Source organism: Lactuca saligna, chromosome 7 (assembly GCF_052625555.1).
Source record: "Lactuca saligna cultivar CGN05327 chromosome 7, ASM5262555v1, whole genome shotgun sequence".
NCBI lineage: Eukaryota > Viridiplantae > Streptophyta > Magnoliopsida > Asterales > Asteraceae > Lactuca > Lactuca saligna.
In genome coordinates, this window is record NC_136423.1 from 15,682,295 (window position 1) to 15,754,383 (window position 72,089).

Below are 72,089 nucleotides of genomic sequence, written 5' to 3' on the forward strand. Positions count from 1 at the left end.
TCAAGTTTAGAACCGGATGATCGAGTACATCTAATGAAGCTTGTGAATCAAAAGCAGATAAAACATCCTGCAATTCACCAAAATCAAGTTCAAATACATAAGGGTGTTTTAGACATTTGATTGATAGTCAAACACTTTCATATCAAGTCAAAATTTCCAAGTAAATAAATTCATACTCTAAAAAGATAGATTAAATCTTACCACAAAGCATCTTATAAGAAAACATGTAAAGCATATTCCTGTCACGGATCCAACCTGCAACATTTAGCGCTAATTAGATAATCGGTTGATTAAAGCTAGGGGTAGTTAGGTAATTTCACATTTATCTCAATAATCACGGACCTCATGAAGCTTCTTTTGTCTCCCTTTAGATTCAATAGGAAACTTTCGTAGCATGACAAATAACCTAAAAACAATTAATACAACAATTTAAGAAAGTGGGAAGAAAAAAAGTGCAAAATTCAAGTTTCAGCCAAAAGGTTCTAGAAAGTCTTACTTTCCTCCATATGTCAGAAAGCCTATGGATGCCATAAGGGATACAGCTGCACAATAAATATAAAATAAGATGCCATAAGGGTATTTTAGACATTTGAAAACTAGTCAAGCAATTCGGTCATACATTAAAATTTTCATGGCATGGAGGGAGACAGGGAGTACTTGTACTTTCCCTTTTCTTTTTTAAAAAAAGATTGTCTTTTCTTAACTTTGTATTTAATCATATGTTGAAAAAACCAAAAATGTTTTATTTTTTAATATTTCCTTCTGAATCTAAAGTCTTTTTTACCTGCAACAAATATTTTTCCAAGGAATCGCACCATGCTGCTATCATCCAACCAAAGGTATATCCAAAGACAACCCTGAAGCAAAAAACTTGTCTCAAATCAATATTCAATAACTGATTTAAAAAATATATTTTCAAAAAAGATGGCAAATTTGTAATAAGTCAGGACTTATTGGGCAAGAATATATGTAGCTTACTTGTATCAAGTAAACTCCTGCATTCACCGATACATAAACAATCCTGAGTTTATCCGTTGGTAAACTTTTAGCCTATTCATCATACAAGAAAAACTATAAGATGTAAAGATGGATAATAATAATAAATAAATATATAAATAAATAAATATGATCAAAGATGGGTAGGTGGATATTTTACTTACCTGGTGATATATCTCAGCCCAAAATAGGACAAGAAGAGTATATGTTGAGAAAAATAGTAGACCAGGAATTTCCAATAGCATCCAAATGCAAACCTAATAAGATTTTTTTTATTTTTAAATTATATGTTTGTAACAGAAATGACATGAGGCCCCTTGAGGCATGTTTACAAAACATGACAGGTTATACTGTGTTTGACATACATTGGACTGACATCTTGTCAATGGGACAAAAATTGAAATTATCTGTCCGACCCAAAAAGGTGAGACAAAGACTCATTCCCCATCTCTTGTCTATGTAAAAGACGTAAATGCCCTCGTTGTCCTCGTATAGATTCTCCATTTTGTCTTGAATTTTTTGTATGTTCTTTGAAAAAGTAATGTGAAAGTGTATACTCACCTTGGGATGCAAAGCAAACACTTGTAAATGAAACCCAAAGACAATGGAACGAACTGCAAAAATCCAAGAGATGTATATTTGTTACTACAAACTTATTAAGAAAAAATTATTTAATTAATGATTAATGTAATACCTCCATTAACAATGAAATTCATGAGGTGGAAAACTTTTTGTGTTGTCCAACCATACTCAGGTACCCTTAGTTCAATCCTAATTAACTGAATCTGCAATTATATAGAGCCATAGTTGAAGTTGAAAGAAATGATAACCCATTAAGGATTTAGTAGATTTTTCAAAGTATAGTGTCCTAATAAGATAATTAGCTGCTTAAATCGAAGGATATGCATGTCAATTCCACATGTTTCTAAATAATCAACTTTATCTAATTGTTTTTGACCTAAATAATAGAAAGACAATAGTCGTAATCACTTTTCCCCAAACACTCAAAATTGATTATTGCGACTATCAGATAATATCATAAGAGCACCTCATTTCAACAATTTCTAAAATATAAACTCGTCAAATGAAAACCCCAAGTTTTAGGTAAACCTAATTTAGGGGAGTTACAATAGCCAAATCGAGATTCAAGTACAAGTTCCGTTGAATATTGATGATTTGTCTAATCAACCACATGTTAATGAGCTTAAATAAGTGTGCGTTTGTGTGTATGAAATGAAGAAATAGCTTACAAGAGCAATGACGGAAACGAGGCCATACGAAGCAGAAAGAGCGAAAAAGATTCCATCTTGCCACTTTCTTGATTCGTTTATCGATTCCCACCAATCTGCGGATGACCACAGATCAATCATCTTCATCGATGACGACGACGCGATGCCCACTGGCATTCTCGTCATTTCTCACCCAAATTAACCCACAATCACGCCCCTTTTGATTGATCGATTGCCCCACGCAATCTTGATTGCAGTTTGAAACTGAAACTGAAATTACTGGTTTTTCTGGCTCATCGAATGAAGAAATAAGCTGATGGAAATTGGGGAGAGAGGGAGAATCTTGGAGTTGTTTTTTGTTTATGTTCGTGCAATGCCCCCCATTGATTGATTGACCTCGGGATGCACAAAAAGCAAATAAAGAAAGTAAAAAAGTGCAAGAAAGAAAAATCAAACATGAAGTTAATCGTAGTGAAAGAAGATTGTAGAGGGGAAAGAGAAATCTACAAGTTACTTCCACTTTTTTATGAAAATATGATTTTAATTTTTTCATTTTAGATTCATTTTCTTTTAATCTAACTTATTTTATTTTATTTTATTTTGAAAAGGCGAAGTATTATAAAACCACTACCAAATGGAAAAAGCAGGACAAGAAGACAACAAAAACCGACTTACACAATGCTGAAAGGATTACAAATCCAAGCAGCCAAATTACAGAATCAAATTTGCCACTATACATAATCCAACTAAAAACCAAAGTAATAATATTATCCGTCAGTTTAGTCGGAGAAGATCGAATCTTCTTGAAGAGGAAGTCATTCCTAGCCTTCCAAACCTCCCACAGCACATCATATGCAATAACAAAAAGAATTTTGTGCTTTTCAGGCAATGGCCTGGTTGGCGACAAAATTTATGAATTCGCTAACAGAGACGAGCTGATGAGCCGAAATGTCACACCATTTGAAAATCCACGCCAACACAACATTAACAAAATCACAGCCAACAAGAATGTGGTTCGTATCCTCAGACCCGCATGGGCAGAACTGGCAGTTCACGGTAATATTTTTGAAACCTCTACGAGAAAGGGCAACCATTGAGGGGATACGGCCCCAACAAGCCCTCCACACGAAACAAATAGTTTTAAGGGGAACGAGACGCATCCAAATAACTAGGCTTTGCTTCAGGGAAGTTAGGAAAGAGTCAAACAGACGTCTGAGGTCCTGCACATGAAACTTGCCATCACTAGACAGAAGGGAGATCTAGTTGTCCGCCTAAGATGAAAGAGAAAGTTGATTAATGATCTTAGTAATGCAATTAAGTTCTACGAGCTCCTTGTGGCTGCTGGTATGTTTAGACCAAGACCACTTTGATCCCCCATCATCCATCCGCTCGTTAATGAAGGACGATTTTTTTCTGGTCCAAGGAGAAACGGTTTGGAAATCTGTCACAGAAGGATTATTCACCTTGCTAATTGTCAAGCCAGAACAAAGTATTAGATCCGGTCACTATTTTGAAAGAGAAAACAGATGATAAATCTATCCCTAAACCATACAACCCGACCATCAAATTCATAATATGTAGCCAGACACCCAAGATCATTTTCTTAGCTAGGGAGTAATCAGTTTCCTATGAAGACTATAGGTACCACATATGACTTTCCTCCACAACGCGTTTTGATCATTTTGTACCTCCATATCCATTTGAGGAGAAAGGCCCAGTTACTAGCTTTAAGGGATCCGATGCAAAGCCCTCCGTCTTCCTTAAAACTGATGGCAACATCCCACACAACCTAATGGATTTTATTCCTCTCCTCCCTGCCTTCCCATAAGAAGTTTCTCCACATTTTCTCAAGACTTTTGTAACCACAGTTGGGGCTTTTAAAAGAGAGAAGAAGAAAAGTGGGAGATTGCCTAGAACAAGTTTGATCAAAGTTAAACGACCCCCGAAATATGAAGTTCTAGATTTCCAAGACGATAATTTTCTTTGAACTCTCTCCATGATAGGCTGTCATTTTCGTTTAAGTGCCATGTTAGCGCCTACCGGGACTCCCAAATAGTTGAAAGGAAGAGAATCTGCATGACACCCGATAATTCTCGCACACCTTGAAATTTCATTTCCTGACACACCAATACCATAAACTTTCATTTTATGGAAGTTTGCCTTTAAACTGGAGGAAGCACGAAAACATCTCAGAATGCGTGCAAGGTGTAACGCCCGTAGATCCGGGCTAGTCAAATTAGAGGTAATAGGGGTCAAAAATAACTTTTTGACAAAAGATTATTTAGAATAAATAATCTTAACCAAGTTGTAGAATATGTCTCAAGGGTTCCGTACATATAAAGAACGCCGAAATCTGAGTTATAACGAAAAATTATGGCCCGTCGAAGTTTTACGGTAAAACCGGCACGACACCGGGAGACTTAAATAGTGAATTTTTGATAAAGTAATTTTTAGCCTTAGTGATCTAAACAAAAGTTGTAGTATACATTAAACGAGAGAACATACAAAAAAAGAACGCCAAAATCTGACTTCGTATGAGGAAGCTATGAATTTTCTAAGATTTGGCCTAGCAGTGCACGGCCGGAAACTCGAATTTTAGTTCAAGCGGTTTTTGGATTACGCGACCTAAATGAGAGTTGAAGATCTCATTAATAGGATCTCAAGGATAAAAAGACACACGGAAACGGAGTTCGTATGTAGAAGTTATGAATTTTACGCGGACATTTAACAGTATAATCTCCTTCTACTATTAAATTTAAGATCGGTCGAGAATTAGTCGACGGAGTCTAAATGAAAGTTGTACATCTTGTTTTTACCTACGTGTGGATATAAATAACATTGAAAATGGAGCTCGTATGCGAAAGTTACGTGGTTTAGAAGTCGGCAGGGTGCTGCTGCAAAAAGGGGTGACGTGGCTGAATATAGGTCAAGGCTTTCTTCCCAAGGCAAGCCACCAGAAGGTGACATGTGGCATGGACTCGACAAGTAGAGCTATTTTTCTAGCCTATAAATAGAGGTTTCGGGGTCCCTTATTCTTCACACCATTCCAACCTCTTCTTTCTCTATCAAAACTCTCTCTCTAGCTCCCCCCCCCCCCCCCCCCCCGAGCCTAGGTAAACCCCCTAGCACCTGAAGGAAGCCTCGAGGCTCCCGAAAGCCCCTAGAAAAGAGCCTTTTGGCTCAGGAATGCTACTCCAGCGAAACCCGGTTTTGAGAAAAACCCGCTGTAAGTGAGTTACGTCTAACCTATCTTTAGTATAGCTTATGATTCAATATAGTAATGCTATTAGGACCTTATAATAAATACTTGAGCTATTATTATGGGTTATATAAGTATTGTTTAATGCTTATATAATAGTAATAATATCTAAACTATTAATTAGTCTCGGTGAATAATAGACTAAACTCTAGTTGTAATGATACTAGGTTTTGTTAAAGGAAAAATTGTGTTAAGAGTAACGAAGTACTATCCGAGTGTCGAGTCACCACCTTTTCAAGTGAGTGCATAGTCCATTTCATGAACATGATTTTAATACAAGTATTGATTGAATTATTAATTATACGTTTATGTGCGAGTTAATTGATGTTGCTTGAAATACGTGTTAAAGAGCATACCTGATTATATATGATGATTTAGGATAAAGAGTAATCCTAAATTAATTATGAGGAATATTGGGTAGTATTTTCTATGGGTACGAGTGAGTTATACTCAGAGAATAGAGCTTTAGTATATGCCATTGATCCGGGATCATGGATTAGACATTGTCATTGTCCCTAGTCCGAGAGTATGGATTGGACATAGTCAACTGTCATTAATCTGGGAGTATAGATTAAGACATAGTCAGTTGTCCTTAGTCCGGGAGTATGGATTAAGACATAGTTAGTCGTCCTCGGTCCGGGAGTATGGATAGGACATAGTTATTCTTCGTTAATCGGTGAGACAGGAGTTACACATAGGCATTTATCCTTAATCCGAGAGTATGGAATGGGCACATTTATTGATCCGAGAGCATGGATTAAATCCGAGAGTATGGATTCAGTAGGAGGTAAAATTTAAGGTCTGAGAGTATGGATAGTGTCGTTGAGAGGATCGACGGGGTGGGGTAAGAGTTGCTTATATATATGGTGAAATTGTATATTTTATGCGTTCTAAATTATATATATGATACAACATTGTGGGATTGAAATCCCTATGTACTCACCAGGTTTCCCAACCTGACCCACTCAGTCTATTTATATCACATGTGTTGATATGAAGTCACATTACACTGAGAGGTTAAGGAGATATAAATCACTAGTGATAATGAATGTAAGTTCTGTTTATGCTTATGTTTATGTATTAACGATGACATCTCAAATGTTTAAAAATGAATAAAAATACTTTTCTTCGGAAATGCCTTGATAACTTGTTTATCATGTTTTACTGGGAACACATTTCACAACATTTTTATTAAAAGAGGTATTCTGATTTTTATAAATCATAAACAAAATCGGTCTTTTTCTAGCTGTGAAAATAAGGTTGTTACAGTTGGTATCAAAGCATTAGTTTAAGCAAACTAGGAATATGAATTTATTACTAGACTTAAACTTAGATTGCTAGGCGATGATTGTGAGGAATGTCTCTAGTAAATTTAGGTAATATGTTTGAATAGAAACAAGCACTAGCTTATCTTAGGGAAAATGCCTAACATGCTTCTATGTGCTAAATGATTTTTGATATGCATTATGTGATCGGATCTATGGTTAATTGCCGATCGAATCTAGAAATTTTATGTGCTCCTTTTTTCTAAACATTTGAATTACGGTAGTAGAACTGATATGTAACTTTTCAGAGTGATAAGGAGATTTACACATCGATCGTAAATAAAATCTTTCTTATCTAAATTCTCGTCGCTACACACCGAATTTTTAAATTGGTGAACAAATCGAAATGGAAAGAACCCGCAGTGGAGTCGGGAACGCGAATGGAAACAGGAATCAACCACCAGTGATTGAGCAAATACCTGTTGTAGTAGCCGCTCCTGAGCCAATCACGATAGCCGAAGTACAAGCGTTGATCCAGATGATTTTGGATTGTCAAATGGAGGAAACAAGGCATTTACTTCAACACAATCGAGAGGAACTTACGGTGTCTATTGAACAACCCGAGTTGAACGAAGGGCAGTCTGAGGAGGGGAACTACAGCAGGACCGTTGGTCAAGCTGATCCGCCAGTGATTAGGAGGAACAATCAAGATGCCATAGTCAAGAGGAATGGATACATGTACAAAGATTTTCTGACTTGCAAGCCATCAACCTTCATCAGGAAGGAAGATCCAATCGGAGTTATGGATTGGATCTCATAGATGGAGTTGGCTTTTATGACGTGTGGTTGTAGAGGCAAACTACAAACCACATTTGCAGTGCGCCAGTTCAGAGGAGGCGCGGTTCGTTGGTGGAACACTCTAGGGAAGACTTTAAGCCCCAATGAGCCCCTAAAACTGACGTGGATGTTTTTGGTACAGTTCAAATGCAAGTACTGCTCAGCCCAAAACTTGCTCGAGCTAGAGAACTAATTCCTAACTTTGAAGAAAGGAAGCATGTCCATCGATGAATACACCAACAACTTCACGAACAAAATGGAGTTTGCTTTGTGCTTTGTCCCTGACGAGCTGACAAAAGTCGAAAAGTACGCAAAGGGACTTCCCTTGGAGTATGCGGCATCAGTATGTCAGGCACCTACTCTAGAGGCAACTATCTGGGCTGCCAAGTCTGTTGAAGAAATGATCAAGGGAAGAGCCGCCAACAAGGTTGAAATTGGTGATAAGATAAAGTTTGAAGGATCCACAAGGACCGACGAGAAGAGAAAATTCTCAAAGTTTAGGGAAGGAGCACAATGGTGTGACAAGTGCAGAAGGAAGCACATTGGGAGATGCTCTAAAGAAATGACCTGCTTGAAATGCGGGAAGACCAGTCATTATGCCAACGAATGCACCACCAAGAGAGAAGTCTACTTTAAGTGTGGTGAGGAAGGACACTTCAAGCAAGACTACCCAATGAAAGAAGAAGTCACAAAGACAAATGTACCACCAAAGCCGAAGGCAAGAGCACTTCGTATGATCCTTGACGAAGAAGATGACAATGCAAGGAATCAGGAATGAGAACTGATATCCGAAGATCAAGTTATAAAGTAGTCATGTGGTTAGTATCAGGAGGTGTAGCCTATTAGAGGCATAGTCTAGGGTGAACTTGAACACCTATGTAATCGTTTCAAGGAATAATATAAAACCTTCATTTTGTTGTTCGGTGTGTTAAGATGTTATTTGATTTTCTTGTATGGTGACTTGGAAAACTGCGATACAATACTTGTGATGAGTATGAGTAGGTGTGAATGGTGGTAGAGGCCTATACTACCGGAATCACAAGACTCACACTTGGATCAGGGAAAGTCACAAGGTTACCAAGAAGCTAGTAATCAATTTCGTTTTATTCAAGTATGTCGTTACCATCGTTACAGTAATGATTAAGAAGATGATTGTTGTTTCGACCCTAGTGGTCATATCAAATTGAGTATCACTAAGATGAGTATGTTACGTGGTTCAGAGAACCAAGTTCGATGTAGCATCTGACTTAAGCCAGAAGATTGAAGTAAAAGATAATCAAAGCGGTCAACAGAAGTATCGCGCTAGTTAAAGAAGTTGGTAGCTAAAAATTCTACATGTTAAAATGTTATTATATCACATTAGAAAATGAAGGAAAGCATATTCCATTCCAGAATTTGACTCTAAGAAACCTGAGTCTGAGCGTTGCAACATACGATGAGAGTTCATTAGAACGTGGCCCATCGGCCAGTCGTCGAAATCAAATAAACTTATCTTATGTTTGTTAAGAAGAAGAAGTAGTCTCTGATAAAGAGCGAGTTTGTGACATGGAGGTCATGATTGAATGTATAACAAGACATAGAGAACGGGTGCAAGATCAAGCAATGCTTGCAGTCAAGAAGACCAGGAGTTAGATACGTATTCAAAGAAACATAGAAGTTATGATTATTACCTAGGATGAAGAGATAACGTATGGAGTCATTATACTGCCCTGTTTCGTTGATGATTCTGGGACGTAATCATCCTAAGGAGGAGATAACTGTAACGCCTGTAGATCCGAGCTAGTCAAATTAGAATAAATAATCTTAACCAAATTTTAGAATATGTCTCAAGGGTTCCGTACATATAAAGAACGCTGAAATCTGAGTTATAACGAAGAAATTATGGCCCGTCGAAGTTTTACGGCAAAACCGGCACGACACCAGGTGACGTAAATAGTGAATTTTTGATAAAGTAGTTTTTAGCCTTAGTGATAACAAAATTTGTAATATACGTTAAACCGAGAACATACAAAAAAAGAACGCCAAAATTTGACTTCGTATGAGGAAGTTATGAATTTTCTAAGATTTGGCCTAGCAGTGCACGGCCGGAAACTCGAATTTTAGTTCGAGCGGTTTTTGGCTTACGTGACCTAAATGAGAGTTGAATATCTCATTAATAGGATCTCAAGGTTAAAAATACATACGAAAACGGAGTTCGTATGTAGAAGTTATGAATTTTACGCGGACATTTAACAGTATAATCTCCTCCTACTATTAAATTTAAGATTGGTCGAGAATTAGCCGACAGAGTATAAATGAAAGTTGTACATCTTGTTTTTACTTACGTGTGGATATAAATAACATCGAAAATGGAGCTTGTATGCGAAAGTTACGTGGTTTAGAAGTCGGCAGGGTGCTGCTGCAAAAAGGGGTGACATGGCTGAATATGGGTCAAGGCTTTCTTCCCAAGGCAAGCCACCAGAAGGTGACATGTGGCATGGACTCGATGAGTAGGAGGACCTACTTGACAAGTAGATCTGTTTTCCAGCCTATAAATAGGGGTGTCGGGTTCCCTCATTCTTCACACCATTCCAACCTCTTTTTTCTCTCTCTAAACTCTTTGTCTCTAGCCCCAAACCCTCCCCCCCCTAAGCCTAGGTAAACCCCCTAGCACCTGAAGGAATCCCCGAGGCTCCCGAAGCCCCAAGAAAAGATCCTTTTGGCTCGGGAACGCTGCTCCAGCGAAGCCCGGTTTTGAGAAAAACCCGTTGTAAGTGAGTTACGTCTAACCTATCTTTAGTTTGGCTTATGATTCAATATAGTAATGCTATTAAGACCTTATAATAAATACTTGAGCTATTATTATGGGTTATATAAGTATTGTTTAATGCTTATATAATAGTAATAATATCTAAACTATTAATTAGTCTCGGTGAATAATAGACTAAACTCTAGTTGTAATGATATTAGGTTTTGTCAAAGGAAAAATTGTGTTAAGAGTAACGAAGTACTATCCGAGTGTCGAGTCACCACCTTTTCAAGTGAGTGCATAGTCCATTTCATGAACATGACTTTAATACAAGTATTGATTAAAGTGTTAATTATACGTTTATGTGCGAGTTAATTGATGTTTTTTGAAATACGTGTTAAAGAGCATACCTGATTATATATGATGATTTAGGATAAAGCGTAAACCTACATTAATTATGAGGAATATTGGGTAGTATTTTCTTATGGGTACGAGTGAGTTATACTCAGAGGATAGAGCTTTAGTATATGTCATTGATCCGGGATCATGGATTAGACATACTCATTTTCCCTAGTTCGAGAGTATGGATTGGACATAGTCAATTGTCATTAATCTGGGAGTATGGATTAAGACATAGTCTGTTGTCCTTAGTTCAGGAGTATGGATTAATACATAATCAGTCGTCCTCAGTTCGGGAGTATGGATAGGACATAGTTATTCTTCGTTAATCGGTGAGACAGGAGTTACACATAGGCATTTATCCTTAATCCGAGAGTATGGAATGGGCACATTTATTGATCCGAGAGAATGGATTAAATCCGAGAGTATGGATTCAGTAGGAGGTAAAATTTAAGGTCTGAGAGTATGGATAGTGTCGTTGAGAGGATCGACGGGTTGGGGTAAGAGTTGCTTATATATATATATATATATATATATATATATATATATATATATATATATATATATATATATATATATATATATATATATGGTGAAATTGTATATTTTGTGAGTTCTAAATTATATATATGATATAACATTGTGGGATTGAAATCCCTATGTACTCACCAGGTTTCCCAACCTGACCCACTTAGTTTATTTATATCACAGGTGTTGATAGGAAGTCACATTACACTGAAGAGGTTAAGGAGATATAACTCACTAGTGATAATGAATGTAAGTTCTGTTTATGCTTATGTTTATGTATTGACGATGACAAATGTTTTAAAATGAAAAAAAATATTTTTCTTCGGAAATGCCTTGATAATTGGGAACAAATTTCACAACATTTTTATTAAAAGAGGTATTTTGATGTTTATAAAGCATCAACAAAATCGGTCTTTTCTGGCCGTGAAAATGGGGATGTCACACAAGGTTCATAAAGTTATTAAAGGCTTAATTCCCAACGAAGAGGGCATCGTCCACATAGAAGGGATGAGAAATGGAAGGTCCATCATTCAAGATTTTTATGCCATGGAAGAGTGAATTTTGACAGACGGAGCACATGGCTATGTTAAGCCCTTCCATAGCAATAATAAAGAGGAAGGGAGAGATCTCCTTGCCTCACGCCTTTGGATAGGGGGAGTTCCTTGGTAGCCGACCCTAGGCCTGAAAATTCTCGACATGACTCACGACAAGACACGAAATAAACCGGTTTGAGTTGAGTTTTTCAACCTGCCAACCCGTTAACCCGCATACCCGCCAACCCGTTTATTAAACAGGTCATATATGAGTTTCTAAAAAAAATACGAGTTGACCCGCCAATCTGTTTATAATTTTAATAGAAAATTTATATATTTTTAAATGTATTAAGACTTACGTAGTATACAATTTATACACTAGGATAAGATGCTGTTGACCATTTGACTTGTGCAACACGTTTGACGTTTGGTGTTTGTATTAATGTTTTAGTTTAAATATGTTTCTACAAATGGTTTTAATTTTCAATTATATGTTTAAGGCTTAAGTGTCTAAAATTTGGATATGTTTGCATCAATAATTTAGTCATGTGTAATTATCAATTTTATTTATGGAATCTGACCTATAAACCCACAAACCCAAATCTGACCCATGAACCTATTAACCTATGAACTCGTATAAATAAGTAGGTTGATGGGTCATATATGAGTTTATGTTCCAAACCCGCCAACCCGTGACATGTATATTTAATTGGGTTGTGTTCGTGTTGGTGTATTTTGACATGTCAACCCACAAACCCGAACATGACACGATTGTCGGGCCTAACCGACCCTTTTATGATAAATGAGTCTCTCGCGGAAGAGAGGCAACCCATGATCCACCTCAACCATTTTTTCCCAAACCCAAGTTGACTCATCATCGACTCTAAATAATTACAGTTAATGGAGTCGAAGGCTTTGTTGAAGTCCAGCTTAAGGAGGAATAATTTGGTTTTAGCCTTCTTAGCCCAAGACCAAACCTCATTAATAATCATAGGGTTGTCTAGGATGGTTCGACCCTCGATGAAATCTGTTTGGACCTCGCTAATCACCTAGCTGATAACCTTCTTGATCCGGGATACAATGGTCTTAGCTATAATTTTATAAACACAACCGATTAAGCTTATCGGCCGGAAATCATTTAAAGTGAGTGAGTCCTTTACTTTGAGAACGAGGGTGATAAAGGAGGAATTACTTCCTCTAGAGAGACACCCAAAAGACTCAAAATGCCTAACATATCGCATTATATCTTCCTGCATCAAACTTCAATATTTCTTAAAGAACTTGAACGTGAAACTGTCTGGCCCGAGGGATTTTTCGTTACCACATTCCTAAATAGAGTTCTTAATTTCATTTATGTCAAATGGGGATTAGAGGAAGTCCCTATCACAACTGAAGAGACACTTAATTTCATATATCATAAGACCTTACACACTGCACCTCCTATTCTTTGTCTTAAGCGAGCAACAGAAGAAACGAGAATTGTCATCACCATCCTTAAGCCACAAGATTTTTTCCTTCTGAATCAAATCTAGTCTCCCATTGTTTTCAAGCTCAGGAATACGGAGCTTGGTCTCTCTACCCTCCACCACTTCTAGATCGGAAATAACTCTGGACTGGGCCTCGATTTCAAGATCATCAACCTTCTTTCTTAAGTCCAACATGATCTTATGCTCTTTTTCAAACTCTAGCTGCTTCCACACTTTAATGGATTCCTTAGTGAATTTGAGCTTATGAGATAAGTACCTATCATCAACACCAACCCTTGAGAAATCCGCACAAGCTTTAGAAATAACCTCACTGAAACCATCTATGTGCAACCAGGAGTTGAAAAAACTAAAATGGGAGGGATTGGGGTAGAGGTCGGAATAGGTGGTCCTAAGAATGATCGGAGAGTGGTCGGAATGCTCCCGCGGGAGGGCAACAAAAAAGGCATTAAGAAAAGCTGAGATAAAATTGGGGCACACTAAGAAATGATCAATCTTACTCAATTTTCCACCAACGTCACAGTAATAAGTGAACCACCTACCTCCCAAATTATGACATATTTGTAATCAAACTATGACATATTTTTAGTTTTATACTTTCAAGTGTATATCTAATTATTTATAATAATAGTTTTTTGTGCCTTATAAATATACAAAATTACATAAATAATCAAAATTACAGAAATAATCAATATAGTTTCAAAAAATTCACAACTTTACTTTGCTTTTCTATTTTGTTATATATGCGATTTGTAACACTATGCTCTTTTTGTATTAAAATAAAAAATACAGTCCACAAAAACATTTGTTATATGTATAATCCAAAATAAATATACAAAAACTAGGCATATCTATCGGTCTTTCAAAAATGGTCCTCTTCCAAGGACTATCATATTATATTGACACAACCTTATAAATGATCCTTGTGTTTCTGAAATCTAGGATATAGTTCATAAGTTTAAAAAACCACATAGCTGGTCCATGTGGTTCTAAAACTTTTAACAAATAGTCTCTCACCCACATAAAAAGACTTATTTACCATTTATAATATATATATATATATATATATATATATATATATATATATATATATATATATATATATAATTTTCTTTATTTAAATCTATTTTAAAACAAAAAAGAAAAAGAAAATAAATAACTTGGGCCCACATCACTATCTCTAACTTTCTAGTAATAAAGATTAACCGGGAGGAGCTGGACAGAACACTGTTACCATCTTCACCTAACCGATTACAATCTTGATCTTAACACCTTAACTCTCCAACCTTATTGCTCCATTCAACCATCGTCTTCTCCACTCACAACACCATCAACCCTCAACAATTTCCATCTTCAATACCCATCATCTTTATCACCACACAATGTCTGCCATACCCCTCAATTGTAACCACTAATTACCCACTTCCATAAACCTTCAATAATCAACATCCTTGTTACCATAAAATTAAATTTATTACCTTTATATCAATCCATTGTTCTAACTTACTACATCAGCAAAAAAAAAAAAAAAAAAAATCAAAATAGAAAAGAAACGAAGCCATGTTATCATTTTATTGATTCATTGTATATCGACCAAGGAAAAGGGGGTGGGTCTAGATTTTTAACTCTTCTCTACAACCGAACGCATTTACACAGAGAAATGATTCTTCCGTAGACGAAGGGGGTGAGTGTGATGGTCGGCGAAGAAGCCCTCTACGATAACCTATGATTACAACTCCGGCCGACAAAAAAGCCCTCTCCGGTTTCCATGCTTTCGATACTCCTCTTTCCACATCCGATCTATTTGATTTCCTGAACATCATACATGTGAACATGTTCATCGATTTCACCATTGATTTTGGGTATGGTGCTTGACCTGCTGAAGAAAAAATATATGTTCTATGTTCTTTGTCCAGAAACCCGAAATCGAACCCATCTTGAAAATCAAAAATGAAAACCTATATATTTTCAGGTAGCTTTCCATTTATGATTTTCGAAGTGGGTTTCGATTTCAGGTTTAAGAAAAATTCGAGGTGGGTTTCATTTAGGATGTGAATGTGTATTACACGATTTTTGGTTTAAGAAAAATCCAGTTTTTATTTTCTCTCTGTTCGTCGGGTATATATTTCTATATATAGTTGGGAGTTAAAGGGGAAATACTATCAAATTTTTCTTAAATGGCCAATCATGTAACACACATTCATATATGAGGTAAGGTATTCAAAAAGTTGGTTTAGAAGACTACCCATTGTAAATAATCTATCTGTTATCTGAACACTCTACCAGTATTGACACGCAATGCGAGTGTTAAAAAAGGATCAATTCATATTTGCAATGTATGCCAAATAAGTATTCGATGTCTGAGAACCTTCTTGAAGAGAACAAAATAACAACCATTAGTGGGTTTTGATAATTTTAATCATAGAATAATTTGGTATCTACCAATGAAAGGTGTCCACAATGATCCTGTCGAAAATGTCGACAATGGCTCTATTGATAAAGTCGACATTGTTCATAATAACTATTCTTCCAACTGCAGACTTGTAATCGACTTCAACCAGTACTTTAGAAGTTTGTAATCGGTTGATGACATTGAAGTTAGTCCGCCAATGGGTATTGTTAATAACATTGAAATGGAAACCTATATATTTTCAGGTAGGTTTCCATTTTCTAATTTTCGAGGTAGGTTTCGATTTCAAGTTTCTGGATAAAGAACAATGAACATATATACTTTCTTCAGCAGGTCAAGTACCAAACCCGACATCAATGGCATAATCGATGAACATGTTTATTAGTATGATGTCCAAGAAATCAAACAGATCGTAGATGGAAAGGGGAGTGTCAAAAGCATGGAAACCATAGAGGGCTTCATCGTTAGCCGTAGTTGTAATCAGAGGTCACCAGAGAGGGCTTATTTGCCGACCATCACATTAACCCCCTCCACCTCTAGAAGAATCAGTTCTTTGTGTAAGTACGTTAACTTGTAGAGAAGAATGAAAAATCAAGACCCACCCCCTTCTCAATGATCGATATGCAATGCAACATTAAAAATGAGATTAAGGCTTTGTTTCTTTTTGTTTTTTTTTTGTTTTTTTGTTGGTGTAGTACATGAGAACATGGGATGGAGATAAAGGTAATCAATTTGATTTTATGGTAACATAGATGTTGATTATTGAAGTTTTATAGAGGTGGGTGAACAGTGGTTGTAATGGAGGAATAGGGGTGGTATTAGGTGGTGGTGAAGATGATAAGTATTAAATATAGAAATTTGTGAGTCTTGATGGTGTTGTGGATCGAGAAGATGATGGTTGGATGGAGCAATAAGGTTGGAGGGTTAAGGTGTTAAGGTCAAGACATGAGCACAACATTTCATATGAAGCAATTCCCTTTTCAGAAGTAGATTATCAAGTCTCAATTTTTCTTTCATTTTTTCAATCATAGAGAGATTAACACTACAATTATCTAAAGTCAAGGTAGACAACTTACAATCAATTGACCATGAAACCAAACAATCCATTAATGCTAAAATAAATAAATAAGTAGTAAATTACCATAAAATCTTATTGCACATCTTCCATGAATCCCCAATGCAATGTGCAACGACCACTATGTAGCCTTTTTTTGTTGGAGGTTGTCCACATATCAATAGTTACTGCCACTCTCCCTTTATTAGCACTCAAATTCTTTTTTATCTTCATCTTTTTAATGTCGAAAATGTCCTTTATGAATCTTAATGGTTGTTTGTGACACATCTTTAAAAAAATGGGTTAACTGAGTTAACAAAGCTTCGAAATCAAATATGCCCCTCTATGTTAAGTGGATACTCATGAAGCACTATCATTTTCGGAAGTTCTTTACTTGACACATTTTGATCAAAGATATGTGTACCAAGTGAAACAGGTTCATATTTTGTCTCTTGGCGTGGATTAAAGATTGATTTCCAGATGCCTTGATTCTTTCTTGACATGCAAATGTTGTAGTGATTACGCAAGTGTGTGGTTCCATTCTTGCTTTTTCCACTTAGCTTTTTCCCAAAATAGTTACAACCAACCTTATCTTGACCTTCAATATTTCTCCTTTCAAAGTAATTCCAAACATCAAAAGTCAGTCTTCTACTTGTACCTCCAACACGTGCAGTTTGTGCAACGCATGTACCTACATGCTCTACACTCATTGTTCCTACAACAACATGGTCTAGTTGTGGGGGTTGCTGAATTTGTTCTTGAGTCTCACTAAAAAAACATTGAACATTGATAATCAGAACTATATAAACACAGAAGTTCATAAGTAGATTACATAGACTTGCATGTATACAAATATCAAAACTTTTATATAGGAATATAGTAGAAGTTCATAAACAGATTACATAAACCTCATATTTGTAAAAAAAGTGAGATTAAGAAAATATTTGTATACATACATAAACATAGAACTGCATAAAAAGATTGCATAAAACTGATTTCAAGATTAAGAAGGTTTAAATCAAATTGAGTCCAGAAAGTATTAAAATCCGTTTAATAGAATAAAAATAGGTTTGTACAAAATCGAGATTAAGAAAAGATTTGTACAAAATCGATTACAGTTTTAGAAAACCGATTATGGTTTCAGAAATCGAAGATTAAAGATTTAAGTAGGGGTGAGCAAAACCGAAACCTAACCAAAATCAACAAAACCGAAACCGTGAAACCGAATCTGAAACCAAACCGTTGGGTTTGGGTTTAAATTTTTAAAAACCAATAAATGTGTTTTGGGTTCGTTTTAGTACTTAAAACCGACCCATAGGAGCCAACCCAAACCAATGGGTTGAACCCGCCTTAATACCAACCCGTCCTATGTTATATTATTAAGTTTATTATATATTTTAACAAAATAGAAAATATATATACCTTTTGTTTGTTTTTGCGTAATTATAAGTTTATAATTCAATACTAACTTTTTTTTGTTTGTAGATGAATTAGGAAATGATGAAGTGATTCACATGAATGAAGATTGAACTTGGTTGTAATGATAATTTCAATTTGGTTGTTTGGTACTTGTGTTTGTTTCTAAAAACTTGTTAAAGTTTGTTGTTTGTTAAACTTGGTTGTTGTAAACTTTTAACAACATACTTTTGATATTGTGTTGGTGTTGTAATTGTTTTTTTTTTTCAGGTTTTTTCATCTAGGTTGTTAATTTTGTTTCATTTTTTAAGTCATAAAGATTTGCTAAAAACATAGGGTTACAACCCAAAACCCACCGGGTTGAACCCAACCGATGAAACCGACCCACAAACCTAGGACCCAAAACCGACTTAAGACCAAACCCAACTGGTTCTTAAACCCAAAAACTGAAATTTATGGGTTAGGTTTGGTTTTTACCCTAAAACGGACCTACATCGACCCATGCCCAACCCTAGATTTAACAAAAATCAAGTCAGTAATAGTGTAATACAATCAAAAAATCGATTTTAGATGATACTTATATTGACAAAATCAAGACAAAGAGAAGATTCAAAATCGGAAAATGAAACAAATTAAATAAACTTACCCGATGGGATTTTTGTGTAGGAACTTTCATTAAGATGCTTGATTGTTGCATGTGCTTTATCCAAATCGAGAGTGGAGAAGGTAACACCAAACCAACGACACCAATGCACATGCCTGAGTACTAGCTTACTGATTCTTGAACGTCGATTTTATGGATGATCGAAGGTAGAAAGGGAATTCAAAACCACATTGGGCATCATATTTAAAGGTAGAATACTTAGGTGGTTTGGTTGCTTGCAATCATGTTCTTGCAGAGTTGTAGAACAACTTAATCAAAGAGTTGTTGTAGAACATACACACACAATGTTGGAGAATTTCGAAATTGGGTTATAGGAAATCTGGATCACAAACAGGAATTGTGTGATACACTTTCCTTATTTGATATTTCGACCCTAATTGCCTTGGGTCTCACGAAATCCAAATTAGGATAATTCCTGAAGAAACTATTCTGATTTTAGGCACAAAACACATAATCAATTTTGAGAGAAAATGAAGAAGAAAGCGTCTTTTTTGTTTTTCTGTATTTCAACGAAGTCATACTATGTGACATCCCCAAAATCTCGGCAAAAAAAAACCGATTTTCATTTATGCTTTTAAAATAATTTCAGAGTAAATCCTTTTGATTTGAAAGAGTTGCGGAATTTGTTCCCAAAAACAAAACATGATAAAACAATGTTTACCAAAGCATTTCATAAAAGAAATGTATTTTTCATTATATAATCAAAACTCGGGGTGTCATGTTCCGATACAGACCAATAAGTATAAACGATAACATTACAAGTCATTCAACAAATATATACATATACAGACTTGTAAACAAAACAACTTGATAGTTCATCCATTTTACGCCCTTGCGCCACTTCCTGTAATACAAATAAAACTGAGTGGGTCAGGCTTGGGAGCCTGGTGAGCATATAGGGTTTTCAACCCACAATAAATAATTATATTTAATTCCACCAATCAACAATAACCCAATTACTCGTTCTCGTTATTCTCACTTTACGTCCCTAAAACAACTAACATAAGGGACCTAGTCTTAGAATATTTCATCGGGGCGACAACACATGCATTCGGGGGTTTCCCGGCAATATATGTCAAATAAGGCAACCATGAGGGGGATGGAATACAGCGAATGAACACCCAAGTTCATTAACACCTACAGGTTATGAGCCTGCTAGCGTTCCACTTGACTGTCTAGAAAAGTCCGTGGTCGTCATCTAAATTCTGCTAGATGACTGGATCAAAACGACATCGAGGCCTCTCATCTGTTTATTACACACCAACTATCTACCCATGTTCTACCCAACATATTAGTAGATAAAACGTACATTTTTATAGATAGTTTCAAAACATGTATAGCATGCTCAATCAATACATTTCCACATAACAGATGAGGCATACACATAACACGTATTTCATACAGAAATAATCAGATCTGTAAGATAGAAGAAAGTGAATATACATTCACACACATAACAACAAAATATACACATAACACGTATCTTGTATAAAATACTTCATAATTATGCGTTAGAAGAAAGTAACAACACATTCACACATATAAACAACAATATACTTAATACACTTAAATCATACTTGTATTATTATCGTGTTTATGAAAGGTAGTATACACTCACTTGATCAGAAGATGATCAGGCAGTACTACGACTTGCAAAAGTAGTAATCCTCAGTAGATCTGGAAGATCTCTACAAAAATTAAACTTCTCGTGGGCAGAGCTTCGGCTCGGAAACCGCACTTCTCGGTATCTTCGGGATCTCGGGACTTGCTTCGGGACTCGGGAATATTACCGGGGCTTCGGGGTATTTCTGGCACGCAAAACGATGCAAAACGGGAGAGAGAAGAGAGAAAAATAGCAAAGAAACTCGACAGCCTCGCATCCTATTTATAGGAGGCTGGAGCCTCGGAGTATGCGAGGCGTACTGCTCCGAAATCGTCACTGCATGCGTCATCCGAAGTCCTCAAGTGCGAGTGTCGACATTCTTCGATGTACGCGGGGCGTACTTCGGATGAGTCCGGTGACTCCTCTTCGGATAAGGCCGGATTTAATAATTTAATTTAATTATTAATTATTTAATAAACTTCGAAAATTCATATCTTCTTCATACGAACTCCGTTTTCGACGTTCTTTATATCCACGCGAAGGTGAGACTATGCTCTACAACTTTAGTTTAGACTCCGTCGGCTAATTTTGACTTTATTTTTATTATTTATTTTTAATAGGCCGGGACAGAAAATTTCGTTATAAATTCGTAACTTCTTCGTTTGACGTCCGTTCTCGCCTAACTTTTTATCGCTTCAATACTAACAACGAGATCTTCGATTCTCGTTTAGATCACTAAGGCTAACTATCGCTCTAACGTAAATTTCACTGTTTACATCATTCAGCGTTGCCGGTTCTGTCGCGAAACTTCAACAGGTCATAACTTCTTCGTTATAACTCAGATTTCGGCATTCTTTATATCTTCGGAAACCTTGTTTCAACTACTAAAACATTATCTAAAGATATCAAGTTTATTTTACACTTAAATTTTGACGCTTATTTTTATTCTTAATTAATCAAACCACATAATTAAGCAATTAAGCACAAAACACATAATATTCAAATAATACACTTCTATTATTTCAAAACGGGTTACAAAGATTAACATAGGCTATTACATTGCTAAAAATAGCAAGCCCGGAAACACAGGCGTTACATACTATTTCTCGGACTTATCCACACAACGGATAAAACGAGAATAGTTTTCAACTTTCAGAAAATACGAATTAATCATTGAATTTGCATCTTTAAAGAATGACAAATTAGTCCTCGTACTGTATTAAACACAAAATTTGCAACTTTAAAGAATGAGACAGTAGATCAGGGTTCGGTACTAATAATGTTTAGTAAATACAAGTGTGCACTCCCACACCTCCTAACTTGTATTATAACTAAAATACTATTTTTGAAACACTTGTTAAATCCATTACACTAAAATATAATCACCAACACACAACGCACCTTAGAGGATAAATCCCTAGACTTTTCAGTAACTCATGGCTCGTAACTTGGGGATATTTATTAAACGACATCACAACATATGAATTACATTACAACTTATAAACTATGTGACATATATATATATATATATATATATATATATATATATATATATATATATATATATATATATTATAATCGGGTCTTAAACGGGGCATATACCACTATACCCGTCCCCGCACTCATCTCTGTTTCGATTACGAAAACCAAACACCATCCCTGATCCATTATCTGTGGAGGCGGGGAATCCTTGCTCCATTCTGGTCGGGTCTTCACGGGTAGCGGGTAATCCCCGACCCATTTGCAACCCTACTGAAGATGGTAACGATGTTAGGGGGGAAAGAGTTGTGGGTCCAAGTTATTTATTTTCTTTTTCCTTTTTGTTTAAAATAGATTTAATAAAGAAACAAATTATATATTAAAATGGGTAAATAAGTTTTTTTATGTGGGTGATGGACTATTAGTTAAAAGTTTTGAAACCACAGGGGATCATCTATGAATTTTTTAAACTTAGAAAGGGAAAGCATATGGACCATTTATGAGGTTTTGTCTTAAAACAAATTACCTAAGATAGTAAGACAATCGGTTAGACACAATACATTATCAAAATATTTGATAAAATCTCTTACTTTAATCAAATTAAAAGACATACAAGATAATATATGCAACATACGATCACATTACAATGTAAAAACTTACATGTGAGATAAACCTTATCAATGTAAAAGCTTACATGTGAGATAAACCTTAAAATGTTTCTGTTTAGACGTAATAGTTAAGGAATTAATTATATAAGCCATAAATTATATGATTAAATAAATCCTAAATTATACAGGACTTAATTACATTTATACTATGTATATGATGTTTTTTTTGTTTTGGCTAATGCATTTGTAGTTTGACGTGTTTAATAACCTAATTAGATAATCCATAAAGTAACGACTTTCGATAAACAAACATTCCCCATCAAAAAGTCTCATATATTAATATTAATATAATATTCCAGATTCACTCAAAAACTAAAAAAACAACATAATATTTAAAGTAGAATGCTATAACATAACATTAAAACAAAATAAAACGAAGTGCATAATTGTAAGATGCTAATTCTTAAATTTGAATCACGATATTACATATTTTAAATATAATGCTATAATAGAACCGAATGTAGGAATGCTATAATTCTCAAACGCATGAAAAAACGTTGAATCATCGATTTGTAGTATAAGTGTCTTCGTTTTAATCATCGAGAACCTAGAAATATTAGTCAAAATTGATTTAGAAATGAATTTCAGATGCTCCCTGTTTTTTGAAATGGTTTTTAAATACTTTATCTCATTTAGGATGTAAATACGTATTATATTATTTATTTGTTTAAGAAAATTCGGTTGTCATTTCTCTTTGTTACTTGGATATATCTTTCTATATATACTTGGGAATACTATCAGATTTTTTTTAAACGACCAATCATGTAATACACATTTACATATGATGTAAGGTATTCAAAAAATGGATTTAGAAGTCTACCCATGTAAATACTCTATCTGTCTTTTTCTCTTTGTAAATACTCAACCGGTATGGACACGTAATGCTACTGCTAAAAAAAGATCAATTCATATTTGATTCACATGCCAAACAAGTATTCATATTTGTAATGATATTGTCAAAAATGTCGACAATGGCTCTATTGATGAAGTCCACACATTGTTCACAACAATTATTCTTCAAACTACAGACTTGTAATCGACTTCGACTAGTACTTTCAAAGTATGTAATCAGTTGATGACGTTAAAGTTAATCCGCCAATTGGTGTTGTTAATGATGTGTCTAAGGACTATATTGATTATGACGAGGATGATAGTGATTATGATACACCACACTCATTTGGTGGAGATCGTGTATATATATATATATATATATATATATATATATATATATATATATATATATATATATATATATATATAAAATAGTTTTTAATGTAGATGTACCGCCAAAAAGAAGAGGGAACGCTAAAAACCTTAAACTCCACAAGGTGTACGACGAAAACAAGAAGCACCCTTAAATATTTGCGTTTGAAAGGACCGCTAATTAGATCAGAGGGATTAGAGTGTCGTTTCAACCTACGTGGCATGTGAAACCGCAGTGAACATCGCCCCTATGCAGTTTGGGGAGTGCGGGCAAAAATAGGAGTGCTTCTTTCTCTCTCACTCTTCCTCCCTCTATCTCTCTCTTCTTTTTCTTTTCTCTTTTTTATGAAATACCACTCCCTAAGTTTGGTAAAAAAGTGTGGTAAAAAGAGGGAGAGTGAGACCACTCCATCCAACCTTATTGTGCTGTTAGTAATGTATTCAACTACTCCACTCATGAGGTTGCCAACTATTTATGACAAGATGTCATTTTCGATGGACATTGCTGGAAAGCAGTGTTTGACATTGAAAAGAATGTCACGTTCGAGTATCTTTGGGTAACTTATTTATATATTTATATCTTATACGTTTAATTTTGATGGATTTATTAATTTTGTAATTTTTTTGTACCAATATTTTGATTTTCAAGTGGTTATAGAAGATCCTTACGGTCAACTGTTATTGGAGGGTTCATTGTTTTTGAGGCGACAAAATGTACTAGCAACAACATGGTCAACGGTGACGATGACGTCAAAGTCGACATGTCAACTCCGACAACACTATTAGCAGCGATGACATTCGCAACGATGTTCATTAACTACCAGCTATGAAGAAACGGCTGCTGGATATGGGTAGAATTGACATTGGAGGCAAGTTTTCTTCAATTTGTTGGCTTCCTCCAATATTGCAGCTGTGAGTTCTGCTCTGATTCAAATCCTATCTTTTTTCGGTATGCAAGGAGCGAGAAAACAAAGTGAGCTGTAGTGATGTCAGAATTTGCACCTATTTTTTTTTATCTATTTAGTGATCAGTCCGCGATGGTACCTTCATGATCTCCAATCAACACTCATACGAAATTTATGTGAGAGATTAGTCATTGCCATCCATCGACTTCTCACACTCCTTCATTGGTAAAACTACTTATCGGTGGAACTTATGGCGTCTCCAAATTACCTTACTATTAACTCTCTCCTTTGTCTTTCATTTGATCTTAGAGAAACAATAGTATACATCATCACAAAAATGAAATCTCCGTCTATAGAAAACACACTCCCTCTTTTTAAATTTCTAGCAAAAGAAAGCATAGAACGAATAACTAAGAGTAAAACCCACAAAGAAGACGTATTCTTTAAAATTAAAATGTTGGGGCAATCTATCGTTGTCATCATGCGTGTTATCTCAGACTCTCCATAGATGTCGTGTTTGTAAGTAGTTGGATATTTTGTCTTTTAATCCATTTTGGATGATGTAAACTATAAGCAAAAGGTCTAAAGAGCCAAACATCGATTTGAATTAGATCTACATTTTGTTTCTTGTTGGTTGTTTGAAACTCCATTGATTTTTGGTTTGATTTTGATTGAAGATAATGATTGGTTTTCAGATTTACATATTGGATTTAGGTTAGTTTGTTGTAAAGTTAGGTGACATATAGTGATAGCGAACGTTGCAAAAAAAAAAAAAAAACGAAATTAAACTTTACTGTTTAAATCTCTTCAAAACTTGAGGTACGTAGGTAGAATAGAATTCAAATCACTACCAAGGTGGTCAAGTGTGATCACTCCAAAATGGAGTTGACTAAGGTCTGAGTTGTACAAGTTTCAATTTTAGGGTGGTCTACTGTTCGAAAAAAATGATTTGATAATCAACAAGCTATATGTATTTCCTGATTTTATGTAAGTAAGGAGACAAAATGGAACTTCAATTACTAGAAGATTATTTATCAGCCACACAATCTAATCCACTATGAATATGTGTGTGGTGTCTGATGGTGTTTAGCGACGGATCCAAATCTGCCGCATAAAACAACATGGCAGAAGTTTAACAACATATATATTTCTTTTCAAATTCGTCAATGGGAGAAGTCTATCATCAATATTATAAACTAGTTGTGAGACCCATGTATTACATGCGTTAATTAAAAAAAATTAATATAAATGTCAAAATATTTTAGAACTTTGAATTTATAAGAAAAAAAAATAATGATTTATTATAATGAAAATATTTTTTTATCTTTTAAATTTAAACAAATAATTAAAATAAAAAAAAACTAATGAACTTTAATTTTAGGAATTTTAAAATTAAAATGTGAGCTTACTAGTGAAACTAATATTTATTTATTACTACATTTATTACAATTATTAGGCGAATGTCCGTGCGTTGTGCAGAAACACCTATATAATTGAAGTTTTTACAAATATAAGTTTTTTTTTAAATATAACAGTAACGTTATTATTAAATTTGATATAATAAATTGTATACTAAATGGATATAATATATTGATTATTTTGAACTATATGATAATACATAAATCTATTATAACTGCATAAATCGTTTGAATGACTTCTATTAACGAGTTATTCATGAATAAATCTAAATATAATATATAGTTTACTGTTATTTATAGTTGTTATTATTAATAATTAATTTTTAAAATTTATTTGCTTAATGTTTTAATTTCTATCATTATAATTTGTTAAAATATCAAACATTGTATTTTTATTTTAAATGTAACAATATAATTATTTATATAGATTTATTTTTAACTATTTTTATTGTAAATTATTTTAAGTTACTTATCTGAAATTTTTTTACGATTATAAAAATATCTTTAGGAAAATTTTAGTCAAATTGATATTACAATTTAGTTTTTGCATTTATCACTACAATTTATCACTTTTAACTATTTATAAAATATTGTTTGGTTTTTTAAGTGGAACTAAAATTTATATTTAAGTTGACACTCTAATGTTATATTTAAATTAACAATTTAAGTATTTTGTCCAAACTGTTCAAAAGTTGTAGCTTTAAACTGATAATGGTTTACATATAACAACATTTTAAATCTATTAAATTAAGTATAGTATGTTAAAACTTAAAGACATAAGTTTATAAATATAAGTAAAGATATTATTTTAAAATTCAAATTTAGTTTATTTATGGTTACACTTTAGGTTTGATATTTATTTAACCTCAATAACCAACTTATAATCATTATTAGAAAGACACTACAATTTATCATTTTTAACTATTTACAAAATATTTTTTAGGTTTTTTAAGTTAACCTAAAATCTATATTTAAGTGGACCATGTAATGTTATATTTAAATTAATAATGTAAGTATATTATACAAATTGTTCCAAAATTGCATTTTTAAAATGATAATGGTTTACATCCAACAATATATTAAAACTAATAATTTAACTATAATATATTAAAAGTTAAAAAACATAACTTTATAAGTAGAAGTAAATATATTATTTTAATATTGAAATTTAATTTATATATGATTAGACTTTAGGTTTGATATTATTTAACCTTATTAAACAACTTCTATTTATTATTAGAAAAATTGAAAAGTCAAGGGAGTTTCAAATGAATGTGTTGAAAAGAAAAATACATGAGAGTTTCAAGTGAATGTGGTGAAAGGAAAAATGCATCCTTTATAAGTAGAAGTAAATATATTATTTTAATAAAAAATATAATTTTATAAGTAGAAGTAAATATATTATTTTAATATTGAAATTTAGTTTATATATGATTACACTTTAGGTTTGATATTTATTTAACCTAATTATCAAATTATTATTATTATTATTATTATTATTATTATTATTATTATTATTATTATTATTATTATTATAAAGAAATTGAAAAGTCATGGGAGTTTCAAATGAATGTGGTGAAAGGAAAAAAGAATTAGGGTTTCAAATGCATGAGATTCAAGCAAAAATGCTAGTTTTATATGTTTGTATGATTCCATTAAAATATTATATGGAAGTTAATAAAATAGAAAAACTCATAAAATGAAATGTGAAATAAGAAATTAATTTAAAATAATCACAAAATGACATTTGACAAATTGAATGAGAACGTGACAAGTGACAAAAAAAATCTTCATTTATTAGTGAGGATTGTGTTTACCTCGAACTTTGAAACCAACAAAATATACATAAAATTTTCACGAATTTGTGACAAGACATATTGGAGTTAATAGTGAATGGACTAGTGATTAAGGGTAACCAAAGTATGATACCAATTATTTTTTTCTCAAACCGTGCAGAGTACAAACTATTGATGGTACAAATATTTTGTTACTAGTGTAACACTCTAAATTTTCAAATAAAATTTTCATTTTTAAAACAACATAAAACATAATCTCACATTTCTCAAAACACAAATGTATAAGTTGTTCAAAACACAAGACAACAAAATGTTTGATAATATCCCAGAATCCTCAAAACATAATCTCAAGCTGATGTGTACAATTAAACTGACGCCTTTCTGCGATCCTAAGAGTTACCTGAAACACATTTCACACAACACTGTAAGCACGAAGATTAGTGAGTTCCCCAAAATACCACACACAAATAATTAGCCTCTCATGACTATAGCTCGATAAGGACCCTCGGGTCACATATCTCAGTGAAGACCCTCCGGTCTCACAACCAGGGATGGACCCTCCAATCCAGTATCTCAGTGAGGACCTTCCAATCTCACAACTCGGTTTGCACACTCCGGTCCTAACTCAATAAGGCACAAAATAATATACAACCTAAATCACAAAGACAAAATGCATGATATCACATAACTCAGTGTAAGCACATACGACCCCCCCCCCCCCCCCCCCGGTCAATAACTTAGATAAGACCCTCCGGTCGCACAACAATTACCACTCAGGTAAGTATAGTAAGAAGACTCACCTCGTATGTAACTATGTAAGCAAGTAGGTCTCGTACTCAACGATCGGTCTAGACTCCACCTACATATCATAATCATATCTAGTTAACACTTTATAACAACAACTCTAAAGATGTTAAGCTAACCCCTTTTCTAACTCTCGGAAAGAGTGAAAGACCATTTTACCCCTCCATGGTATCCATAATCCATAACTTGACCAAACCCTAAAATTTAACGGAAGTCAACACTCGAGTCAACAGTCCATGTTCACCCAACTCGTCAAGTGCATCTATGCGACTCATCGAGTTCCTTCGTTTCTTTTGAAAAATTGGGAAAATCCAACTTAACTAGTCGAGTTGTCTCACTAAATCGCTGAGATTGTAACGCGTCCAGACTATCGGCGAAAACCCTAATCAATTCGTCGAGTTGGCTCACCAACTCGTCGAGTCCCTTCAGTTCATTCTCTCATTTAGACGTTTTTAAGCGGAACTAAGGCCTCATACTCTAGATCTAGCCTTCTAAGGATGAAATACCATGTAAAGCTGCAAGCTTTACGTCCATGCATGGCCTCTAGGGCTAAGTTTGCCAACCCAAAGCTCAATAAAGGGTTTAATGCATGAAAATTGGCCATTAGCTTGATAAAGCTTGAATCTTTTGGCCTAAGAGACCTCGTATTGTCTAGATATGAAGTCTCATCTTCAAGGCATTCTCAAACAACTACAAGACTCAAAGAGAAGATAGAAATGGCCATAAACTCCATAGTGAAGAAATCTAACAAACAAATGGTCAAGGTGATAGCTTTTTACCTCTAAATGGCAGCTAATACTGAAAGAATACTGGATCCAAGGGCTCATTCTCGTTCCAAGTCTTTTTCTCCTAAAACTCCTTCCAAAAATGCACTAAAACATACAATCTTAGCCTCTCTCTCTCTCTCTCTCTCTCTCTATCTATCTCTCATAGATGGTAATATCTCGATTGGGGTCTCTCTCAGTGTGTTAAGATGATGAGGGAGGCGGGGTAAAGGAATTAAGGTCTTTTAAATAGGTTGCAAACCCTGAAAATTAGTGTTTTCACACTGAGCTCCTACTCGTCGAGTCGAGCCCCCCCCCCCCCCCCCCCAACTCGTCGAATAGACTGTAAAAATCACACGGTCATCTCAATCTCTACTTGACGAGCTGGGGCCTCCAGCTCATCGAGTTGCCATGACAAAATGAATATAATTTAATTAAATATTATACATTTATGCCCGGGAGTCGGAATGTTACAACTAGTAGTATAACAAATATATACTTGATACCAACTTTTTGGCTACCAATAATTTTGATTAATACAAATTGATAATATTATATACTAATTATTTTCTAATATTCTATTGTAAGATATAAAGACAACATGGACATATCATGATTTTCATGCTTTGTAAAGAAATTAGTTATGTATGGTTTTTAATTTACTAAAGAGTTCTATAGAAGTAACTTTTAAAATTTTAAAATTTAGCGTGTTAATAATTATGGACTAATACCATTGAATGTCTTATATCAAGCTCTTAAAATTCATATATATATATATATATATATATATATATATATATATATATATATATATATATATATATGATCCGGTTCCGATGATGACTTTCTTTTCGGTGAAGACTCGTGAGGACACTTTAAAATTTTTTTAAAAAAAATCTAAAAAAAATAGAAATCATAAAATCGAGCATAGTACTATATCCGAGAGAAAAAAAAATGGATTGTTTTTTTGATTCATTAAATTGAATCATGAATCATAAAAATTGAAGCATGGATCATAAAATGATAAATGCTTCAATTTTAATGATCCAATTTTTTTTTCCATTTTTTTCTCTCCGATGTATTACTACGCTCGATTTTATGATTTGTATTTCTTTTAGATTTTAATTTTTTTTTTAAGATGTCCTCACGAGTCCTCACTTTAAATAGAATCATCATCTGATCCTGTTTCTATATATATATATATATATATATATATATATATATATATAAGAAATAAATTGGTTGGTACGTTACTACCATGATATTTAAAATTGTATAACATTATCACACCAAGATTAATTAACTGGTACTGTATTACCAACCAAATATATTGACAATCAAACATATTTGCTATCAACTTACTTGGTTTGGTTGGTAATTTGTTGCTTGGTGTTATGTGATTTATTTTTGGTAACCCTAATAGTAATAGATTTTTGGTTTATGTGATTAGCCTCATATTACCCATGTTATTTAAATCTTCATGAATCCATCACTAATTTCCGAATTCGTCTAAAATGTCTTTAAAAAATCGAGAATTGATGCTTGCGGAATATACGTCGTTAATCCATCTTCATTTACAAACATTTTAATTATGATACTAATTCTTGTCACCAATAGCGTGTTTTGTAGTAGTTGAATTCATGATTATACTTCTTCCAAAAAATATTTGATGTACTTTAAAAAAAAAAGGTTATACATGATTTCTCAATAATCAGGTCTGCTCCAGATGGTAGGTAAACCGGATGGTCACTTAGAGCCCATATCTATAAGGGGTTCACAATTCCTAGAGTATATATATATATATATATATATATATATATATATATATATATATATATATATATATATATATATATATATATATATATATATATATATATATATATATATATATATATATATATATATATAATAAACTAACTTATCTAAAAATGCTAGGAAAACTATTATTATTATTATTATTATTACTATTATTTTAAATTAGTTGTTTTTGTAATATAATGACCATATTTGTGTGTTTTTAATATTAATAGCAAATTTTAGAATGGTGTGTATGTTTTTGTTTTAATTTTACTATAGTTATGACTTGCGGACCAATTTTTTTCAGCCCTGGGCCCATTTTATGTGATATCCATAAAATTCATAAAAAATTTTAAATTTTTTAAACATAAAAAACCACAATTTATTACAATTTGTTTTCAAAATAATTTGTCATCAGATAAAATCCCAGAAATCATAACACAAGTTGTGAGGAGGTGCACGATCAAGCCTTCACCTTTCTGCAATCATCAGAGGTACCTGAGACATAAATCTAAAACTGTAAACCCAAAGCTTAGTGAGTTTCCCCCAAAATACATACAAATAATACACATAATAATGACATGTAATGGGTCCACATCTCTACAAACTGGATTACCTCTAAGCCCACAATATGAGTCTAGCATGCCCTTCATGGGCCTCAGTACATATCTGGCTTGCTCTTGAGCCCACAACATAAGTCTGGCTTGCCCTTGGGCCTACATAAAATCCGAACCAACTTAAAAATACGATAAAAATCCGAACCAACTCGCCGAGTTGTTAGAACATCTCGTCGAGTTTCTACAGTATCCAGAAAACGAGAAAAACTGATTCAACTCACCGAGTTGGCTAGGAAACTCGTCGAGTTCTCCTACTCTTACAACATTCAGCCAATTCCCAAGCGAATCTAGTGCCACAAACCATAGATCTGGTCCCTTAGAACTGAAATACCACATAAAGTTGTTAAATTTACATCCATGCATGGCATCAAGAGGCTAAAACACTAAAACAAAGCTTATTAAGGGACTTAGAGCATGAAGGAGGGCCAAGACTTGATAAAGTTGGCGACTTTAAGTCCATGGAGGCCATGAGATGTCCAGATCTAAAGTCATAGCTTCATAACATGTTCGAATCCAAGTATAGACCCAAAATAAGCTAATAATCGCCGTAAACTTTCAAATAAAAAGATCTAGCATAGGGATGATCAAGATATCGAATTTATACCTCAAAATGGATGCAATAACAATGAAAATCCCGGATCTAAATCCTTCCTCTGAATCAATCGTCTTGAAGCTTGAAGTTCCTTCCAAAAGAGCAACAAAAAATCACACTTTGAGCTCACACACACTCAAAATGAGAGATGAGGCGTGAATTAGGGTTTCTCTGGACTGAGGGTACGATAAGGGAGGCTAACAATGACTTATAAGATCTTTAAATATGGTGCAAAACCCTAAAAATTAGGGTTTCATAAGCAGCCGCTAACTGTTCGAGTTTTTCTCAACAACTCGTCGAGTTGAGAGCTTCCAACACATCGAGTCTGAGGCCATCAACTTGACGAGTTCCAAAGCAATATTTGTCTTTTAAGCCATGAATCTCATACCTGAGAGTCGGGATCTTACATTTTATATTTGAATCGGCCCGGGAGACGCGTAACTAACCCAAAGAATCGATTCAAGGGTTGTTTAAAGAAACTCAGTTATATAACTAATTTGATTTATTAAAAAGGGCATAACTTTCAGTCCAGATGAATCCTCATCATCTCTCTTGGGTACTTATGTGATCCCCTTTCATCCTCAAACTCAACAGAATGTTGATCACCCAGTCACCAGAGGAACCTTGTAACCCATCATACTTCATCCTTCCATAAATCCATCAATGATAGGGTCGTAGTTTTCTCTATGATAAACCTTCCTCCATCAATGGTCTTCCTCTTCCATCTATCATAGTCTCATACCGAACCCTATATCTTCCATTTATCTTGTCAATGACTTCTGTTGCATAATTCACCCTTCAAGTTTTTTTCCTTCTTCACCACTTCAACCTGATCTCCAATCTCATATTCCATCTTATTCCCTGTTTATCTAAAAGTTACTTGCTGTAAAATACACTTGAAAAAAGAGTTGTGGGTTTTCAAAAACCCCAAGATTTCCTTTTTAGACCCAAAGGCCCACCCATTTTTTTTTTCATAAAAACACCAAAATCCTAACAAATTTTCTCCGAAAGGTAACCCTAAAACTTATATCTTTTGAAAAGATTCTCCTCTGCAAATGAAAGGACATGTTCTTAAAAGTTGAGAATCAGTGGATCATCCCCTGATGGTTAAATTTTATTCACTGATGGTATAATTTATGAATTGACGGTGGAAAAATTGTTATGGTTTGCAAATACATCAGTGGTTCATTCATAAATATGATTCATCTTGACCACTGATGAACTATACCAAGGATACTGATGGAGAACAATTGTTATAGAATGAAATTTAGTACCCTTGACCAAATATATTATTACCATAAATAAGATATAATACAAAATTGCACTTGATGTTGTAGATCTCATCTATTGATACCATTGAGTGAGTTGTGAAACCACATAATTTTTTCCTGAATTGTATGAATTAATGGAGAACCATTTGTTCTAAACCGAAACATACATCAATAACAAGATTCACCGATGAAATTGCTCATTCACTGACAATTATACCTTGAAATAACAGAGATTTTTTTTTCTAGATAGTAACTTTGTGTTAGTAATCTCTTATAAAGACATATGTTATGTGAGACATGCCCTAGATGTCAGTGATCCTTAATATTGGTAACATAGTTACTGTGAGACATCGAACAACCTTCCCTTGTACCAAATGAATTAACAGAGAACTTATGTTATATACTGTAAATCCTTGTTAATGATCTCCCCATTAAATCATAAGTGATGTGAGACTACGTTGCACATGAATTCATTGACTAGGGATGGCAAAAGAAACCGAACCCGATGGTGAAAACCGAAAACCGACATATTAGGGTCGGGTTTGGGGTCGGTTAATTGGGATCAGGATCGGGTTTGGTATGCTTTTAGAAAAATTTCGCGGGTTTGGTTACGGGGACGGTAAAAAAAATACCCGTCCCGATTACCCGAAACCAAAACCAAAACCGAAACTCGTTACCTGAAACCGTTAATATATATATATATATATATATATATATATATATATATATATATATATTTCTTTGAGTTATCTTCTTTGTTGTGAACGATTTAAAGATAATTTCTTGAGATAGCTTTGTGTTTATTTGTAATGCTAGTGTTTTGACATTTTTTATTCATATTACTTAGAGTAATAGTGATATTATGGTTTATGAATGCTAGTGTCTTTATTGTTTTTGTTGCCACTAGTAACCACTTATGTATCAGAACAAATATGTATTCTCTTAGTAGTTTTGTAAATTATCAAAATTATTTTGGATATGAATTTATGTTTGCATCACTAAGTCTAATGGTTTGTATTCTCATTTCATCAAAATCATTTTTAATTTGAATGTTAAACGGGGATCCCCGTTACCCCGTTGGGATACCCGCAGACCCGATAGTGTTTGGTAAACGGATACCCGTTGGGAATCGAGCCGGTGATGGGATCGATTTTCATATTCGGGGACGGGGGCAGGATTACCAAAACCCGTCCCAAACCCGCCCCGTTGCCATCCCTATCATTGACTTCTTTTATTATCACCATAGACGAAGGTATGACTTATAACATACCATCCCTTTATACCAAGAGGAATTAATGAAGAACTATTGTGCTAGATAGTAACTTGCCCCCCCTCTTTGTTGATAATGTCAACAAAGGGATAATCTCATATGTAGGGGGGGGGGGGGGCAGAATTTTATGGTTGTTTATCTGAGGGGGAGCATCCATTGAAATTTGGTGGTATTCATACACTGACGAAGAGTAATGTTAATCATTATCTATGCATCGCTCCAGATATTTAAGTTTTGTATATGTTTATACTCAATTTATGTACATTATAAAGAGGTAGTATAGTTAGTAGTTAGTATTGACAATATCAAATAGAGGGAGATTGTTAGGACCCTTGTTTGATTTGATAAGTCAACTGTTGTTTGTCATTGATTGCGCTTGTACCACTGATCTGCGTCAGAGGTTACATCCCCTGATAACATCAGGAAGCTTCATGAAGATCCGTATATTTCCAAGCCCTAAAGAGTGAAGATAACATCCATATCTGTCAAGAATTGTTTTAAAGATCTGGTTACCATTATAGAAGACTCTTACTTTTTATTTGATTGCGCTTCCATGTTTATCTGTCATGTATGTTAGGATATATCTTTTAGTCTTTTGTTATATATATATATATATATATATATATATATATATATATATATATATATATATATATATACACACACACACACACACACACACCTTTTTGTGTAAGGGGTTATCGATCAAGAGTGTGTATGTAATCAGAGTCTATTCTCTGGTTACCTCTTATTCATTGAAAACTATCAATCAATATATATTTTGGTTTTAGTATTTCTCTTGTTATTACTTTTATTCATATCATATTTGCTTGTTGAATTTGTTGGTTAGGGACCAACATAACATATTACTTTTTAAGAAACTTATTAAAACTAAAGCCCAAGATCTCAAGTAAAACCCAAATCCACTAGATCCCATTCTTCATTCCAAACCTTCCTACACAAAAAGCAAACACAAATCACAATTGAAAATGAAAATGATTGAAACTAAAAACTAAAATGAAACATCATGCAAACTCTTCTGAAATACTTGGAGAACGGAATACCAAGGGAAGATTTAGGGAGAGGAATATAACAAAGGTGGTATTGTGGGTGTGAAGAGCCAGTTTCTAAGGAGATGACGTCTCTGTATTTATGTTTGTGAAGGAACACAACAAGGGAGATAAAAAGAAGGGGATGACAAAAACATGACAAAACTGCAAAAATGATCCCTGTGGTTTCTCATTTTATGTGGCTACAGTCCAAACATTTGAAAAGTTGCAAATTTGGTCATTTTCAACAAGTTTTATAGTGGTTTTGGTCCCTCATCCGTTAAGTTTAACTGGTTGGCTGTTAACTTCCTTAAAATGACAGTTTTACCCCATGGACCATTTTCGCAGTTTTGTCTTTTACTATACTATAAGGACCATTTTTGCATCCATTCTTTTTTATTTTAATGAAGTATTATATAATAATAGATATTATTTTTAATATATAATATTATATATTAATAAATATTTTTTATTGGATTATTAATTTATTTTAGTTGATTTAAAAAAAAATGTTGGAGTAATTCTTTTTTATTAAATTATTATAAATCAATACATATAGTTTTTAATATATAATATTTATATCATAATAAATATTATATTATTGGATTATCAATTTTTTTAGTTAATTTTTGTAATTTTTAATTATTTTTATTGTATTATTACTTTTAATTTATTATTTTCTTGATATACTAAATGTTGTTTTATTGGTTTATTAATTTATTTTAGTTAGTTTTATATTTTTTAATTTTTTGTCGAAGTAGTTCTTTTTTATTAAGTTATTATATATCAATACATATAATTTTTAATATATAATATTTATATCATAATAAATATTATATTCTGAGATTATTATATATTATAAAACATTATTTTATTGGATTATTAATTTCTTTTAGTTGATTCTTTTTATAATATCTTTTTTGTTGGAGCAATTCTTTTTTATTAGATTATTATATATCAAAAAATATTATTTTTAATATATAATATTTACATCATAATAAATAATACATTATTGGATTATTAATTTTTTTACTTTATTTTTTTGAGTTATTAATTTTTTGAAATATTACTTTTAATTTATTATTTTTTTTAATATAATAAATATTATCTTATTGTATTATTATTTTATTTTTAATGTATGCTATTAATTGTTTTTAATTTAATTAATTTCACCACAAAGTCGTCGAAACACGTAAAAGAGTCGCTTATCATCGTCAAAAATTGGCACAATCAGCTCTAAACACCTTCATTTAAGGTTCAATAGATATCCTACCCTATTCCACCCAGCGTTGCTGATAGCCACGTGCGACAACCTCATCATAATCCAATGGAATCTTTCATATCTCACATAATGCGCAACAAACCCCTATAACATTTATAAGTGGTGGCGGTGACCGAGTGATGGTTATGGTTTTTCCATATGGTTTCTCATTATAAGCTAGATGAAATGAAAGTGTTTGGCAGCGATCCTAACGATTTCGATGATGAGAGATGACAGTTTTGCATATCCCATGACTTAAGGGTGAAACCAATAAAATTAACAAGAACTATTATTATAATTAAAAATGAATTAATAATCCAATAAAATAATATTTAGTATATGAAGAAAATAATAAATTAAAAGTAATAATCCAATAAAAATAGTTTAAAAAAAGAAATTACAAATATTAACTAAAAGATAATAATAATCCAATAATATAATATTTATTATGATATAAATATTATATATATATATATTAAAAACTATATTTATTGATATATAATAACTTAATAAAAAATAATTACTTCGACAATTGTTTTTTTTAAGAATTAACTAGAATAAATTAATAATCCAATAAAACAATATTTAGTATATGAAGAAAATAATAAATTAAATAATAAAATAAAAATAATTAAAAAAAAGAATTAAAAATATTAACTAGAAGAAATTAATAATCTAATAATATAATATTTATTATGATATAAATATTATATATTAAAAACTATATGTATTGATATATAATAACTCAATAAAAAGAATTACTCTAACAAAAAAAAAAAAATCAACGATAATAAATTAATAATCCAATAAAACAATATTTATTAATACATAATATTATATATTAAAAATAATATTTATTAATATATAATACTTCAATAAAAGAATGTATGCAAAAATGGTCCTTATGGTATGGTAAAAGACAAAACTGCGAAAATGATCACTGAGGGTAAAATTGTTATTTTAAAAAAGTTAACACCCAACCAGTTAAACTTAACGGATGGGGGACCAAAACCTCAATAAAACTTGTTGAAAAGGACCAAATCTGCAACATTTCAAATGTTTAGACCATAACCACATAAAATAAAACACTAGGGAGACCATTTTTGCAATTTTGTAAAAAAACATAGAATGTAAATAATCAAAAATTCATGTTGCAAAATAAAATATTTATTTAAAAGGAGTTAGAGACATAATACTGGCATAAACAAATTTCCACACAAAACGACCATATGAAAAATATCATCATCTAGGCGTCAACTCATCACCACCACCACACCACATTGACCTTGGTATACCAACCACATCACACTATCAATTTCAATATAAAAATAAAGAAAGAAATTAAAATACTAGATTTCAACAAAGAACTCTCTCACGGTTTTTATCAAACACCTTATATGCATTGCAACATCAATATAAAGAAAGCATACCTTAATATGTGGATAAAAATTTGATATGAACTTCAAGCACACACAACCATGACATGGAAAGAGGAGAGAGGTAGAAGCAGATTGGCTCAATGCACTGGAAACCATTAGCTCTTCTCATATTCAACTGTTGCCACTCGTGCCATTCTTTACGAACTACCATGGTCGTGGAACCAGGGATGGTGTGCATGACGATCGTGGTGAACCTTCCACCAGACCACGAGTTTTTCATAACTTGTATATATACCATAAGACCTAATATTCTCTTGGAAAACATCCACCGATTTATAATTTGTTGATAATACTGTTGATAATACTTTGCTATGGATTGAATATTAGCGTCAAATAGAAAATGATGCCTCATACTTTAGTGGCATAAGCTTTTTTTATTCCAAAGGTTTTTTTTATATTGCTTGTAAATTTACAAGTTTGATAAATACAAAATTTTCACATTTTTAATATATATATATATATATATATATATATATATATATATATATATATATATATATATATATATATATATATATTAAATAGATATTAGTAGGACAAATAAATAAGATTCTAAAAATTTCCCATTTATATATGAATATTTGTGAAACTCTTGTATTAATAAAATACCCAAAATTTATTTAAAAGGTTTTTCCAGTTGAAAGATACATATAGTTAGTGGTGTTATTTCACCACCAAACCTCTACAATTGACCAACCCTCAAAACCATGCAAACTTCCTTGTCAGACTATTTAAACAAAATTGCAAAAATGGTTTTTTTTTGGGGTTTTAGTACAAACTTCGATTTTTTTGGATTGGTGGTCCTTTTGAGCTAGTTTGCTTGTAGTTTTGGTCCCTGTCAAAACTAAAAATACTATTATATCTTTAATAAATTTATTTTTCATTTTTCTGTCACTTATTATTATTATTATTATTATTATTATTATTATTATTATTATTATTACTATTATTATTATTATTATTATTATTATTATTATTATTAAGTATAAAAGTTGGCCCACTTATCCACCCTCTCATTCTCTCTCTCATACACACTCAATAAATATAACAACACCATATTCATCTTCATCATATTCTTAACCAGAAATTACAAAAATGTTCATCATATTCTTAATCAGATATTACAAAAATCAAATATGTCATCACCAATTTCATAACCTTGAAAAGTAACACTAAATCCCTAAAAAAAATTAAAACCTACTTTAATTGGCTAATTAATCATTCATGTGGGTTGTTCTGCAATCGACACTAAGAGAGAATGATTGTATTCGGAAAAATATGTGATTTGATATAAAAGCAAAAGGAAAAACAATATGTTCATTGTTCACTTGGAAGATAAGGAGCATTTGTTCTTGATCCATTTGAAACCAGTGGATGTACCTTTCTTCACTTTGTGAGCTCCAACAATGGTGGCGGATTTAGCTTTCACAAATCCTGTAGCTGCAACTGCCTTCACTTGTTCCATCTTCTTGTTATTGTTGTTGTTGCTCTTAGTATTTTCCTTTTCTTCATTTTCCTTTTCATTGTCAAAGACTCTAGTTCCACATTGATCAGACCAGCTTGATGTCTTGCTTCCCATGTTGAGATCTGTAATTCATTGAAAATTAAATCATTTGAGAATCGAGAAGTTGAAACTGCAATGAAACAATCAAATTGGAGCAATCATTTATAAATATAATTAGGTGGGTCTAACAATTCACTCAATCACAACACTCAGTTTCTTCAAATTGCAGAAATACATTGAGTTTTGATTTTGAAATTGCAACGAACTCTATGATAAAACTCTAAAAGTTTAAAATCATGTGATTAAATATGAACGATGATGATGAGGTTGCCAAAGATGAAGCATGCCGCTTATGAAAAAAACAGAAATGGTTGCAATTCTTGAAGAAACATATAAAAGATTGAAACCTGGTTATCCATTGAGATATACCATCTGTAAAATGGTTGTATTGTTGTAATTCTTGGAGATGGGGTGATAATTATCTCCGTGATAGTCATCAGTCATGGCCTCGATGGATCCCTTAACTCTAAAGCCGAAATGCTTAAATACATAACTCTTTGGTTCAACTTCAAACACCCTGCTAATCGAATAGTCGTGTGCTCCAAAATCCAAATCAATATGTCATACCATAAACTATAACTATTTTCCATCAATTGAATTAAAACCCCAAACCATAACCTATAACTATCGACTTGACCTGCACAAACCCTAGATGAATCTTCAAAATGAAGAATTCTCACAGAGAACAAAGGAGAGAATAGAGCAGTGGGATCTATGATCGGTTTCAGGATCCAAATAAAGAAGATGTGTTGCTGAAGAGGAGCACTGAGATCGAGTGAAACAGGAAGAATAAATGGTAGATGGTGTAGATGTACGTGATTTCCTTTTGAACATCATCAAGCTTGGTTTCTTTGAGAGTTTCTATTCAACATCAATGGGGTTTCATTAAGAGCGATTCTTGGGTAATATAACGGGTTGGTGGGTTGTTGAAGGGGAATGAGGTTTCATCGAAGGTGTGTTTCAGTGTTTATGAGATCTACTAGGGATGTCGACGATGGATTTGGGGGGATAAAATCTTGAAGATGAAGTGGTATGAGTTAGGTTAGAGAGAGAGAGAGAGAGAGAGAGAGAGAGAGGGTGGATAAGTAGGCCCACTTTTATATTTAATAATAATAATAATAGTAAAAAGTGAAAGAAAAATGAAAAATAAATTCATTAAGGGTATAATAGTCTTTTTAGTTTGGACAGAAACCAAAACTGTAAGCAAACTAGCTAAAAATAACCATTAATCAAAAAAAGTCGGAATTTGGACTAAAACCCTCAAAAAAATCATATCTCAGGGACCATTTTTGCAATTTTGTCGACTATTTATAACTGCCATGCTGGAGGTACTTGGTTAATAATTAGTCAATTGCAAAGAGATAATTAAGTACATTTACGACTCACTAATGGCTCCAAAGCTCAATGATGATAATTCCCTCTTCAACTTCGTCGTGAAGGAAGGCAATGGTATCAAAGGGCTGGTGGATTCTGGGCTCACAGAGGTACCAAGTCTGTACATCCAACCACCCCACCTGCGAATAGACAAGCAACAAACAGCATCATCACCTGAAATGATGACCATTGATCTATCAGAGCTCGATGGTCCTAACCATGCTCAAGTGGCAAAGACCATCGCCCATGCTGCTGAAACTCTAGGGTTCTTTCAGGTTGTGAGCCATGGTCTACCGTTGGAGCTTCTGGAGTCGCTTAAAGCTGCAGCACATCAGTTTTTCGGGCAACCAGCTGAAAAGAAGGCAGCGTATCTTCAGGGAGTGAGCCCTACACCAGGGGTCAAGTATGGGACGAGCTTTCTTCCGGAGATAGATGAGGTTTTGCGGTGGAGAGACTTTCTAAGAATGACATACACCAATGACGCTGATGCCCTTGAGTTTTGGCCTAATGAATGCAAGTAAGAACCCACTTAATTAGTCGTAATTGTTAAAGATGAAAAGGCTACCTAATGATTTCTGTGTACTGGTAATTTTATAGAGAAGTAGCGCTGGAGTACATAAAATCTTCAACGGAGATGGTGAAAAGGCTATTACATGCACTAATCGCAGTCCTGGGTGTGAAACTTGATGATTCAAGTCTTGATACACTTATAGGTTCAAGAGCAGTCATCATGAACTTCTACCCGACCTGTCCAAATCCCGAGCTAACCGTAGGCGTAAAGAGGCACTCTGATATTGGCATGCTAACAGTGCTTCTACAAGATGACGTTGGTGGACTATACGTGAAAAAAGGTGAAATATTGTCACCAGGAAATGAAGAATGGATCGAGGTTCCACCCATCCATGGTGCTCTCGTTATCAACGTTGGCGATATGTTACAGGTTAATCTCATACTATTACTAAAATTCCGCACTCTTTGTGTATAACGGTGGCTAATTTCATAAAGGTCCGTCTTTTATTGACAGTTGCACTGTTGCAGTCAGTCGGTATTGCCTGATTTTAAACTCGTATCTAACAACTGTTGGTCTGAGCCTTGCTTGTTTCGTGATTCCATTTTAGATTTTTAGCAACGGGAAGTACAAAAGTGCAGAACACATAGTGCGAACCACAAGCACTGCATCAAGAGTGTCCGTCCCGATATTCTACGCGCCACTTCCCATGGCAAAAATAGGACCCTTGCCCGCGCTAGTGGCTCGTGATGAGGTGGCTCGATATAGGGATCTCATATTCGAAGAGTACAGCAACTATTACTTTGGGACAGCTCATGAAGATAAGAACACCCTTGATTTTGCTTCTACTTGATTCTTGTTCGGAAAACTTTCAAATCCATCTTAGTGGAGTATGTTGTGTGTAATAAACCACTTTCTATTGATGAAAGTGAAGTGTTTGAGTTTATATATATATATATATATATATATATATATATATATATATATATATATATATATATATATATATATATATATATATATATATATATATATATATATATATATATATATATATATATATATATATATATATGGAGATGAATTGTATGGTTTGGATTATATACATGGTGATCTAGGTGATGTAAAGCAAGCCAATCATATAAAAGCTTAATGAAACTCACGCTATAAAATGATAGATCATACATTTCACACGTTCATTTGAAAATTTTCACTTTCTCTCACTAAATTACTTTCCTATCATCCTATCTCTAAATAAAGTAAAAACCCTAAAACTAAAACTAGCTTTGGCCATCTCCCTACCACCAAACATTAATAATGGTTATATTTCTTTTTTAACAAACACATGTGCAGAAATAGTCAAGAGAAGACCTATTCTAAACAAAAATTCGTCTCAACTATGCTAAAGACCCGGAATACCAAGTCCAACAATGTTCACAAAGCAGGTCATAGAGGATCCGGAAAATATCGAACATCCACCGCCTCTAACTCCATAACCGTTTTAGTCGAACCATAACCTCAGCTATTACAAAATCTGTATGTGATTTTAATATCACCATGTCATTTAAGTAACTGAAATTGACAAGTGAGCTAAGGGGCCTAATAGTTTGTATGCTAATATATGTACGGGGTTGTGCGGAGTGCACGCATGTATAAGATCGAATTAGAAGCCAGTTCGACGATTAGTCGGGGGTCCAGAGGCAGCGCCCCTTTGGCTAGGTATAGGGGCAGCGCCCCTAGCGGGGTCCAAGGGGCAGAGCCCCTAGCTGGGGTCTCGCTACCAGGTCAGCAGGCGAAACTTGTACACAGTGACCTATGTGATTTTCACTCCACTCCTTCTTTGGGAAATAAAAAGTATGTAGTCACCTTTATTGATGATTGCACTTGGTTTTGCTATATGTATTTCTTACATTCTAAGGATGAAGCCTTAGATAAATTCAAAATATACAAAACCGATGTGGAATTGCATTTGGGCATTCCGGTTATAGGTCTCAGGACTGATATGGGAGGTGAATATATGGATATCATATATTTTCAATCAGTGGGTATCATTCATGAGACCACAACACCTTACATACCCCAACAAAATGTTGAACACAAAAATCGAGTTTTAAAGGAAATGGTAAACTCGATGTTATGATATTCGGGATTGAGTGAAGGATTCTAAGGAGAGGCCATGTTAACGACCTGCTATTTATTAAATAGGGTTCCAAATAAAAGGAACAAAATAGTCCCATATGAACTTTGGTTCAAGAAAAAGCCGAATTTGAGTTACTTTCGGGTTTGGGGATGTCGGATAGTTATAAAACTCACCGAGCCCAAAAAGAAAATTTTGGGAGAACATGGAATTGATTGCAGATTCATTCGATATGCTGAACATTCCAAGGCATATAGGTTTTATGTAATAGAACCTAATGATTCGGTTTCAGTTAACACTGTTATCGAATCACGGGATGCAATTTTTGATAAGATGTGGTTTTCATCGATTCAAAGGCCTAAGTATCTGACTTTTGGTGTTAATAAAAAACAAAATTCAGAAAGTCAAGATGGTGGAATCATGCAAGAACCACAAGAGCTTCGTAGAAGCAAAAGAGGTCAAATTGCGAAAAATTTCGGATCCGACTTCCAACTGTTTTTGGTGGAGGGTTCAAGAGATGAAATTAATCTTGAATACTCTTATTACTATACTATTGAAGATGATCCTAATACATATCAAGAGGCCATAGAGTCTCATGATAGTGCCTTTTGGAAGTAAGCAATTGATGATGAATTGTCATCAATTCTTGAGAATAACACATAGGTGTTGTCTGATTTGCCTCTGGGTTCTAAACCTCTTGGTTGCAAATGGATTTTCAAAAAGAAAATGAATGTTAATGGGACTATTGACAAATTTAAAGCCCGGTTAGTCATTCAAGGTTTTAGACAAAAACCCGGTATTGACTATTATTAGATTGTTGATTGCCTTGGCAAGTATCCATAATCTGGTTATTCACCAAATGGATGTGAAAACAACATTTTTAAATGGTGATATTGACGAGGAATTTTACATGAAACAACTTGAAGGTTTCATTATGCCCAGTAAAGAGCATATGGTTTGTAAACTTGTCAAATCTTTGTATAGGCTGAAACAAGCGCCTAAACAATGGCATCAAAAAATTGATGGAGTGATTTCGTCTTTTGGTTTCAAGACAAAACAATGTGACAAATGTTTTTATAGTAGATTTGATGATGCTACTAGAGCTGGAGTGATCATTTGTTTATATGTAGATAACATGTTGATTTTTGGTACCGACCAAAATCAAGTGGATGAAACAAAGAAATTGTTATCATCCAAGGTTTCCATGAAAGATTTAGGAGAGGCTGATGTAATTCTTGGAATAAGAATTAAGAGGATGAACAAAGGATTAGTAATGACTCAAAGTCATTATATTGAGAAAATTCTCAAGCGGTTTAATTTTACCGATTGTTCTCCTGCGAGTACTCCTATGGATCCAAGTGTGAAATTAATGCCAAATAATGGTGTTCCCATTTCACAACTGGAATACTCTAAGGCTATTATTAGCTTGATGTATGCTATGACAAGTACCAGACCTGATATTGCTTTTGTTGTGGGTAAGTTGAGCAGGTATACTAGTAATCCAAATGCTCAACATCGGCAAGTGATAAATAGAGTGTTTAAGTATCTCAAGGGAACTATGGATTATGGTTTGAGCTACGTAGGGAGTCCTTCGGTTTTAGAAGGTCATTCAGATGCAAGTTGGATAACTATCATGGAGGACCATTCCTCAACTTTTGGTTGGGTATTCTTGCTTGGGGGAGGTGCTATTTCTTGGGCTTCCAAGAAGCAATTTTGCATTACAAACTCGACAATGGAATCTGAGTTTGTTGCGTTAGCAGTTACTGGTAAAGAAGCAGAGTGGCTAAGGAATTTGGTCTATGAGATTCCTTTGTGGTCTATACCGATAGCACGTATTTCTATCCTTTGTAATAGTGCAGCCGCTTTGGCTAAGGCATATAGCCAAGTTTATAATGGCAAGTCTAGACACCTAGGTGTTAGACATAGTATGATTACAGAACTAATTATGAATGGTGTGATTTCGGTTGAGTTTTTGAAATCGCAACAAAATTTGGCAGATCACTTGACTAAAGGTCTGACAAGAGACTTAGTGCACAAGTCTGTAATCGGGATGGGATTAAAGTCCATTTAATTCTATAATGATGAGACACCCAATTCCATCCTAATATAATGTTAGGAGTTGAATTCAATATGGAGAGCTCATCCTTATAGATTGGAACACATGAATTATTCATCCTAGGTATGTGTTCGGTTCTGCAAGTTAGCCGAGTTGAAGTTTAACTTCTTAATAATTCCTTTGATAAATATATGTGCAGATACATGGAAAGACGTTACCTACGTGATTGTGAAGTGTAGCCGCATTAAAGAGGTTATGGACTTGACCTTGATATTTCATGAGAGGACTGGGACATACGACTTTATAATAGTGTCAAGTTGTATTTTGCTAGAAATTAAATAAACTAGTATGTATTTTAATTTATGGTATTCAAATGGGTTGATGGGTTCAATTCTTAGAACACCCTGATTCTCGAGTATTTGCAAATGTATGATACTTAGTGGAAATTCAATCGTTTCAATATTTTCATTATGTACTAGTTTGGTTTGTTTGTTAAGGTTATGTCTATTCAAGGGTTACACTAAAATTGGGGAGGATTGTTGGTGATTTTAGTGTCACCATGTCATTTAAAGGAACTGGAATTGACATGTGAACTAAGGGGCTTCATGTATATAATATGTATGCTAATATATGTACGGGGTTGTGCGGAGTGCACACATGTATAAGATCGAATTAGAAGCAGATTCGACGACTAGTCGGGGGTCCAGGGGCAGCGCCCCTGGGTCCGAGGTTTCCAAAGGGGCATCGCCCCTTTGGCGGGGTTTAGGGGCAGCGCCCCTAGCGAGGTCCAAGGGGTAGAACCCCTGGCTGGGGTCCCACTGACTTGCTTCCAAAGCAACTAATGACGTCCCAACCCTAATGAAACCCTAATCTCGTATAATATATAAATGATTCTTCCTCTTCAAAAGAAGGTGATGAATTTTAGCTCTCTTTTTCATCAATCTCTCACAAAATCTCTCTAGCAAACTGGCTTACGATTTCTATGCCTAGAATTGTAAGTGCTCACTTGGATTATCCTAAGCTGAATTTCTTGCAACCTAGGCATAGGGTAGAAATATCAGTTCGGAAAGTGTTCTCACGATCCAAGTTGGTATCCAGATCTCCACTACAAACCCTAATATTTCTTACAAAATCTTCACTCTCATCTATTCCTTTCTTTTCTAAACGGATAGACACTGTTACTAAACATCACCGCCACGACTAGCTAAACCACCACCCTTTAGAGCCGCCTCAACCGCCATTCTTTTGTCGACAACCACCTACATCTTCTTCCCTAAGTTTTTAGTAACCCGCTCTTCCATATTTGAGTAACCACCATTCTTTTGATGAAGGAAAGAGTCAAATGCCAGATTTGAGTTAGATCTAAGTTTTTAGTAACCTATTTTTTCATATTTGAGAAATAAAAAATGAAGAAATAAGAAACAGGAAGATAGTGGGCAAGAGATGAAAAATTGTTCTAAGCTTTGTTTTATGACATTTCTTTTTCTGATGTGAGATGTGAAATATGATTTTGTTATTGTTTTCGGGTTTTTAAGGTTATCAACAAGATCTTCTTTATGTGTGTATATAATGAATCTGATGGTTTAGATTTATCATCCATGTGTATGTGTTATGTTTGTATTAATATATGATAGGTGTTATGTTTTATTGTGTTTAATTAACTGTTAATTAATGACTAAAGGTTCATGCAGGTAATACCATTTTATTGAAATTTAATACTAAAAACTAAATGTGCTTAGTTTTTTTGTTTCTTTCATGATTTTTGATAGTTTGGATAAAATTCTTGTGCTTTGACTTGTAGTTATATCGGTGTTTTATTTGCTTTTTTTTTACCAAATTTTAAATTATATATTTTTGTTAACTAAATGTTATATTATTGATTATTCAATCATTGTATGGATTTATTCTATTATAGATAAATCATGTCTCATGTAACATTTAAATAATGTTTTTTTTTTTTTTTTTTTTTTTTTTTTTCTCTCTCTCGAACTTAAGGGTTTTAACTTCCTATATCTTAAATTATTAGTAAGGGTGAAAATGTAGTTTTTTGTTTTCAATAAAGACAAAAACTGAAAATAATTTATAATATAACTGATCGAAAATGTAAGTTTAATGTTTGAAAATACATACCATAGAAATTGAATTACCTAAGTAATTATAAACCCCAGTAAACTTTCACAATTGATGCTTTTAGGAATTGATAAGATACATGCAGTAATTGTTGTAAACGTGAAGTTAAATGACAATTTTCGTTGGGTTTTTTTTTTTTTTTTTTTTTTTTTTTTTTTTTTTTTTTTTTTTTTTAATGAAAAATGGTATGTTGATATGTCTTTTTTAAATTGTGAAAGATTCTATGATCATGAATTATTTTTGCCAAATAAAATTTATCAGGATTATCACTATTAGTTAGATATAACAAGAGTTCTTTTTATAGAATTTAAAAAGATATTAAAAAATCTTTTACGAGTTATTATGGATCAAAATGCTAGAACTTTTTAAAATTAAAGTCTATTATGTAGCATTGCTATTTAAATAAGTAGCCTAGACGAAAAGTTAACATAATTGGGAAAATGACTCTTGAGTGTAACTAACTATTGCGTTTGTTTTTATTTAGTCACTTTTCTTTTTTGTACTCAATATACCATTGAGCTTGTTGTTTGTGTTCACCATAACTCTTTTGACTGGCTTTTGACCTGTGATAGTCGGTCAAAGGGTTATGGTGAGCACAAACAATAAGTTTGATGGTATATTGAGTACAAAAAGGAAATGTACCAAATAAGAACAAACTCAATAGTTGGTTACCCTCCTGAGTCATTTTTACCGAAAAGTTAAATGAATTTAAAGTTACAAAATTATCAAAGACTGCAACCTTCTTTGGCCATAACGTATATGAAGAGCGTTTCGGAGGTGTAACTTCGTTAAAACGTGGTCTATGTTATGCTTACTGTGGTTAGCTGTCAACACCTCTCTACGTAAGGATATGACTGTGTATGAGAGGTATATTTATCAACATAAACATTTACCTTAAGGTATATTATGGTGATATGTCTGCAAAATCTACATGATATTGTACATATTGATGTTGTATCTTATTCCATGAATTCACTCTTAAAGTTAAATAAACGTAAAAGTCACAACACTTGTGATTCCACTGGTTGTAGACTTATCTAGAATCGATGATACGATAAATCATTTAAATGTAGTCATGAAATACACATGCTTAGTCATGATTACCCTACTAAATATTCAAGTGCATTACAAAGTTGTACATGTATGAATAATGTTCTTTCGTGGGTTATGTTTTGAAGAGAGTCAAAAATGAATCTCGTAAAGTCATTAATATCAACAGAATATGACGTAGGATTTGTTGTAAATGAGTAAATGGAAAATAAATTAGGAGGGTAACTAACTGTTGCATTTGTTCTCATTTGGTCATTTTTTTGTACTCAATTTACCATCGAATTTGTTGTTTGTGTTCACCATAACCCTTTGATCGGCTATTACACGTCACAAGCCGGTCAAAAGGGTTATGGTGAACACAAACAACAAGTTCGATTGTATTAAATACAAAAAAGGAAAGAGACCAAATGAGAATAAACACAACAGTTAGTTACCCTCAAAAATCATTTTCCCAACATAATTTCCTTCCTACCCCAACTATTCAACACGTGACATAATTTAACCTCTAATCCATATTTTAAGCATTTCATTTATTAATTTTATTTTGATATAAGTTTATAGTTATATATATATATATATATATATATATATATATATATATATATATATATATATATATATATATATATATATATTATAAATATTTTTAAATGGGATTACGACACAACAATTAATAATTTAATTATTCTTTTCTATTATACAAATAAAATATTTTTCTAAATTTATCCTAAATATATTTTTATATAAACTAGAAAATCAAGTTAAATTAAAATTTTACGATTAAAAATGAAACTATTCGTTATAAATTTTTTATCCAAATCGACGAAAGCTAGATATGTGAGATGAAGAGAGGAACATCAAATCCAAAAAAGTGGAACTGAACGGCAAAGTTGATCTAAAAAAACTTGAATTTGAACTGAATAAGAAAACGAGAAATATAGATAGACCAAACTGGTCAAGAAGGAATCCATATCGAAAATAAAAGACTAGTAAAAATAAGAACGATACAAAAAATGAGTGACACTCAAAATATATCGAAACAAACATTTCAACAACTAGGAAAAACTAAGTAATCACCAAATGCACTATTCGTCACCGGCTGCATCGCGCGGGTACACTTATATATATATATATATATATATATATATATATATATATATATATATATATATATATATATATATATATATATATATATATATATATATATATATATATATATATATATGGAAATGATCAAATGAGAACACCTAAAAGGTTGAGAACGCGAGAACAAGTATATGCATTTGTGATTCCATGTATTCATTTTTGGAGAAATGATAAATTTTTACGCGCAATCAACATAAATATGCTTTTTCTCTTCGGTTGGAATTAAAGGCGTAAAAATTTATAATTCCTCCACAAATGAGTAAATGGAATCATAAATAAATATACTTTGTTCTCGCGTTCTCAACCTTTTTTGTATTCTCATTTGATCCTACTCCTATATATATATATATATATATATATATATATATATATATATATATATATATATATATATATATATATATATATATATATATATATATATATAACTTCAAATGAGAACCCCTAAAGGTTAAGAACCATCTAAGAACCCTTTTTTTAAGGGTATTTTTGTCAATTTTCATTTTACATTATAAACATATAAAGTACAAACTAAAAATCAATTATCATCACAAATTATTCATATTTAAACACTCACATCTCTTTCTCTATCACTCACTCTCTCACTTACTCTTTCTTTCTCTCTCTCTCTCTCTCTCTCTCTCTCTCTCTTACCCTTGTCGCCTCTTCCCGCTAGTGCCATCGCCGACACCACTGTCACCTGGTGAATTTCTCTGACGGCAGACCACAATTTTCTGATCTAGTAGTGTCGCTTTCAGATCTGGAATCGACGCCTTCAGATCTAGACCAACCGCCTTTAGATCTAGAACCATCGCCTTTATATCTGCAACCAACACTTCTAGATCTACGTCGATGTCACTCTAATATGATCAGATATGTTGTTTTTTGGTGTGATTTCTTCTGATCTAATAACGTCACCATTCATAGTCGACGATAGCTACACATGAATGGACGTCGCCGCCAGTCGCACAACGTCCCCCAGATCTGGAACCATCACTAAAAACGACCTCATGAAGCTGTTTCAGCTTCAGATATATCGTTAACCGCCTCAGCACCTCCCCTGCTTTCTCGTACCACTGGTGAACCACCACCATCGGATGTACAAGCTTCTACCGGTTCCTGATCTTCAATTTCTGCCTCAGATCTATGATATTTGTCTCTAAATCTACAATTTTCTATTGTAGATCTATAAACTTTTATTTAGGATCCACCTTTCCCTTCAGATCTATTTTGTCACCACCTTCATCCAGACATGTGGTTTATGCTTCGTCAAGTTTTTCTGGCACCCGAATTCATCAGAGCAAATCTGTAGCCAAAAAAGTGTTGTTGTGATCAGATCTAGAAATGAAAAAAAATCGCTTTCTCTGGTAACTGGTGGTTGTTCCACTGCCTTCTGATGTGAATATACTGTATTAAGTTGTGAATTGTGTACAAATCATTTCTGATGTACAAATCATTTCATGGTAGCTATTGGTGATTCAACCACCACATTAGATCTATTCCACCATCATTGACTTCTCACCTCAGAGCACCAAAAAAATATCAACAACCATCAACTTTTTAGATTTGAATTCAAAGACACTGATTTATCAGATCTGGTTAGATCTGATGTGTTTGGTGCAACTTCAGGTATATATCTGGTGTATACGAAGCATTTTATGTTGTCCACCGGTGGTTCTAGAACCTTGGATAGTCGGAAATTACAATGAATTTTTTATATTAAGCTGAGAATATGGTTGTGAACATATATTTTTTGTGTACTAAACTATGAATGTTTTATATTAATTGTGATTTTTTGTTTATTAAATGTGAATTTACTGTCTTAAACTGTGAATTTGCTATGAATTTTATGTTTGATTCTAAAATATAAGATGAAAGAAACAATATACACAAATATAGTCTTCCCTAATTTTAAATAAAATACATAAAATTTAAACTATAAATATTATGTAAGATATTAAAAAAAACACTAGCCTAATATCAAGGTATAAATATAAGTTTTAAGTTAAGAATATGACTGTGAATGTATAGTTTTTATGTAGTAAATAGTGCATTTATTTTATTAAATGTGAATTGATTGTATTTAAGCTGCAAATTGATTGTATTAAGATGTGAGTTGATTATATTAAGCTTTGAATTTTTATTTTTATTTTTATGATTTTTATTTTGCTTCTAAGCAATGAGATGAAATAAACATTTTACGCATATATGATTTTCTCTAATTTTTTTAATAAAGTACATAATATTTAAACAATGAATATTGTGTAAATTAAACTTTGAAAAAAAAACATTAGCCTCTATATATGAATATATAAATATAAGTTTCAGTTGAGAATATGGATGTGAAATAAATTTTTTTGTTTAATAAACTGTAAATTTATTATATTAAGCTATAAATTTCGTATATTAAACTGTGATCTGACTGTATTTGTAACATCCCTGATTTCACGGTTAGAAAAGACTAATTTGTTTATGCTTTATTTGAAAATCAGAGTACACTTTTGAAGAAACATGTTGCATAATTTGTTCTAAAAAATATGATAAGTAAATTATCAAACATTCCCGAAGGAATGAGTTTTCATTATATTAAAAACAATGGGATGTCATTATCCATACAGTACATAAGTATAAACAAAAATAATATAGGCCTTACAACATTTATTATTCTAATGGTCTATAATCCATAGATCTCTCATCAGATTAACACTCCCGCGCTTTTTTACCACTACCTGTAATGTAAGAAACTAAGTGGGTCAGGCTTAGGAGCCTGATGAGCACATAGGGTTTTCAACCCACAATAATTAAATTTATTAATTTCATCAATCAATCAACCCGGTTATTCGTTTCCGTTATCCTCACTTTTTGTCCATAAAGCATCTAAATTAAGGGACCTAGCCTAAGGATTTTTCATCGGGGCGACAACACTGCGTAGGGGATTCCTCAACAATATATGTCAAAAGCACAACCATGAAGGGGATGGAGGACACCTGGTGAACACATAGTTCAAAACACATACATGTTGCGAGCCTGACAACGTTCCACTAATCTGTCTTGAATACTGTGGTCGTCATCTATACTCCGCTAGATGACTGAATCATCTTAAACATCGATGTCTTTCATCATTTATTTCATCATCTATATCATCTACCCATCTTTAACCATCATATTTATTGGTACAAAATACATATAAAGTTTAAATCGAATAAAACATGTATATTTTATTCATCCAACATATATATCAAGAACACAGATTATATGCACACATAGCACGTAATTTTTATTAAATACTTCATATCTATGTGTAAGATGAAAGTAACTATGCACTCACCTGATGTAACGGGTGTATATCTCACTTCCCAGTAGTTCTCAATGTGATTCATCAATCTAAATGGTTAAAAATTAAATCTAATGTTACCAACCTAATAATCATAAGCTATAATATAACTAATAATATATGTTGTATATATTGTTTTTTTAAATTAGCTTAGTCAATATTCAGTTACTTGAAATAAGGATTTACGCCTTTCTATTACCTTTCTATTAGGCAAATTCTATGCTTCTCTATTTGTATATATTGAGAACAATGAGAATGAAATCTTTGAGGAAAATGTTTTATTATGGTATCAGAGCGACTAGGGCAAAATCTCGTTCCATTTCCTTCTCTTATCTTCCGCAAAGCGCCCTAGCTGTCTTTTTCATCTTCTTCTTCTCTATCTTGCTGCCATGTCTGGTAACAAGAACTCTTTTCATCCGGCTCTTGCGGTGTCTAACATCCGCAACCACATCTCCATCACTCTTGAAATGGAGAATGTTCAATATTCAACATGGGCAGAACTCTTTAAAATTACTGCACGATCTCATAAGGTTCTTCATCATATCATTCCTCCTACCAACATGAAGGCCCCAACTACTGCAGAAGAAAAGGAACTATGGTCGACCCTTGATGCAACGGTTCTTTCATGGATATATGCTACGATCTCTAATGATCTATTGCACACCATCATCGAACCTGATGCTACGACCATGGAAGCTTGGAATAGGCTATGTGACATTTTCCAAGACAACAAGAACTCCTATGTGGTAACTCTAGAAGTCGAGTTCTCCAACACTAGAATGGAGAATTTTCCTAATGTTTCGGCTTATTGCCAATGACTCAAGTCAATTGCCGATCAATTGAAGAATGTTGGTGCACCGGTGTCGGAAAGTCGTCTAGTTATTCAATTGGTTTCAGGACTAACCAGAGCATACATGGGTGTCAACACTTTGATCCGAAAAAGTGATCCATTGCCTCTCTTCTATCAGGCCAGATCTATGCTAAATCTTGAAGAGGCTGGTTTTGCTAAGGAGGCTGCAACAGGATCTGATTCTGCCATGATTGCCTCATCTCAATCTGAAGACTCTTTTGTTACCAAGTCAAAATCGGAAAACACACAAAACCGGAGGAAACAAACTGGAAATCGAAAATCATCCAAGAAATCTGGCAGCAATAGTGGAGGTCGGGGTCAAAGTAGTAATGGTGGCCGCCGGTTTCCTCAGTAACACCAACAAAGCTTTGTTCCTTGGAGTCCACAGCAACAATGGGGGTACAATCTGTGGGGTTGGTTTCCTCAGTGGGCTTCCCCACCTTGCCCATATCCAACACAAGGATGGGCTCATGGGCTAACACCTAGTAAACGACAACAAAATGGTATTCTTGGGCCACGTCCACAGCACCACCATCAGGCCTTTATGACTTCACAAAATGACCAGTCATCATCATATGCTCCAACAAATATTGAAGCAGCCATGCACACGATGTCTATTAATCCACCTTATTCAACTTGGTTCATGGACACTGGTGCTATGTCACACATGACATCTTCCAATGGTAATTTCTCTTCTTATTTTAATTTGAGCAATCATCATAATGGCATTGTTGATGGAAATGGTCATACCATTCCAATCTGTGGTTATGGACACACTTCATTACCATCTACTAACCCCCTTTATCTCTAAAAAAATGTTCTCCGTGCTCCCGGACTTATTAAAAATCTTATTTCGGTTCGGAAGTTTACGAATGATAATTTTGTTAGTGTTGAATTTGATCCGTTTGGGTTTTTTGTGAAGGATTTTCAGATAGGGGGGCAAATAATGAGATGTGACACCCGGGGTGATCTTTATCCTATTTCTACTTCAACAAACAATCCAACTCAAACTTTCGCCTTTACAACCGGCTCTTCTTCTCTTTGGCATGATTGTCTAGGTTACCCGGGTTCTCAAGTTATGGATATTCTTACGCACAATAAAAGCATTGATAGTAATCATCTATCTACTTCTAGAATTTGTCGTTCATGTGTTCTTGGTAAACATATTAAGTTACCTTTTGTTTCTTCGAATTCGAATACTACTATGCCTTTTGATATTATTCATAGTGATCTTTGGACGTCTCCCACCTTGAGTTTTATGGGGCATAAATATTATGTTTTGTTCTTAGACGATTATTCGAATTTTTATGGATTTTTCCATTAGCCAAAAAATCTGATGTCTTTGACATATTCTTAAGATTTAAAGCTCACATTTTCACCCAATTTGAACGCACTATTAAAAACATACAATGTGATAATGGGAGAGATTTTGATAATGGTTAATTTAGGGATTATTGTAAAGCTCATGGCATGTCGTTACGTCTTTCTTGCCCTTATACCTCTTCTCAAAATGGTAAAGCGGAAAGAAAAATACGTTCCATCAATAATGTCACCCATACTCTTTTAACTCATGCCGCGCTTCATCCTTCTTTTTGGCACCACAGTTTGCAAATGGCGACTTACCTTCTAAATATTCTTCCAACTAAGCTTTTGGGCAATGTGGCACCTCTTCAAATATTATACCAAAGGGTGCCTTCATATTCTCACATTCGAGTTTTTGGATGTTTGTGTTATCCTCTAATCCCATCTACCACTATAAATAAATAACCAAGATCCACTCCATACGTATTTTTGGGTTATCCTTCAAATCATCGTGGATATAAATGTTACGATATGTCTTCAAATAAAATTATTATTTGTCGACATGTTTTATTTGATGAGAATGTGTTTTCATTTGCAAAAGTGAATACTACTTCTTCTTCCACGTATGATTTTTTATGTGATGATATTTCACCATATACAATACATCACATGCAAAACCTCGCTGCTTCTAATCAACCACAAATAACAACAAAATTCAGCCCACCAAGATTCTCATTCCTCACCATCCAATCAAAATACCCCATCTTCACAATTAAATCATGACCCACTTCCAACAAGTCCACCTGTTTCACCTACTCCTAATACATCATCTCATATAATAAACAATCCTTCTTTTCCCACTCCACGTCCTACAATGGTTACAAGAAGCCAAATGGGTGTTTTTAAGCCAAACAAAAAATATCATAATCACGCTTTGGCTGCCACTGTGTCTCGTTCACCCTTACCCCGTAACCCAGTTGCAGTCCTTCATGATCCGAATTGGTATAAGCGATTTGTAGATTATGTTCTTTCTCTTGGTTTCACTAATAACAAATGTGATAACTCTTTATTTATCTATCACAACGGCTCTAACATGCCTTATATCTTATTATACGTGGATGACATTATTCTCACGGCTTCGTCTGATGGTCTCCAGTTATCTATCATGGCTTTTCTTAGCTCGGAGTTTGCCATGAAAGATCTTGGGCCTTTAAATTACTTTCTTGGCATTTCTGTATCTCGGCATAAGGAGGGTATGTTTCTTTCACAATGCAAGTATGCCGAGCAAATAATTGAGCGGGCAGGCATGTCTTCTTGCAAGCCTTCTCTTACACCCGTTGACACAAAACAAAAAGTTAGTGCTACTTCAAGTACTCGTTTTGAGGATCCTACGTTATATAGAAGTCTTGCCGAAGCACTACAATATCTTACGTTCACCCATCCTGATATATATGCGGTTCAACAAGTGTGTTTACATATGCATGATCCGAGAGTTGATCATATGCAAGCTCTCAAGCGCATAATCCGGTATATCAAAGGCACTATAAATCACGGTCTCCATCTTTTTGCATCTTCGGTTTCATCTCTAGTTTCTTATACGGATGCAGATTGGGGTGGGTGTCCGGTTACACGACGGTCTACGTCCGGATATTGTGTATTTTTCGGTGATAATTTAGTGTCATGGTCATCTAAGCGACAACCTACTCTTTCACGATCGAGTGCCGAAGCCGAATATAGGGGTGTTGCTAATGTCGTATCAGAATCATGTTGGTTACGCAATTTGTTGTTGGAATTGCGTTGTCCAATTAAACATGTTACATTTGTTTATTATGACAATGGGAGTGCAATCTATTTATCGGGAAATCTGGTACAACATCAACGTACTAAACGTATTGAGATGGATATTCAAAAGTTGCTCTTGGTCAAGTTCGTGTTCGTCATGTACCTTCCCGATATCAAATTGCGGATATCTTTACCAAGGGGCTTCCGTGTGTTTTTTTGACGAGTTTCGAGACAGTCTTAGCGTCCGAGATTCTCCCGTTTTGACCGTGGGGGTGTGTTAAATATACGTTGTATATATTTAGTCAATATTCAGTTCCTTGAAATAAGGATTGACGCCTTACTATTAGGCAAATTATACACTTCATTGAGAACAATGAGAACGATATCTTTCAGGAAAATATTTTATTATTTAGTTATTTAATAATGATTCGTTAATTATTTTATATGAACCTTCTTGGGATAATATAAAAATAACTTATTTTTTTTTTTTAAAATAATATAGTTATAGCTATATCATGATCATTGATTCAATATTTCATAAAATAAGTGAAAACGGATAAAAATGATATGACAAAAATATAACGGCAAGATATTTATGAAAATTATCTTACGTCTTAAATTTATAACAATAAGTTTATAATGATAGACTATAAATATAAAAATATAGGTATAAAAAGTTTACCTTTAAACTTCTTAATTTTTGAGATCTTTGACTCTATGTATATTTATATAGAGAATACTTATTTTTGGACAGTAATCCGATCGAGATTCACCTATTTATAGTTCCATGAAAATACCATCCTACAATGTTTTTTTTTTTTTTGACGGCTAAGAAAAAAATATTAAAATACGTGTTCATCCAAATCCTCATACATACGTATTACAAGCATGGTTGTCAAAATTACCATCATGATCGTAGGATCGTACGATCGTACGATCCTATGTATGAAAAACGATCCGGATCGTAAAAGGATCGTATTTTGGGTAGGATTGCAGGTAGGATCGTAAAATCGTAGGTATCGTAGGATCGAGATCCGATCCGATCCTACCTTCCTTTAAATTTTTTTTTCAAATGAATTTTTTTTTACCATTTTATGTCTTTTACCCTTTACCAATCTACCATTTATCATTTTTATTGTGACTTATGACTAATATTTTAAAGTTTTTATAACTTTTGAACGAAAAATTAAATGTTTGAAATATTTTTTATGATTAATATTATAAATTAGAATTATATTCTATTTTGTGGGATCTTAGGATCTCGATCCCGATTTTACGATTCCGATTTTGCAAACCCAAAAACGATCCTAGGTAGAATCCTGATCTTGACAACCTTGGTTACAAGCTCATCAGTTTTTAGATTTAAATAAATGACTCATCTCCACGATCTGTAAATATCCATGAATATATCTTCTCTTCTAATAAAACAGTACATTAAATGACACGTGACACCTCCTTAGTCCCTCTGTCTTTGCTTTTCCCGCTCATATCATCTATGTGAAATTCCTACTTTGCCCTTATGTAGTCATTCCGCTCAAATGTTGTAGAACTCGGTGTATTCTTCAAATTCTCATTGCAATCAATCCCATAATATCAGCAAATCATATAATCTTTAACCGATCATCAAGCATAATCCCATTAAATCAGGAAGATCACACCATATCTGTTGATCTAAACCCTAATCCTCACAAATTTTCTCTGGATTTAAGCTTTACAATATTGAATCAACCACCACCAAGCTCCACCGCCTCCACCTTTTCATCTGGTTTATCTCTCTTCTCTTTTTCTTCGACAACAAATGAATGTACAAGTAAGCTTAAATTTTGATTTTTTTGTTTCTTCTTTCTCTTTCTCTCTCTATATCTCTCTCTCGCCTCTCTCTTTCAGGTATGTTTTGATGAGAAGGGTTATGTTGGACTTCTGTGAGTTGATTCCACGCCTTTTTTGTTTCCGCAATCGACAGGTTCCGCTACTTCTTCTATTGCTGCATGTCTCACTTTTCAGGTTAGGGCTCGCCTCCCCCATGTCGTTGTTTGAAGCAACCAGAACTCCCAAAAGAAACAATCGAAGAATACCTTCATGTTCATCCATAACATGGCGTTTGAATTACTTCATTATCATCCTTGCCCCTGTATATTTCTACACTTCAAATGTCCACTGGTAATCCAAGCCATCTTGAGACTTTAACATCGCTTCCAATTTATTGATTTCTATTTCATTTTTTGTTTTTAGTTCATAAACATTGTAATGTTTAAATCGGAACGCTCTCATATTCTTTTGTTTTCTGCTTTGGTTGAATCACCTCAGTCCTTTTTTTTTTATGATCCAAGGTTTCAATTTATTCATCTCTCTCTAAGTTAGATCAAACCGTAAACCCTAGAAATCACTTTCTCCATTTAGCCACCCAATGTTCTTCATCTTTCTTCTTCCTGATTACCAACCCTAACCCTCTGTTGCGTTTTCTTACAAGCCTTCAAGTTTAATCTAATCCTCAAATGTATACCATTGCTACTCTCTTTAATTGGTTCTCATAGATGCTTAAATGAAAGTTCATGACTCAAGTTAGAAAGACGTCAAGTTTTTGTACCATATTTATTATAAGTCGTTCACACAAATAATTTATTTATTTTTTATAAGTTAAACTTTCTTATAATTTTTTTTCTAAGAGATGTTTTGAAGGAGTATTTTTTTTTACGAAGACAATGTTTCTTTTGGTTTTGCAGATGGTTATATTATGTGTGCTGATTTGAAAACACAAAAAAGTATTAAAAGCACAAGTGGGTTTGGAACTTAAATGTAACTATATCATTATCTTTGAATATTTTTTAATTAATAATGGACGATACTGGCAAAATTGGTAATAATCAAGTTGGTTTTTTTAATTGTAGTCGAATAGTAAGTACTTAGCATGTTGTTAGTTTTGTATATACTACGGGCCATTATTTATATAAAATATTATAATTATAATATTGTCGATTTCTGAACTTATATAAGAGAAACCCTTGTATCTTTATTATATATTCGGTACGAAAGGCAATAAAAACGCTTACAATAATCTAGAGATATAGTCATTTAATATATTGATTACTTATAAATTATTAGCAAAAGTTGCTCATCTTTAATTTACCAATAATCCACAACTATATGATGCCATTTTATAAAGGAAATTCTTCTTTTCGTAAAATCATTATTAAAAAGAAATAAATGGAAGATGTATCTTATAATGAAAGAAAAAAGATGGAGACAGTGGAGTTATAGATTTATTGGGATGGTAAGTTACAATAGGAAAAATGATGTTTTAACCAACAAACTTGTTTTCTTCCCACGCGTTCCCGTGTGGTTGATCTTACAACCCGTATATGTTCAATAAGAATCATACACCAAAAGTAAGTGTTTAATAAGAATAAAACCTTTTCTACAACCCACGCGTTTGTTTTCTGAGTGATATTATGTTGCATCATACAAACTCATGCGTTTTATAAAATAGGGGTATTTACATGTGTAATTAAATACTTACAAATTACAAAGTTATTAAAAAAATACAACATTACAACTCATGAGTTTTTCTAAATTAATAATATATTACTTTATTATATAATCAATTTTTTAATTCTATTTAAAATTATCACCCGTGGGTTCCACGGGTTTTAACCTAGTTATTAAATATATATGTCTCAAAACAAGCCACGACTAAATTCTATCTCTCTATTTGTTTATATTTTTCCTTCCCCATTAATTTATTTCATGTATTTGCACAATTATTTTGTATGTTTTATTTTTCTATAAAAAAACTATTTGATTAGCCTTACCAATACGAAAATATATATTGCTTAATTTATAACTTACGATTATACACAGTATATGTCGATGTCTAAATTAGGATAATAAAACTATCTAAATATAATATGAACACAGTATATGTCGATGTCTAAATTATGATAATAAAACTATCTAAATATAATATGAACACGAATCATTTCCAAATAAATATCACTTTATGATCTATTTGAATTTAACTATCGATAACTAACATCGTAAAACTAGGTGTAACACAAAAAATATTGTTTCACTACATGGGTTTATCCTGCAATGTATTTAGACCAAATAAGTTTTCTATTGTTTTAGCTTTTATGATCATTACAATTTTCGTTAAGTTTATTTATCCTAAATAATCATTTTTATTATTAACGTTTATTTTTGCCATATTTATTAACTTTTTTAAAATAATTTTTTTACACAAATATTATATACACTTAATATTTGTCAAATTTCCATACATATAGTATATAAACTAATAAACATATATATATATATATATATATATATATATATATATATATATATATATATATACATATATATATATATATATATATATATATATATATATATATATATATATATATATATATATATATATTCGAATAATCCCTTTCACTTATTTATAAAATGTTATAATTGTCGATCGACGTAAATACATATTTTACAATTACGCCAAGTAGGAAACGCGGGCGTTACAATTATCTTTCCCTTATGCATCAACAAACACATGTGGATATCGACTTCTCATGTGACTTTTTGTCTCCCAAGTGAGGTTCGGCTCATTCGTATGTTTCTATCACACCAACACTAATTCGACCATCTTGCGTCGCAACTTTTTCATCTTTCGGTCAACAATTACGTCGGGCTCCTCAATCAACCTTTTGTTTTCATCGATCCTTAACTCCGAAAGCGGGATCATATCGAGTTCTTCACCCAAGAAATTTCTCAAATAACAAACACGAAATATGTTATGGATACCTTCCAGTTCAGCTGACATGTCCAACTTATAAGCTTGATTTCCAACTCTCTGAAGCACTTTAAATGGTCTAATGAATCTTGGACTCAACTTCCCTTGTTTTATGGAACTCAACGAGTGGATGGACCAACTCGACGAGTTGAGTCAACCAGATGTTGAATTTGACAAGATGAATAGATGATAGACTTTAACCATGATGTGGACTTTGACCAAAGGTTGACTTCGACCAGGGTGTTAACCTTGACTTTGACTTTGACCTAAGTTGACCCTTAAAGGGGTATGAGCATGAAAGGGTAACTAAAGCAGATTGTTATGTGTAGGAGTTGAGAGGAGTTGATCCCAAAGCCGAGGACAGTTCAGCTGCTACACAACATTGAGGTGATTTACCTATTGGATTAGGTATCTAAGCCCATAACTATTTTGGTATGTACTTGACCGATTATGAGCTTGGTTCTTTTGGGTTGCCTTCACCATAGCAATTGATAGGATGAATTAAGAAGAAAGAGGATTAATTATGATTTATTAATATATTATGTGAATGATATATTAAAAGAGAAATCATATTGTTTAATTAATATTAGTCAAGAATTAATTAAGAATTAATTTTGTGACTAAAAGAGATTAATTAAATAAAGGAACCGATATTGTAATTATAAGATAGTTACAAAGATTGGACTTAGGATCCATAAAGGAAGCATGGACGAATTCTATATGAGAGTCCATATAGAAATCGTCCAAGGGATTTCTGGAAGAATCTTTGGGCTGCTTAAGGACTAAGCAGCTTGATTAGGGTTTCCTAGTTGATAATCCTAGAAGCCTAAGTATAAAAGGAACCCTTAAGCCTCCAAAAACGTGTCCAGCCTTCTAAGAGAAACCCTAGGATGTTTTTGGTGCCTCTTTCCTCTTTCTTATTCATCTTTGTTGCTTATGGTGTTTGTGACTCCATTAGAGGTGCAACGTTTTAGGCACTAAGCTTTCAAGAGTCAAGATCAAGAAGGTTTGTGGTTGATATTGCTACATAACAATCAATGTAAGATCTAAACCCTAGTTTATATGTCAATTTGATTGTTATATGCTAGTCAATTAGGTTTTATTGCTTTGGTATTCAATGTTGTATGTTTACTTAGAAAAACCTAGATCAAAGTAATTAGGGTTGCATGTACACCATAAGATTGATTTTATGAAAATAATTCATCAGTGGTATCAGAGCCTAGGTCGTTTTTCTAGTGAATAGATGCAAAAGTGAACCACCAAAGATCTTGAAAATCGGATTTTTTGGTTTGTGACTGGCAGACTCGCCGAGTCCATGTATGGACTCGACGAGTCCAAGGGTCTGGTGCTGGGAATATCAATTTTATAGCTAGATTTTGTTGAGGATAATTGCCAAAACTCGTTTTTCTTGCCAAAATCCGATTTTTTTTTTAAGTTTGGAATGGTTATCCTCATCAAAATTGATGGATTTGGTTAAATATGGATAATATAGGATTATTATTAGTCAAATATTTGACATAGTAAAATTGAAAAAGTTTCAATTACACTCTTAGGTTTTATAGTTTAAATCTGAACTTAAAAGTTTTAGTTTTTGAAATTTAAAAAGTTAGACCCTAATATTTTGAAAGATTTCAAAACTTGTCCTCAAGTTTTGAAATTTTAAATTTAATTAAAATGTATTAATTTTAAAATATTAAATTTTAAAACCCTAGTATTTTGAAAAGTTCAAATTACACCTTTATGACTTTATTAAATTAATTAAGTGTATGATTAAAAGAGAGTTAATAAATCCATAATGATATGGTTTGTGTTTAATTAAATTAAAAGTATAATTTTATTAAATTAGACCACATAGTATTTTAAGCGTGTAAAATACATCCTTATACTATATAAAATTAAAAGTCTAATATTATATATGTATGAGTAAAGAGTCAGTCTTACTGTTAGTAGGCCTCATTTACGAAGCTGGTTTATAAGGGGTGTTTAAGGAAGCGGCTTGTAAAATGACTGCCATTGGGTATCCACTCTTACCCACCGCACTCTTGACTAGTGGAGGGTCGTTAGCCGAACGGGTAGGATAGGACACAACCTTCCATTATAAGTACAATAAAATATGAAGAAACTAAACATTTGTACAAATTCCTAAATCTTAGTTACTTTAGGAAAAATATGGAGTTGGTGCTAATCCATGAAATTGCATGTTGCACCTTGTTGGTCGTTAGTGGAGCGTGTGTGGTTAACCGGCACATTAATATGGGATCGATGAAGGATGACAATGGGTAGCTCGTAGATTATCATAGATCAATAGAGCGTGTGTGGTTAACCGACACGTTGATTAGGTGATATGCATCTTCGAGAGTACCAAGCTAATTTGCATGGTTATCCACACCTTGTTTGTGATCCTCGACATCTCAGTCACAAACTTGAAGGGCACAATCGAGATTTAAACATGTCATTGACAAGTTCAATGAATCTTAAAGGATCTAGGAGTTTCAATTCATTTAAAACCAAATTCTCAATTTTCATTTTTCATGGTGGAAATTGGTAAATCGTCATTTACCTACCTTTAAATATTCTGCAACCGGATTACGGCATCCCTCTTCCGTACTGTAGAATATTGTGTTGGGTCCTAGCCTTAATATCTCATTTGGGTGTTTTATTAAGGACTCAATCAACTAACTTGAATTTCTCTCGTTTTGTAGATGTCAAAGTTTATCAATTATGATCTTCCTGAATCCGTTGGAAATAGTTTTCCGCTTTAAGATGATGTTCCATGATTGGAGTGTGGAAATGGAAATCATTCTTCACTTCCTCCACCTCCTCCAATAATTCTCCCTAATCCACATGTTCGAAGACTTGAAAAGTTCAAGGTCACTCAAGCCTTGTTGGCAGACAAACACGAAGATGGAAAGTATGTATGTGCTCATGTCTTGGATATGAAGTTGCATATTGATAGATTAGGAATGATGGGTGTCGATGTCTCAAGGAAGTTGGCTGTTGACTTGGTTCTTCAGTCACTTCCCGAATCATATAGTGAGTTCATTATAGAGTACTATGTGATGGACCACGACATGACCCTCATTGATTTGACTTATTTTCTTATTGTTGCCGAATCAACAATGTTTTGGCACACTGGTCGAGCAAATTTGTATGATAAATCAATATCCCAACCTTCTATGGGAAATGGCAACATTAGAAGTCTATAAAAGTTTTCTCTACGCAAGAGAAAGGCTGAGTCTGAGATAGTCCCGTGTACCATTCCAGAAGAATCCATATGTTTCTACTGCCAAAAGAGGGGGCATTGGTTATGAAGCTGCCCCGACCACCTGAGAGATCTAAGAGATAGGAGAGTCAAGATGTATGACTCTGCTTCAGGTAAAATCCACTATCCAACTCTATTAAGTTTTCTATTTTAGATTCTAAATACATGATGTGATAAGATTACATTTTGATGTTTTGTAGGATCGAAGAAAAGAAAGGAAGCTTAAAAGAAGAAGTGAGTTGAGTCTGATCGCAAAGAAATGGATTTCGATCGCATGATTCGATAATTGGATTTTTGAGCTGCTACTTAGAGTTATGATAGATTGCGTAGGAATATGTAACCGTATAGTTTTCATTCGAATTTGCATTGTATGGACAAGTTTTCCACACCTTTTATAAATAAAATATATTTCGAGTTTTGTCTTATTTATATCTCCTTACAATGTCATTTGTGAAAATTGATGCTTGTGTGTTTCTATTATAAGCAATGTTAAGGGTATGTGATTTATGGTGGTGTCGTAATTTTCTAAGTAAGGAAAGATTCCCATCTCCCTATTTTCAATTGGAAAAAGCTAGGAATCATATCAATTGAGTCATGTGATGTATGGAAATCTTGATACTTAGGAAATTAAGACTAATTCCTTGTTCACACAAGTATGTGAGTGAAGTGAATGACTAAAGGACTAGAAAACAATGTTGTGCACTGGTCAAGTCCACCGCAAATAACAATAAGATTATTCGTCATGATTTACTAAAAGTCTAGTAAATGTGGTTATGCTTACAAGATTAAGTATAATTCTGAATCATTGAAAAGTTTCAGTGAATGGCAGAACGGATAAGAAGAATCAATTAGGCAGAAAGATAAAAGTTTCTCCAATCTGAAAAGATGGGAGAGTACTTTAGTATCGTGTTTTATGATCGTCTTATTGATTATGAAACCATATCACAATTGATCCTCTAAGTCAAGATGGTAGAGTACATACCAAAACAATTGGGCTTAGAAGCCCAACTATTTTTTGAATACGTGTCAAAGCTAGTGGGAACATAAATGTTATGCTGGTATGGATAGTGTGAGCATGATTATTATTTGAAGTGTTGCAAGTTAGCAATATTAACTATAGAAAACAAAAGTTTCACTTTGCAAAGTTGCAGGGGTTGAAAAGTTGTTTTGCTATAATTAAGGGAGAGAATATTATACTTCATTTCAAATCTAAAGCTTAGATCGAGAAATTTTAATTGAATTTAGTCAAAAGACATATATGAATGTTATGTTGAAAAGGTTTAACATAGTGACATTCTATATATGGCAATATTATAGCAAGAAACTGGTAAAGTATCATGTTTTTCATTATGAATTGTGTCATGTACACTTCGGGTATAGGATCGATTGCATATGGTATAATATTCGACCGTTCTAAATTTTCCAAATGCCTAGGACGTTAAGAGGGAAAAAAGGACTGGAACCGGTTTTGTCAAAAATAATCAAACAACCAAGGACGATCTAAGGTTCGCCAAGGATTGGTCGTTTGTGGACAGTTGGAAGTATAGTAATGAATGGAACACATTGACATTATTAACAATAGATAAGACTCTATTTAGAATGAGTTATCATGTGGTAAGTACGGAAACGTTTCCATATTGGGAGTTGGACATCGAGAATCTCTGTCTAGATTAGAAACTTTTATGCAAGAAGAATGTTCAAAGGAATGTACTTTGAATGTGAGACTTCGTATCTATGGAGTTGTCTTATACAATCTCCAATAGAAAAATCTGTAATTTCTGTAACGCCTGTGTTTCCGGGTTTGCCATTTGTAGCAATGTAATAGTCTAGGTTAACCTTTGTAACCCGTTTTGAAATAATATAAGTGTATTATTTGAGTATTATGTGTTTTGTGCTTAATTGCTTAATTATGTGGTTTGATTAATTAAGAATAAAAACAAGCGTCAAATTTTAAGTGTAAAATAAACTTGATATCTTTAGATAATGTTGTAGTAGTTGAAACAAGGTTTCCGAGGATATAAAGAATGCCGAAATCCGAGTTACAACGAAGAAGTAATGACCTGTCGAAGTTTCGCGCCAGAACCGGCACAACACAGCGCGACGTAAAAAGTGAATTTACGTTAGAGCGATATTTAGCCTTAGCAATCTAAATGAAAGTCATAGAATACGTTAAACCATGAGCGTGCATAAAACGAACGCCCAAATCTGACTTCGTATGAGGAAGTTATGATTTTTCAAAGTTTCGACTTAGCGGTATGCAGCCCGAATGCTCGATTTGAGACCGAGCGGTTTTTAGCTGAAACAATCTAAATGAGAATCGAAGGTCTCGTTAATAGGAGTAAAACGATAAAAAGATAGGCGAAAACGGACTTCGGATAAAGAAGTTATGATTTTATAACGGAGTTTTCCTGTCCCGACCTACTAAATATAAATAATAAAAATAAAGTCCAATTAGCCGACGAAGTCTAAACGAAAGTTGTAGATCGTAGTCTCACATACGCTTGGATATAAAGAACGTCAAAAACGAAGTTCGTATGAGGAAGATATTAATTTTTGAAGTTTATTAAATATTTTCGATATTTAATTTAAATATATATTGGCCGATGTTATCCATGGGGGGAGTCAGCGACCTTATCGTCGTTACGCCCCGCGTAACCTAAAATTACACCCTGTGTAAATCGCAGATCCAGCCCCTATAAAAGGAAGTCGAGTGCAGCCGATTCAGTTGCTCATTTCTTCCCGTTTTCTCGCGTTTTTGCATCGTTTTTCGTGCAAGAAATATCCCAAAGCCCCGGTATCATTCCCGAGCCCCAAAACAAGTCCCGAGATCCCGAAGATCCCGAGAAGTGTGGTTTCCGAGCCGAAGCTCTGCCCGCGAGAAGTTCGACTTTTGTAGAGATCTTCCATATCTACTGAGGATTACTACTTCTGCAAGCCGTAGTGCTGTCCGATCATTTTCTGATCAAGTGAGTGTGTAGTTAATTTCTTCTAACACATAATTATGAAGTATTTTATACGAAATACGTGTTATGTGTATAATTTTGTTGTTATGTGCGTGAATGTATATTCACTCTCTTTAATCTCATAGATATGATTTGTTTTCTATGAAATACGTGTTATGTGGGTATGCCTCATCTGTTATGTGAAATATGTATTGGATGAAAATGCTATACAGGTTTTAAAGTATGTATAAAAATATATATTTTTATCTACTAATATGTTGGGTAGAACATGGGTAGATAGTTGGTGTGTAATAAACAGATGAGAGGCCTCGATCTTGTTGTTGTTGACCTAGTTATTCAGCGGAGTATGGATAACGACCACAAACTCCTTCTAGACAGTCTCGTGGAAGGCTAGCAGGTTCATAACCTGTAGGTGTTGTGAACGATGTGTTCACCGGTGTACTCTATCCCCCTCATGGTTGCCTTTAGGATGTCTATTGTTGAGGAAACCCCTTAGCAGTAATGTCCGTCCCGATGAAAATCCTAGATTAGGTCCCTTCAGATAGATGTTGTTTTAGGGATGTAAAGTGAGGATAACGGGAATGGGTAATCGGGATAGTGATTGGTTGGTGAAATTAAATATAATTTATTTATTGTGGGTTGAAAACCCTATATGCTCACCAGGCTCCCAAGCCCGACCCACTCAGTTTTATTTGTATTACAGGAAGTGGCGCAAGGGCGTAAGATGGATAAACCATCAAGTTGTTTTGTTTACAAGTCTGCATATGTATATATTTGTTGAATGACTTGTAGTGTTATCGTTTATGCTTATTCGTCTGTATCGGAACATGACACCCCGAGTTTTGATTGTATAATGAAAAATACATTTCTTTTACGAAATGCTTTGGTAAACATTGTTTTATCATGTTTTGTTTTTGGGAACAAATTCCGCAACTCTTTCAAATCAAAAGGATTTACTCTGAAATTATTTTAGAAGCATAAATGAAAATCAGTATTTTCTGGCCGTGATTTTGGGGATGTCACAATTTCATTGGCAAAGTCTTGATGACTTTGGCTCTATGAAATTTGTAACACCCATAAAATCAAGCCAATTTTAAATTTTTAAAATGCATTCCAAATTCAATAGTTATTACAAAACATGTTTTCAAATGCATTATATCAGAGTATCCCAGAAACAGAATCATTAAAATGAGGAGCGGTACAATCACGTATTCGCCTTGCCACGATCCTCTGATGTATCTGAAACAATAAACTTAAACTGTAAGCCCGAAAGCTTTGTGAGTTCCCCCCCAAATTACCGATACACATACAATCCACGTGAGCATGTCAACAATATCATAACATAACAAACTAAAAAGCATGTAATGGGTCCACAACTTTACAGACTGGAATACCCCTTGGGCCCGCAGTGTGAGTCTGGATTGCTTTCGGCCCATAGCTCACAACTGGCTCGCCATCGAGCCCACAGTACGAGTCTCCCTTAGCCTGTAACTGGAATGCTCCTGGGTTTGTTGGATTACCGCACGAAGCAGTCTCACCTCAACCCATACCACATAACATATCAACAAATATGAAAGACCCCAACTTTCGTATTTTTGAAAGACTCAAACTTTCATACTTCACAATATCATTACTCCAAAATATGCTACTTGCATATTCATAAAAGCAATATTTTACATTAATAAAGGGATTACAAACCATTGGATACAAACCGTCTACTACAAAGTATTATATATTACATAACTACCCATGATATTGTAATTTATACAAACATAAACTGAAGTACAAAAGTACTATTACAAACTATTCAAAATCTTTCAACCGTATGTGATCATACTAGTTACTTATCACCTGTAATTGTTAAATATTGATAGGCTAAGCTGTGACGCTTAGTGAGTTCAATAATAGATACAATATAACGTTATGCCATATATATACTTTAATGTGGCAAAAGCAAAGAGGAACAACAAGATATATGTGAAGTCATGTGCCAAGCGTTCATATCAATCAAAGACTTTATTCAAAGATATACTTTTCAATGCTTGATATACATCAATAAAACTTTGACCCAAATGGCATAGAAGACATGCAATTTCTGATTAACATCTTGTTAGATTTCAGGCTTATAGTCCTGTCTAACCATTTGCCAATGCCATAGAATAGATGTCATTCTCTTACGGAGACATGCTCTACATGGCCAGAGGTTACGTAGCAGTACCAATGTGAATCTAAGTCCTTTCACTGATCACATGGTCAAAGGTATTACAATTGCTATAAACATAGCGAATAAAATAACACGGGAAAATAACTCAGAATAATAACACTGAAAAGCACATAGCACATATAACACATAACATACAATTGTTCCTATATATTGAAATCACCTTACGTTAACCGGGGGTTAAAATAGTAATTTAGACAGCACTTCGGCTTTAAATATGACTTTCTATGTTGAAAACCGGGAGCTTAATTGAAAACCGGGCTATGAGAAGGTAGGGCTTCAAAACCGAAACGATAAAATTTTCGAGATTCTCGGGGGTCTCGGGGCGTGTTTCGGGTGCTAAAATTGATACCGGGGCTTTGGGGAAAGTCAAAATAGTGAAAATATGGATTTAGCGGTGAAAAATGGCAAATTCTCAAAATTACCCGGGAAGTCTCGCAGGCCTCCTATTTATAGGCGAGAGGGTTCGGACCTTGTGGATGAGAAGGGTCCACGTCGCATATGCGAGGCTCGGTCTGGAGGGGGTGACGAAGCAGGTGCGAAGCAGCTCGGTGGCAGCAGCTGCGAGGGCCAGCGAGGCTCGGACGCGACACGCGTCGCACCTCGGACGTGCCACGACTCCGGTGACGCAGCTACTTCGTGCGAGGGACGTGGCAGCAACGAAGGTCTCCGGTGGCAGCAGCAGCGAAGGGCACGCAAGGAGGACACGTCTCTGGCTCGTACACGTGGCGCTGCAAGGCGAGGCCACGACTCTGGTGACGCACCTGCTTCGTGCGAGGTGATGTGGCCGGTACTATTCATGCGAGATTTCTCGGTTTTTGGGCCCCGAACTTCTAAAATTCATAACTTTCGCATACGAGCTCCGTTTTTGACGTTA

General features: G+C 33.7%; 1 protein-coding gene, 1 long non-coding RNA gene and 1 pseudogene across 2 annotated transcripts in view; 1 reads left to right on the plus strand and 2 right to left on the minus strand.

Annotated features, from left to right (window-relative positions):
- The window catches only part of LOC145004904 (tobamovirus multiplication protein 1-like), a 3,007-nt gene extending 400 nt beyond the window's left edge, over positions 1-2,607 (minus strand). Inside the window, exons 1-10 of the mRNA XM_078963929.1 lie at positions 2,247-2,607; positions 1,691-1,781; positions 1,558-1,610; positions 1,161-1,253; positions 979-1,050; positions 785-857; positions 497-542; positions 343-406; positions 202-255; positions 1-67 (exon numbers count right to left, since the gene is read on the minus strand). The exon at positions 1-67 is cut by the window's left edge and continues 11 nt beyond it. Coding sequence (XP_078820055.1) covers positions 1-67; positions 202-255; positions 343-406; positions 497-542; positions 785-857; positions 979-1,050; positions 1,161-1,253; positions 1,558-1,610; positions 1,691-1,781; positions 2,247-2,411 — 778 coding nt within the window. The 5' untranslated portion in view covers positions 2,412-2,607. The remainder of the gene's footprint in view (positions 68-201; positions 256-342; positions 407-496; positions 543-784; positions 858-978; positions 1,051-1,160; positions 1,254-1,557; positions 1,611-1,690; positions 1,782-2,246) is intronic.
- A 25,479-nt stretch (positions 2,608-28,086) lies between these two features.
- Positions 28,087-39,062, minus strand: LOC145004019 (uncharacterized). Its single transcript, XR_013662237.1, has 2 exons — positions 38,733-39,062; positions 28,087-28,274 (listed from the first exon to the last, which is right to left on the minus strand). It is a non-coding gene; the product is annotated as an uncharacterized LOC145004019 (long non-coding RNA).
- Positions 39,063-41,693: 2,631 nt separating this feature from the next.
- Positions 41,694-43,040, plus strand: LOC145006687 (scopoletin 8-hydroxylase pseudogene; annotated as a pseudogene).
- The last annotated feature ends 29,049 nt before the right edge of the window (positions 43,041-72,089 follow it).